The sequence below is a fragment of the Carya illinoinensis genome, chromosome 14 (genome assembly GCF_018687715.1).
Source record: "Carya illinoinensis cultivar Pawnee chromosome 14, C.illinoinensisPawnee_v1, whole genome shotgun sequence".
In the NCBI taxonomy this organism is placed as follows: domain Eukaryota; kingdom Viridiplantae; phylum Streptophyta; class Magnoliopsida; order Fagales; family Juglandaceae; genus Carya; species Carya illinoinensis.
In genome coordinates, this window is record NC_056765.1 from 9,073,249 (window position 1) to 9,145,337 (window position 72,089).

General features: G+C 33.5%; 4 protein-coding genes, 1 long non-coding RNA gene and 1 pseudogene across 13 annotated transcripts; 3 read left to right on the forward strand and 3 right to left on the reverse strand.

Annotated features, from left to right (window-relative positions):
- Positions 1–13,811: 13,811 nt before the first annotated feature.
- On the forward strand, positions 13,812–16,743 carry LOC122293355 (omega-3 fatty acid desaturase, chloroplastic-like). The gene is made up of 8 exons (XM_043101914.1): positions 13,812–14,502; positions 14,615–14,704; positions 14,817–14,883; positions 14,989–15,081; positions 15,191–15,376; positions 15,475–15,555; positions 15,670–15,807; positions 16,370–16,743. Exons 1-8 carry the CDS (start codon positions 14,189–14,191, stop codon positions 16,559–16,561), a joined length of 1,161 nt encoding a protein of 386 aa, XP_042957848.1. The 5' UTR covers positions 13,812–14,188; the 3' UTR covers positions 16,562–16,743.
- A 3,520-nt stretch (positions 16,744–20,263) lies between these two features.
- Positions 20,264–22,072, forward strand: LOC122293452. The gene is made up of 2 exons (XM_043102033.1): positions 20,264–21,523; positions 21,640–22,072. The coding sequence occupies exons 1-2, from the start codon at positions 20,455–20,457 to the stop codon at positions 21,993–21,995; spliced, it is 1,425 nt and encodes a 474-aa protein (XP_042957967.1). The 5' UTR covers positions 20,264–20,454; the 3' UTR covers positions 21,996–22,072.
- Positions 22,073–24,215: 2,143 nt separating this feature from the next.
- Positions 24,216–25,642, reverse strand: LOC122293214 (putative nuclease HARBI1). 2 transcript variants are annotated; one of them, XM_043101725.1, is made up of 3 exons: positions 25,189–25,642; positions 24,842–24,989; positions 24,216–24,727 (listed from the first exon to the last, which is right to left on the reverse strand). In XM_043101725.1, the coding sequence occupies exons 1-3, from the start codon at positions 25,624–25,626 to the stop codon at positions 24,264–24,266; spliced, it is 1,050 nt and encodes a 349-aa protein (XP_042957659.1). In that variant the 5' UTR covers positions 25,627–25,642; the 3' UTR covers positions 24,216–24,263. The 2 variants fall into 2 exon arrangements, with proteins under 2 accessions (XP_042957659.1, XP_042957658.1); XM_043101724.1 differs by having other exon boundaries at positions 24,842–25,073.
- An 8,941-nt stretch (positions 25,643–34,583) lies between these two features.
- LOC122293540 lies at positions 34,584–35,889 on the reverse strand (annotated as a pseudogene).
- A 2,781-nt stretch (positions 35,890–38,670) lies between these two features.
- LOC122294234 (protein SMAX1-LIKE 6-like) lies at positions 38,671–44,112 on the reverse strand. The gene is made up of 3 exons (XM_043102815.1): positions 42,234–44,112; positions 40,883–41,126; positions 38,671–40,705 (listed from the first exon to the last, which is right to left on the reverse strand). The coding sequence occupies exons 1-3, from the start codon at positions 43,367–43,369 to the stop codon at positions 38,864–38,866; spliced, it is 3,222 nt and encodes a 1,073-aa protein (XP_042958749.1). The 5' UTR covers positions 43,370–44,112; the 3' UTR covers positions 38,671–38,863.
- Positions 44,113–64,803: 20,691 nt separating this feature from the next.
- On the forward strand, positions 64,804–71,623 carry LOC122294784. 8 transcript variants are annotated; one of them, XR_006237733.1, is made up of 6 exons: positions 64,817–65,881; positions 66,054–67,461; positions 67,790–67,855; positions 67,994–68,031; positions 68,168–68,255; positions 68,403–71,623. It is a non-coding gene; the product is annotated as an uncharacterized LOC122294784 (long non-coding RNA). The 8 variants fall into 8 exon arrangements; XR_006237732.1 differs by having other exon boundaries at positions 64,815–65,881; positions 67,994–68,255; XR_006237735.1 differs by lacking the exon at positions 67,994–68,031 and having other exon boundaries at positions 64,818–65,881.
- Positions 71,624–72,089: the final 466 nt, after the last annotated feature.

Sequence of the window (72,089 nt, forward strand, 5' to 3'; positions counted from 1 at the left end):
ATTAAAAAAAAAAAAAAAACCATCATTTTCTCCTAAAATGACCATTTTCCAACGCATGCTAAAAATTCCGTTTTGGCCCAAAATACACCATTAAATACCATCTGTCATTTTCTTGGAAAATGGCCCAAACATAAACTATCATTTTCTTAGAAAATGGTCATCGTATCCATTTAATCATAAACTGTCATTTTATCAGAAAATGACCCAAAATATCCATTTATCAGTCATTGTAAGTGGGAATTGCAGAAAGGACTCTACCACTATCCCTACTACGTGTACCTTAGGCAGGAATCACAAGCAGGACTCTACCACCGTTCCTGTTTACCGCCATCCCTACAGCTTGCACTGTAGATAAGAATCACAGGTAGGACATATAACTATCTCTGCTTACCAACATCCCTACCGTGTACACAGCATGCAGGAATCACAAACGAGACTTTACCACTGTCTCTGCTTATCACCATTCCTATAGTTCATTTTTCCTCTCTTTCATTCATTTTAATTCTTTCATTACAAACATACCCAAAACTCTCTCTCAACACGAAATTCTAGTTTTCAAACCTGACACATCAAAATGCATGCAAACAATATGTTTAACGTCATGGCATATCACATATAAGATAAAATACACCAACCACAATTCCAAGTGCACAAATCCATAAACTAACTACACAATAAACCCATAGTCCATAATCCATACTCTTCGGACCCAAGGCCCAGCATAACCAATCAGACTATAGAAAACATGTTAGTGTAGAAATATATTTAAATTTCAAGAAATCGTTTGAAAAATTACTTACAATGCTGAAAATGCAAACTCTGGAAGATCGAGTACACAAGACTAAAAATGGGACTCGAAATCAAGGAAACTCGAGTGAAATTCCTGGAAAAAATGAACTGATTTATGAGAGGTAAAATGAAGAGGATGATCGCTGGAAATGGCATTCACGGCAAGGGAAAAATAACCAAGCAATATAAAAATGGAATTCATGGTTTAAGATCAAAACAAGGGCACAGGTTGGGGCCCAAAACATAACACGGACAGACCAAAAAAGGGCACGAAAAGGGGCCAAAACAACTGAAAATGCAATGGTTTTTCAACCTAAATTTTAAAATACCAAAAGGAAACAGAAATAGAGGAAACCGAGCATGGAACTCACGACTTGGACATGAAAAATGGTGAGAAAAACATATGTAAATAAAATACAAAGAGAGAAGGGAAATGCACGGTTTTACAGGAAAAGAAGAACCGAAAATCAAAGGGATTAAAATGCAACTAATGTCAAACAAAAATGGAGGAGATAGCTATGGCACACACTGGTTTTGCAAAAGAAAAAAGAATCGAAAATGCAAGAAGAGGAAATGGAACTGTGTGGCAACAAGATTGCAGAAGAAAGAAAAGAAGTAAACTGAAAAGAAGAAGAGAAGAAGCAGCAGCACACAGTTTGCAGAGGAGAATAAGAAGAAAATGAAATGAAGGAAGCCCTAAAGCTGGCCAAAACGGCACCGTTTGAGAGAAAATAGAGGGTTGAAATGAAGACCAATGGGCTCGGCTTCCCAAGGCACATGGGCTAGGCCCAAAATAGAGAAAAAAAAAATACACTAACAAAGCCTAAACCTAAAAATAAAGGTCCACTAAAATAAAAAATGGTATAATAAAATAGATACAAGGAAATTAAAAACACTATAACTAGATATTACTAACATAAAATGATTAAACCCAACAATAAAATAATTTAAGGTAAAGAGAAATTTAAATGATAAGCAAGAATTAATATCAAGAAAGCACATTAAAATAAAATTCATAACTTAGTAATTACAAAATAATATAATAAAAATTACATTAAATTTAAAATAAGAGAACCATTATTACTAATAAATTAAATAATTTATTTAATTAAATTATAAGAAAATACGAGATATCACATCTCTATCTCCCATCCTCTCCCTTCATTTATTTTTTAGCAATGGTCATTTGGTAGGTTAGGCCTATGAGCTTGGGATATTTTGTGTCTTACAGTAACGCTGCACAACAATCTAGCAGTTGGATTTTAAAACCATCATTTAAAGCGATTTTCCCTTGGGATCTAATTTTGACAATCGTGGAGAATGGTAGGACCAATATATTTATTAGTCGTAGGGCGTTTTTATCATTTATCTTCTCAAATGTTCGCTTAATGGAGGAGATGCGCGCATGCATGTGAATATTGCATATTAATAGTTTTGAATGCGGCGGCCTGCATGCATGAACGATACGTTTAAAATGTGCTGTTTCCAAAAGCATACATTCATGCAACAAACGTAACAAGTACGTATTTCCAATCTGAACGAATTGGAAACCAATCTTTGACGTTCAAAGGATCGAACAGAAAATATATATCTTTATTCAAAGCTAGAAGATCAATACATGATATACTCGCTCGATGAGTCTATTCTAATATATATTGTCAAAATTGTCACTTCACGCATGCATGCAGGACATCAAGTGGTTGTGATATTGATATATCACAACGAATCTAATCGAATATTGTCAAGATCCTCCTCCAAAATTTTATAAAAAAAATTAATTTTATGATATATTAAATATTAAATTATTAAATACTTTTTTATTATAATATATATGGGATATTTTAAAGGATTTGTTATATAAAAAATGATTTAGTATTTTAAAAAACTTAATTCATAAATTAATATAATCTGATATGATACGTAAGAATAAAATTATTTTTATCATAGAATAAATATTACGTATCTTATAAATTTATATCAGTCAATTCGTGGGTTAAATTTATTTTTACAACATATTTTTGTTATATATAAGAAGAGATCATGTCCCTATAATGCTCATGAAAAGAGTTGTCATTTCTCACCGTCCAGAAAGATTTGGTTGGGCTAGTGAATCAGGCATTAGCGGAAGGTTTCCAGCATCCGATACATTACGCAAGGGGGTTGGACATAAGAAGATCCTCTCGCCCTATTGCCCGCAATGTTCAGTCCTGAATTTCATATTTTCTCTTTTCTCTTTTTGTTTTTATTTCTATATTTTTACTATTTACTTTTAATGTTCTTTTTTTTAATTTTTTATAACTATAATAAATTAAATGGATAGATGTGATTTGATGCAGTAAGTCAAATTGTAAAGTTACTTTTATTGTAAAATAAATCTAACAGATTGTATGAAGTCACGTCAATTTGTAAATTTATATTTGTGTAATCTTTTTATATATGTAATAGTTCTCCTTTAATTTGTCACAAAATATTACAACATGCCACTAAAAATAATTTATAATTTATTACAGCAAGTTGTAATCTTTTACGGCGAGTCACCAAAAACAATTTGTGCACTAAATACCATTTGCAGCTACAAGAGCAAAATGTCAAAATTTAAAACTCTCCGCTTCTATTTCATTTTTTTCTCCCCTGATATTGTCTCGTCTTTGTCTATATTTCTCTTTCATGTTGTGCTCGCCGCCAGCCTGCCGCTCCTTTCCACCCCGTTTGTCCAAAACCCTCATCGTTGCCGCACCGCCGCAGTCCAGAGTATTCCACCACCTCCACCCAGTCTCAATTTCCATAAGCTCCCAAACTCTCTCTTTGTTGTAGAATTGGATTTCAATTTTGTTTTTGACTTTTTTGTATTATTTGTTATGTTCCTTTTCACATGTCATGTGATATTGCCATGTTTTCTCACGGTTGACGTACAACAGAAAGTTGACAAAAGGTCGATTGATTCATTAAAGTTGAAAATAAGGACTAAAAAACTTAAAATTAAAATATATAAATCAATATATCCAAAAGACAAATCACAAAAACTATTTTAATATTTAACTCCTTTATAAGCTACAAACGTACTAATTTGTAATATATAATATATACACAGTTTATTGTAGTCGTCAGGGTGCAAGCGCTTTATAATTATGTTGAAAAAAATAAAATAAATATGGGATCCACATTAAAAGAAATTAATTTTTTAATATTAAATTCCATTTTTTTTCAAAACGATTATACGACATTTACGCATTTCACGATTGTATGTAACATAACTCTATAAAAAAAAACACAATTAGTATTAATAATGGATGAAAGAATGGATCTCATGAGAACAATGGAAAGTTATTCTAGCATCAAATTTCCCTTTTTCACATAATCCCCATAACATAAAGACACAATATTCCATAATCTCGTGTCCTCTTTTGCTATTTCATAAAAAGTAATTGAAAAAAGTTATTCTAGCATCGAATTAATTTCCCTTTTGTTTTTAAGACACAATATTCCCATTTCACAACATTCCATTGTTTTAATTAGAATTATATTAAATTTATATAATTAGTTATATATTATTTTATGGACTAAAACAACAGTATGTATTTTAGTCCCCGCATATCAAAATGGATTTAGTAGTCATATACAATACTAAAACAAGCTAATGTGAAGGATACATCATCTATAATATTATTTATGTGATCAAATTTTTAATTTATAATATTTAAATTTTTTTAAAATAAATTAGATCATGTTATGTCATCAGTATAGAAGGTGCCTCATTCGCATACACTTGAGTATGGTCTTAACGTTTTCTAAAAAAATCAACATCTCTTAAAGTTTTGGAATTTAGGGGTGAAAACCGATTCATTCGGTTTGGTTTTTGAGAAAAATCGAAACTCAACCGACATTCAAGAAATAAGGATACAATCGGCCGATAAAGGGGGAGGAAACCATTGACGTTGGTTTCGGTATGATACCGATCAATCTTTGGTGTCCTATCGATGTCGTAAGTGGCTAGAAACTGAGAAATGAAGAATCAGAGATGTGAATCGCAACGAGAGAGAGATGGCTTACCGTGCGAATCGTGATCTTGCGATATGAGAGAGAGAGAGAGAGAGAGAGAGAGAGAGAGAGAGAGAGAGAGAGAGAATTGGGAGGAAGAAAAAGGGAGATTAAACCTAAATTGAAACGGTGCCATTTACAGTGTCGTTTCTATTTTAATTTCTTTGCTCTTTAATAAGTTTAAAACAACGTCGTTATATAAAATATATTTAAAAAAATATAAAATATATATTCGATCAGTTTAGCTGTCAAATTCTGACTCAAATCGAAACCGAACTGGTCGATATCGGTATTGACTTAATTTTACTGCCAACTGACCGGTTTTACACCAGTTTCATCTAATTCCGTACTCATGCGACCGATCTGAGTCGATCCCGATAGATTTTATGATTTCTTGTATAGCCTATCTTGTATGGATTTGAAAGCCGATATCTATTTTTCTACTTCAGATTACACATTCATCCTGATGACATAATTACTAGGGTTCGAGTACTGCTGCATAAGGTACTAAGTGGCTAATAGGGAATGAAAAATGCTAGATCCTCTGCTGGGAAATTTCGCTGGGAGCTACCGCTTCTATTTTTTTTTTTTTCTTAGTGATTAAGTAAAAATTGTTTAATATTATTATGAATTTTTTATATTTTTTAAATATTAAAAAATATTAAAAAAATGATAAAAAAAACACAAAATTAAAAAAAAAAAAAAATATTGACCTAAAGAAACTCCCAACGGTGGCCCTGACACAATCCATAAAGAATAGCATCAGATCTGCCATATACCTGCATGCACATGGTTTCTTGTCCTTTTGAAAAGCACTTTCTTGCTAACAGAGTAGTAGTTGCCGTCCAACTTCACCTTACCCAACTTTTTTGCAGTGACAGACTCTTATCAATCATTGATAATCAATCATGATCTGGTGATTGTGGATTGGAAAATGATAACATACTACGTTCGCAATTTTTTTCCAACCTTCCAAAAAAATAATAATTTTTTAAATATTTATTTTAATTTTAATTTTGATTTAATGTGGTTGAAATTTTAAAAAATATTATTTTATTAATAAATTGTAGTTAGATTGTAATGGTATCATCTCCCTTGTTGATTATATTTCACCTTTTTTTTCTTTTTTCATTTTTTTGACCTTTTCTACTCACTTTCTTCAATGAAGGATTTTTTTAAAATTTTAACCACATCAAATCAAAATTAAAATTAAAATAAATATTTAAAAAATTATTATTTTTTTGGAAGGTTGGAGAAAAATTGTGAACGTAGTATCTTATCATTTAATAATACTTTTTCTAATATTAATTTAATTAGAATATAATTATTATTAACATTTAATAATACTTTTTTAATATTAATTTAATTATAATATAATAATATTAATGTAATATAATATAATTATTATCATTAAAATTTAATAATACTTTTTTTAATATTAATCTAATTATAATATAATTATTATTAACATTTAATTGATAGAATTATAAAATGTGAGAAAATAAATTAAATAAAAAATTTATTAATTTAATAATATTTTATTATTATATAGAGAATGAATGACTAATCTAATATAAGAATTAAATTTTGATAAAATAATTAAATATAAAAAAATGTTAATATTGACCAAGGTAAATTTAATCAAATCAATGTCCAATGTTCTCAGATTGTGAAAAATACCTACCTGATGACACAGTACGCGTCTAAAGAACGACTGATCTTTTGTAACGAGACAATGTCCGGCAAGTAAAACACGTTACCAGGACACGCTAATGTGCTGTCTTTTCTCAGAACATCCTGTAAATTTGATTGCATTGATTCCTCACGCTACAAGGACACATATAGGAAATACCACCGACAATTTGACGTTAATAATTTATGGAAAAAGTTTCAAACTATAATTATTTTCTAGAAGCGGTTGTCCCAAAACAATAAATTTTTTCTTGCAAGATTATGTTTGTAGAAAATAGATAATTAGCACTTTGACCAAAAAGTCAAAAACTATTTGTGGCGGCTTCAGTTCATAAAAATGAGTAATATTAGGAGTAAAAGTTGTGGGAAAAGGTTCACGAATTACCCTTAGGGACTTGGGAAAAGAAGTCATTCCCATCAAATACTAGGGTCGGCAAAGCTGTAACCCGCTAGTACTTCTTGTCATCGAAATTAGAACCATTCGACAACAAAATCAATAAGTATTTCTGGCAAGCTTAGCTGACTTTTTCCGCCACGTTTGCAGCGAGAAAAAGTCACCATTTCGACGAGTTCGGCTATTTCAAGAAAAATATTTTTGTGGCGGATTATAATCAGCGAGCTTCCCATATTTAAAATCGGTCGAAAAAATGATAATGTGCAAACACATTTTACCACACGTCACGTTACATATTTTAAAATGATGATATTTGAATAATGTTGTTCTCCTAAGTAGGTAGGTAGGTGGGTAGAAAGGGGGGGGGGGGGGGGGGGGGGGCGGTGGTACGTGAAAAATATTATGTATCGATCCTTCTCCTAATAATTTTGTCCAACAATTTTACAATATTTAATGAATGGTTTCTTTTCATTTCATGCTTTTCATTTTTCATGCACTTTGTGACTTTCGATACCGTGATGATTTTGTAGCCATGAAATAGAAGGCTGCATCTATATTTATATATATATATATATATACATAGTCATGCATGCAGGTGGGAACAAGAGCTGTAAACTATAACGTACGATTAGTTTATGTTTACATTGTTTTAGAGAAAGGAGCGGCTACTCTGCCGCCCATAGTTTTTTCTTTTTTTACATTTTTTAATATTTTTAAAAAATAAAAAATACATAAATATATTTAAAATCACCTATTTAATTATTAAATAAAATATAATTTGACCGACGGTCAACTCCAGGCAACAAACGACCTTTTTTCTTAGAGAAATACTATTGTCATGAGAGTTGGGTCTGATAAATTATTATTATTATTTTATTTAATGTTAAAGAAATATTTTTCTAATAATATTAAAATTTTTTAAAAAAAGAGTTTGACAATATGAAAAAAATGAATAAAAAATTTAAAAAAAAAAACCTGTTTGTTCTTCTCAGGAACAGTCTCGTGCTACATCAGCTCTCATGTTTATATTATATAATGTGTGTAATATATGTACAAGTACTCATGATTTGACTATATATAATGGTATTTTCTGAACATTATTTTTATTATATATAATATGTAAAATGACAAAAATAAGACGGACGTACATAATTATAAATAAAGCACATGACACAATGACACATAATTAATTAGTAAATGTATGCAAATATTACTAAGCTTTAAATCTCGATCCACTCATGCCCATCCATCGACTTGCAAGCTAGCTAGCAAAAGCCAAACCAATCCCGAAAGCACTAAATTTATAAAAGGGAAAGCATGGCATGGCCAAACTAGCACGTGAAAACTTTCTATGGCTGAAGAAAGCTGGTAGATGGATGGTCAGTTTAATTTTGAGAGAGCAACAAAAGAGATAGAGCTTGGAAATTTGTTAAAAATAAGAATACATATATATATATATATATATATATATAATAAGAATATAATATAATTAATTATATCTACACATCATTCCATAAGTTTAATTGAAGGAGAATCTAGCATATACATGAGGAGGAGTATTGCTAAGAATATAATATAAATAATTAAATTTAAATCTGCTAATAAATTTAAACATTTAGAATAAATGCCAATTTTACAATATAAATATATCTATATATATTATTAGAGTATGTGTTTATAACCACTAGTTCTAAACCATGCCGAGTGCCTGCAAAAGAGAAAAATGTGGTGGTCGGGTGTGTTTGTGATATTTTCGATGATGTCTCAGTCAGAATATATTAAATGTTGGAGAAAAGAGAGAAAGAGCAGAGAGCGAGTTTAGAGTGATTACCATTCTTTTGGTACCGATGCTCTCTTATTTGTACCCATTTTCCCTTAGAGCATTGGCATTGGCTTCATCAAAGTCATCTTTAAATTTTGATGAAAAGTACATGTTTTCCATAATCATAAAATCTTCCTATCCATAATCCCACATTGGATTAGTCATTAGATTCATCAAAATAATAATATAATATTATATTTTTAATAATAATTTTTTTTTTCATATTTTGCAATTAAACTGTATTTCCATTCAGTTATATATTGGTGTATATATATTTATAGTCAAGGCAGTATATGCTTTTTTTGGATATAAATATGAGACATACAGCTGCAACATCTTCTTAAATAGAAATACAAATTCAGTGGATTAAAAGCTACACATCTCGTATAAAACCAGTTTCTTAAAAGCTGGATTTATCTCTACACAACTCTACAAATTCAGATTCTAAAACTGGTACACAATATGGAATATACATCTCGTATGGATATAATAAAACATACAAACTATACTATTGACTGCAACTATACAGCTGCAACATTTGGAGCCAATAAACCTTCACAAATTCAGCTGCATGACATAAAAAATACAGCTTCAAAATAGGAATATACAGCAATCGAAAAAGCATACAAAATCAGCCTAACTAAATGACACCATTATCATATATATTGTCCACAAACAGATCCAACAGACAAGTTTAAGAATACAACCTCCATTCACCAAATACTTCCAGCAAATATCCAGTTTCATCACATACAAACAGATCCACAAACACTTCCAAAAAATGGGTACTTCACAGATTTTCTATCCACAAAACCAAGTCCAAAAACTAAGCTAACATTCACAAATTCCAATGTATTTCTTAGTTAATATTTCTTTAACTAATTTAGCAAATGGAATCACAAAAAAAAAAAAAAAAATAACCAACAACAACAACAATTATGGGGCTGAGCAGGGTGAAAAAGTATGGGGCATTATTGATTTGTGATTGATTGTTTCATGGAGTTGAAGTAGCTACAACAGGATATCTTATACCATAGACACAAATGTTATTGAAGTAGCTACAACAGGATAACTTATACCATAGAACACTCAGCCCATAAGATCCCAAACTATTTTCTCCTTCAAAATATTTCTTTAACTAATTTAGCAAATGGAATCACAAAAAAAAAAAAAAAAAAAAAACCAACAACAACAACAATTATGGGGTTGAGCAAGGTGAAAAAGTATGGGGCATTATTGATTTGTGATTGATTGTTTCATGGAGTTGAACAGCCTCAAAACAGCAGAAAACAGCAACTATACAGCTGCAACATTTGGAGCCAATAAACTCTTGTTGTTTCTTTAGAAAGTAAACGATTGTTGATTGCTGGTATATTGTTAATCTATTCACAATACATCAGAAGGACCAAAATTGTTGATTGCTTCGTATTGTTAATCTTTACAAAGTTTGATGTTTGCAAAGCCACTTCACAGTTTGCTCAATCAAATAAACTAGGTCTAAAAAGCATCAAATATACCAACAATAGATATTCAAATCAGAAACAAGTCACAAAATCAACCAAAAAAAACTAGGGTCCCAAATCATCAAATATACCAACATAAATCCATAAAATTAGAAACAAGTCAGAAAATTAACCAAAATAAACTAGAGATACAAATCATCAAATATGCCTACAATAAATTCATACAAATAAAAAACAAGTCAGAAAATCAACCTTAAACAACTAGGGATGCAAATCATCAAATTGACCACAACAATAAATTCATACAAATCAAAAACAAGTTAGAAAATCAACAAAAAAAAAAACTAGGGATTTTTATCATCATCAATATATACCAGTTGCATAACAGATTAACTAAGGACTAGGGTTGTAGGAGATTTGGAGAGGAGACGAACCTGAAGGAGAAAACTGTCGCGCCAAGTGCTGAAGGAGTCACTCTGCTTCAACGTGAAGAAAAAGAGAAGAGGAAGAATCGGTAAGGAACTATTGTTTACAGAGAGAAATAGAGAAAGGGGGAGAGCAAAAAACGATGGAGGAAAAAGAGAAGAACATTGCGTGCACCTGATTTGAGGAGAGAAACCATGGATTTTGTTCTGATTTTGCGTGAAGGAGAAGAAGCCACCGAGTCTGTGCTCAATCGATGGAACGAGAGAAAGAGAGAAAGGGGGGAAGAAAGACGCGCGGGGAGGGAAATGAGAGAGAAATGAAATAAAATAAATCTGTTGTTCATTAAAACGACAATAAAATATAGGGATGAATGTCAAACAGTAGTCTTTTATATTTGAAAGAAAAGGATCAAACACTGTAACTCAAAACTTGAGATAAAACTTTTATCGAATCCAATGCAGCTGATTTTCATCTAAGTTCACTAAATTTTAAAGATGCATTGGCTTATGATGAAGCCAATGCCAGTGCTCTTAGGGATCTTTGGCTCCTCTATCACTGTTATGATCATCTCCTGCTCTGATTTTCATAGCATCGCATTTAATGTGGCTGTTCAACGACATGGACCCGACCCTGGTGTCAGCCATTCAATATTATATTTAATGTGATTGATCCTATAAAGGGACAAGATCCTGACTGAGCCTTCCGTCGTTAATACGACGTGCTCGATGGGACACTATGTGCTTCTCCCTTCTTGGGCCGTATGGGTTTTCCCCTACCATTCCTTGGCCCACCGAGTCGCAAGCCACAAGTTAAGGCAAAATAGATTCACTACAAAAAAAGTAAGTTTCTGTGATCAAATTTTTATGACCAAAAGAATTATTTCTTAGAAAAATTGTGGGAAATAATCATTTTGATCATTAAATTTTGGTCACAAAAACTCACTTCTCTTATAGTGATTGGGCCTAGTCTAGCTGGTTACAAAAACCTTTTTTCATATACTACACACATACACACATACATATATAAATATATATATATATATATATATATTATAGTATTGTAAATTAACGATATTGAATTAATTACAATATATATGTATGGTCCTCTATATATTTATGCACTGTTGAGACTGCATCAAAGCTAATAGCAATTTTTCTGGACTCTAGTTGTAGTAATTAATAACAAGTTAATGAAGCACAAGAAAATCACAAATTTTCAGTTGGCTTTAGGTGGCCGGTAGTAGTACCACACGTTTCAAATTGCGCCGATTAATGATGGATATATATCAAAGTTTTGAAATTTGTTCCGGAGACCATTCCGGTTGAGCCACTGGAACGGAATATTTCGGTACCGGTACGTTTCGGTGTACCGTTTCGGGATTAATTATATATTATATATAAATATTTATATGTATATATAAACTAACAATTAATAAAATAAATACATATATGTAAGTGTGTGATATGTATATGTGTATACATATAGAAGAATTAAAGATTTATAAAATGAATATATATTGAAAAAATTCACAAACTTGAGTTAAGACACAAAAATAAAGGAAAAAAATTAAAGAATAGAAAAATTATTAAAAGTAACAATACTTCTAATGCACGGAAAGGGGTATTTGAATTCTTAATGTACAATTTTATTCATTATTTTTTAACTTATTTAAAAGATTTTTTTTTTTTTTTTTTTTTTTTTTTTTCGGACCGGAAATACTATTCCGGCCGGAATACCGGAATTCCGGCCGGAATTGACCGGAACGGCCGGAATTTGACCGGAATGGCCGGAATTTGACCCGGAACGGAACAGATACCTATCCCATTCTGGTCACTGTTCCGGCACGAAAAATTCCGGCCATTCCGGCCGGAACGGAACGAATTTTAAAACTTTGATATATATACTTACTCCATGCTTTGGAAGGTACATTAATTAATGCTTCCCTGCCGACCTTACCCTAATTCCACTTAATTAAATGCCTCATTTATGGGTAGATTGAGATGTTTTCTTGTTTAGCTATGGTATATTAGATTGTAAAATTATTTTTATTGTAAATAAATTTAACGCATTATATAAAATCATGTCAGTATATATATTTATTTTTATGAGATCCTTTAAATATTAGAATTCTTTTTGGTATATATGTCGAGCATTTAGGGGTAGATTGAAATGTTTTAGTAACTTGATATAGTACATTAGATTTTAAAACTATTTTTATTGTAAATAAATATAATGAATTATCATATGAAACCATTCATGTCAGTTTATAGATTTACTTTTGTAAGATTTTTTTATAATTATAACACTTTTCTTAAGACAATAATTTCAAATCAATGGAGTTGTACTTGACAAGTTAAGTTTATCTTTCTTAAAAAGATAGGGAATTAGGACATATCAAGCTTTGTGCATGTTCGAATGCTTTTACGTATCTATGTGGACCATTTAGCTGTATATTGAAATGTTTTCATGACTTAATGTAGTAGGTTAGATTCTAAAACTATTTTTATTGTAAATAAATCTAATGTATTATCATATGAAACTATTCATGTTAGTTTGTAGGTTTACTTTTATAAGATCTTTTTATAATTATAACACTTTTCTTAAGACAATAATTTCAAATCGATGCAGTTTTACTTTGACAAGTTAAGTTTACCTTTCTTAAAAAGATAGGAAATTAGGAAATATCAAGCTTTGTGCATGTTCGAATGCTTTTATGTATCTATGTGGACCATTTAGCTGTATGTTGAAATGTTTTCATGACTTAATGTAGTAGGTTAGATTCTAAAATTATTTTTATTGTGAATAAATATAATATATTATCATATGAAACCATTCATATCAATTTGTAAGTTTACTTTTATGAAATCTTTTTATAACTATAACACTTTTCTTAAGACAGTCATTTCAAATTGATGGAGTTGTAATTTGACAAGTTAAGTTTATCTTTATTAAAAGGATAGGAAATTAGGAAATATCATAGAATTCATTTACGTATCTATGTAGACCATTTAATTTAGAGTTGATTGAAATATAATCGTGCGTAGTTTAGAAGGTGATTGTCAAAAGCAATAATTTCAGAAAGTGATAACAAATGACCATTGACTTGTACACGGACAAGTTAGGTTTATTTTTGTTAAAAAGATGGGAAATATACCTATAAAGTAAGGCAGTCCAGCATGCATCTAAATATCAGACTCACTGCGTATTTGATCATCAAAATTCCTTTTATATGTCTTTGTGGACCATTTAGGGATGGTTCATGGTTGGCTTTGAAAATTTGGCTGCCACATCTTTTAAAAGGTCATATAATCATGTCAAAGTGCTAACGTGAGACTCACGTGTGCAATCGATTCTGTTGTTCTATATCTGAACGGCAACTTGGGGCGCATCCAGACACAATCTGTCTCTGTGAGTGTGCTGATCAGATGTTTTGCCGATGAAAGGTATTCTTTATAAAGCATAAGCCCTTGTAAATCTGCACCTCAATAGAGTTCAGCAAGCTAGCTTCCTGTCCATTAATTTCTCAAGCCCTGCCAAAGAATTAAAGAACCAGTTCTTGAAGAAATGGAGGGAGGAGAAGGAGGAGGAGGAGGAGGAGGAGAGAAGAATGCAAGTGTGTTTTCTGGGGTTGGCCAGACTGATGTTTTCGACCCAAGTGCGCCTCCTCCATTTAGGATAGCTGAGATCCGAGCAGCCATTCCCAAGCATTGCTGGATCAAGAGCCCGTGGAGATCGATGAGTTATGTTCTCAGGGATTTCTTGGTGATCTTTGCATTGGCAGCAGTTGCAATCTACTTTAATGCTGGGATCTTTTGGCCATTCTACTGGGTTGCTCAGGGAACAATGTTCTGGGCTATATTTGTGCTTGGACATGACTGGTAAATCGTATAATAATTGTACATTCTTGGCTCTGGAATTAGATTCTTGTGCGATGTCATGGATGGTTCTTTCACATGCTTTTTACACTGCTTTTGGTTTTGGATTGAACAGTGGCCATGGAAGCTTTTCTGACAACTCAGCGTTGAACAGTTTGGTGGGGCACGTCTTGCATTCTGCAATTCTTGTACCCTACCACGGATGGTGGGTTTGTGATAACTTTATCTGTTCATTTATCTTCTTCAAAAATAATGGAAATATTTAGCTTTGAATTTTGCTATTATTTGATAAATCACACAGCTTTTGAATCCTACAGGAGAATTAGCCATAGAACTCACCACCAGAACCATGGGAATGTTGAGAATGACGAGTCATGGGTCCCGGTATTATGTCTACTCCATTATTTTCAAAAGTTCTTATTAATTAGCCATGAACCAATATATAGAGCAAATTCTGAGTAATATGTCTTGTTTCAATATCTTTACCAGTTGACTGAGAAGTTATACAAAAGCTTGGATTATAGTACCAAAATGCTGAGATTCACAGTGCCTTTTCCCCTGTTAGCATACCCTTTTTATCTGGTGAGAAACCTTTCCTTAACTGACTTATTTCATTATGTTGGTTCTGAACTTTTGTGCTGTGAGGGTCTAAGAAGCTGAATTTTGTTCTTGCTGCTGGATTACATCTCAGTGGACAAGAGGTCCAGGAAAGGAAGGTTCTCATTTCAACCCAAATAGCAAATTATTCTCCCCCAATGAGAGGAATGATGTGATTACTTCGACTGTGTGCTGGTCTATAATGGTTGCTCTGCTCATCTCTCTATCCTTTGCAATTGGTCCAATACAAATGCTAAAGCTTTACTGTGTTCCTCACTTGGTGAGTAAACTTTCATTTGCTTGATAAATCTATCAAAGTTCTGTATAGTTCACTTCTCTAATTGTAAAGTGTTTATTTGAATCCACCATTAATTACAGATTTTTGTGATGTGGCTGGACTTTGTGACCTACTTACATCACCATGGCTATGAGAAGAAACTTCCTTGGTACCGCGGCAAGGTCTTGATAATTTGTCTATATTTCTATATCAAATTACTTGGCTGTTAATCTGTATACCACATTTAAAAGTAGGCTTACTTCAAAACCTTAACTATTCTTTGTGTGTTTTGACAGGAATGGAGTTATCTAAGAGGAGGGCTCACAACCGTTGATCGTGATTATGGATGGATTAATAACATCCACCATGACATCGGCACCCATGTCATACACCATCTCTTCCCTCAAATCCCCCATTATCATCTGGTGGAAGCGGTACTTTCTAAATAGTCTTTCTACTTGCAAGTTGATGCACAATAAACACCTTCTATCGAGGAATACATCTCCCATTGCCTATAGACAAGGTTTTGGGCATGTTTATAAACAATATGCAAATCTCTCTTGTAAAATCAGTTTTATAAGATGAGTTAGGCCTATTAATTTTTTCATAGTATCAGAGCTGGCCACAGTACGAATGGGGGCCCACACAACTTATCTTGTGATAAAGACTAGTAAAAATATTGGTTTGTACGTGAGAGAAAGTGTTGAGGAATAAATCTCACATTATCTGTAGATCTCTATTATAGAACCGATTTTATGAGATGAGTTAGGCTCATTAAATTTCTTCACCTTCCACGCCACTAATATGGCAAGATTTGAACTTCTTTTACAAATCAAATCATATACTATATTAGCAGCGAGGAGGGATGGGTGTAATTCCGATTGCAAATATATTTTTTCGTCTCTAAGTCACCCCAGAAAATAACATTACTAGCAAATTATGGTTGCATTCTGATAAGAGCAATTTCTTCTGGCTTGAATACCTACTATCTTGCAGACTGAGGCAGCTAAACCAGTGCTTGGAAAGTACTACCGGGAGCCGAAGAAATCTGGGCCTATTCCATTTCACTTGATCCAGAATCTAGTAAGAAGCATTAAAGAAGATCATTATGTCAGTGACAGTGGAGAGATTGTCTACTATCAGACCGACTCTGAGTTGTATAAATCTTCTATGTACAAGTCTAACTGATCATAGTTTCAGACCTTCTAAGCTCTAAGAGTATGTGATAAAAGCCTCCGTTTGATTCGGAGGACTCAGATTCTTGTCTATGATGGCTAGGCTAGGGGTACTTGATGTTCTTTCTCTAGACTAATCCTCTTCCCTATAGGGGAAGAAAGATTTATTGTTATGATAAACATTCATTGCTCTAAGCTGCTCCTTTTGAATTATGTTATTGCTAATGCCTTGAATGGGATGCTGAAACATAATTTGTTAACATAAGGGGTTTTATAAAAATAAACTTTTAAATTGATGCAGTTTGACGTGTTACATCATATTGTAAAATTATTTTTATTGTAAAATAGATCTAAGCATTAGTGAATGTCTATTAGCTTAATTAGTAAATTTCTAAAAACATCTGATTAAATTTTGTTTTCATTAGCAATTGGTACTTTCAATTATTTTTTAAATTTCTTTTACTTAATAGTTAAAAAAGTGACTTTTAGTGTATTGGTGTATTTTTTATTTTTTAAAAATATTTAATTATATTAAATATATATTTAAAAAAATTTGTACTAGTGGACACGCCTAACTGTTAAAACTTAGCGGCACACTAGTACCATCCTATAATATATTGTATCTAATAGGGGATGTAAACCCGGATGCAGATCCTAGTACACAACTATTTAATAGGATGACTTATTTATCAATAAGAGGATTGAAAGAGATTTTCGTGGAAAGCAAACACAAACTTGGTTTCGTCTTTTTATCTTTTCAATTTTCTCAGTGGTTGGTTGACATTCGAGAGATCCCATTTACATGCAAATGGGGCATCTAAGATGATGCTAACCAAATTATTATTTCTCTCCTGATTTTGGGTACCCGAGGAATAGAATATATAGTCTTTTACACAGAAGGAATAAAAAAAGAAGAAGAAGAAAAAAAGGTAAAGAATATGTATTGGGCATATAATGAACACTTTTTGTTGCAGTCCACTTGAACGTGACGAGTGCAAGCAAACTTTTAGGGGCAACTCATTTTATTTTAATTCATCGTGACAATTTTTTTAAATTATTATATAAAATATAATAAATAATTAATTTTTTTTAATTTTAATTCAATTTTTTTTAATTTTAAAATAATAATAATATTTAAAAGTATTATTTTAATAATATTTTATTCAACTTTTAACTTTTATCTAAAAGTATCTCATCTCGTCTTATTATCTAATGCTTTACCAAGTTTTTTTGATATAGAATTTTGAATGATAATAAAATAATTTATAAATAATATTGAAATGGTTTGAATTTATATTAGATTATTATTTCAGGTTTATTCAACTATGTAAATATGGTATTACTCGTAAATGTTTTAATTTATTTGGATAAAAAAGAGCTAATCCAATTATGGATACTTAGCTAGTTTTGTGGTAGGAGTAAAATGAGGATGTTATATATAACATAACTTGATGCATTGATGTTAGGGCAGAACTAATGTAGTGTTGGAAGTAGTAGCGGATCTACATAGTACTTGAGAGGGCTATGACCCCCTCCCCTACCCAAAAAAATTTATAATTTCCTTATTTCCATATACTTTTAAAAATTTTGTAAAATTTCAATATACATAAAAATGTCTTTCTCTAATTTTTTTTTATATAACCACTAGATTTTGTATAATTTCTATATATTATCTATTTTTAAGAATGTGGCCCACCTAAAATTTACTTAAAAATACGATTATAAAAAATAATAAACTATTAACATTGATCCTAAAGTTTTTTACTATTGATTTTGCTATGTATAGTCTCTTTTGTACACGAACTTGTGCACCACACTTACGTGATGGGACTTTGAAAAAAATAAAAACAAACAAATAGATTTTCGAAGAGAAGAAGAAGACCTCGAACGCAAAGTAGCAGATTGTCGAAGAGCAACAAACTATCTATTGTCGCTGATTATTGATGTCTCTTTGTCTCCGCTACCATTTTTTCCCATTATACAATATTAAGTTTTTAATGTAAAATTTAAAATGAAAATATAAGAAAAATTATTTAAAATTGATCATTTATATAAAAAATAATAATAGAGATGATTTATTCTTTCAATTTTATTGAGTAAGGAAAAGTTTATTTAAGGTCTCAATTGTAGTATTCAATACTAAATATGACATCAAAATAGATATATTTTACATAAAACTTGATAAATTAGTTTGAATATTAGATTAAAAGATCGCATTCTAAAATATCACTTGATAGTTTTTATAAACAAAAAAATTTCTAAATATTTTATATTATTAAAATAATAATAGATAAATATTATTCTATAAAATATTGTCATAAAAAATCTGAAACAAACATTAAGTTGTAATTTTAAAATTTTATTTCTACATTATATATATTATAACTCTATTAAATAAATTTAAAATTTAAAAATATGTACCCTTGTACAAGTAAGAACATTTTTTGTTCAATATGACAAATAATATTTATAATTAGAAAATATGTAAGCGCCGTATACTATTTTTTAAAAAATTAAATATAAAATTGATATAAAAAGTTAATTTTTTTAATAATATATTATATATATTTTTAATGATATAGTACTTACAAAATTATTGACTTTATCTAGGACTGCTATGGCCTTCCCCACACCCAAAAATAAATCCAACAGCTCACTAGCTGGCAGTACCCAATTTTCAATCCTCCTCCTTCAAACTCTCCGACAACAAATTGACATCTCCGTACACAATTATAAGTAGAGCATAGACCATCCATTCAAAAAATAATTTCGGGTAATTTCTTAAGAATAAAAATTTGAAATAAAATATTCATTTTTCATAATAGATTCTTATTTTTTTAAAAGGTTTAACCTTAAATAATAGGGTATACTTGCTATTGGATCATTTGAAATTTATTGTTTATATCAACCTCTTGACATCATACTACCACATAGTTCCATGTAATTTATTAAAAAAAATATATTCAAATTAAAAGGATGTCCGACAATACAAAAAGAAAAAGAATAAAATTCTAAATTCCCTCTATCTCTTTTGTGTTTATGTATTTAGGAAAATCAGTAGGAGAAGCTACTGATTTTGTATTTCTTTTTTATTTATTTAATGCAAGTGTTTTTTAATAAATTGTGATTTTTATTTTTTTTAAATGTTTAAAAGGATTTTAAAAAATATTTTAAAAAAATATAATTTATACTATCGGTACAATGCTAAGGTCACCGATTCTAAATGAGGTATTGTTTGGGAACACATATCAATTTATCTCATCTCATTTTATTTTTTTTCTAAACATTACTCAAATACAAATACTTTTTAATTTCAAATATTCAACTTTTTCATTTAATATTATAAAATTTTCAAACTTCCAAACAAAACATAAAAAAAAATTAAATTTTTTCAAATTTTAAAATAAAAAAATATTAAAAAATTATATTATAATAATATTTCAACTTTATAATATTTTTATTCAATTTTCTCTTTCATTAGAAAAATGCTACATATCATTCTCAAATTTTACACCAACACGTGATTTGTTATTCTATCAATATATGTATATTTAAATAAAACAAATAATAAATTAGGTGTGTGATGTGCGATGACATTTCGATTATTTCGTTCAGAAATTTCACATTTCATTTTCTGGCCAAACAAATAGCAGAACCTTCTACTGCACGTACAATGAGGAAATCCTAATGGCTAATAGGGAGGGACCATCTTCCATTCCTTTGAAGACGCCAAGAGCAATGCGCCAATAGGGTGCTGTGAAGTCAATTTGAGCCACTGTCCATATTCAAATGCAAAGCCCGCCTCCTCTCCTACTCTGTTTAGAGAGTACTACTCTCTTCGCTTTTTCTCTGTCATGGAAGCAATTCAAATTTCTCTGCTTTTTCCCCCTTTCCTTTTCCCTTTAGATGAACTTACTGTTCCTTTTGCAACTCGAAAGTTCAAATTCCATAGAGCAAATTCATTGTCTTCATTGCTCCAACATGAACTCCTTATCTTATTGTCCTTCTTACTCATCATGTTCATCCACCACAACTTTCGATGCTACTATCTGCAATTCTAAGAGTGCCACCGCCGGGTGTCTAGCCGGTATCCTTCGCCGAATTCTATGCTCTGGTAAACTTCCAGCACACCCTTCCGATCATATCAGAGAAGCTGCCTCGGTGGTATGCGATGAGGATCGGGAATTGAAGGCCAGGGAGAAAATTGAGACGGCTGCCACGCCTGGTATAGTAGCGAGGATGATGGGTTTGGAGTCGATGCCGGACGCTAATTGGGTGCATAAACGCTCAGACCCAAATTCGATTTCACGCAGCCAATCCATGAATTCTGAGAATCACTTGGCGGGATTTGATCCAATGCAGGGGCAGCATCGACGGGTCAAATCCACGTTGTCGTTTCGAGAGATTCCGACCTTCCTTGAGCTGGAAAATGAAAACTTCCTTATACTCAGCTTCGAAAATGGAGGTGGAAGTAAAGAGTTTAGATCAAAAGGGAGAAAATCCGAACTGGGTTTGGGAGAATTAAGGCAGAGAAGAGCAGAAAGATGTAAAACCGGCGAAAATAAAGCAGGGAGGCTGCAGGAGATGAAGAACAACAACTGCTACAAAGGAGAGCAAGGATCCGAGAAGAAGGTCTTAGATAATTTGAAAGAGCGGGAGAAGTGCAGTAAGAGAATCCCTGATAAGCCTATTGCTAAGGTAGGCAATAAGGGAAAAGCTAAAGGCTCCACTATTTCTCCATCTCCATCAAAAAGCTCCAATGAAAAAGCACATGTTGCCATGGAAGTAGTAAAAACGCCCATACCCAGTAACCACAAGGAAGTCTTAAATACAGGGAGACCAATAAAGAAGAAGAAGAAAATAAGTCCTTGTGTGGTTCAAAAGGTGGAATTCGAATGTGGCTCTGAAGATTCGAGCCCGGTTTCTGTTCTTGATTCTGGTCATTTCCTTTTTGATCCTGCATTTCCAACACCAGGTTCGACATCTGGTCTCTTTTAACTAGAACTTTATTTTTTCTTTTTGTTTTGCATTAAATTTGGCAATTCAAGAACTTTATGTTTTGAATTGCTGACACAAATTATTTGTTGACAGAAGAAGATTCTAATTTGGCCGATTCAAAGTCCCGAAGAAAGTTGTCGCCGGAGCTTGAAAATTGCAAGCAACCATCTCCAAGAAAGGACAGAACTTTGACTGGTGATGAGCCAAGAACAAAGAAAATTGAAGGCAAATATCAAGGCACAAAGAATAAAGATTGTCACAGTGAAAACTACGAGGAAATGTGGGTTGAAATTCTGAGACTGACTGGAGAAGAATTGGTTGGATCAAATTGGGAATACAGGGGAATGGGAAATCATGGACATTTGGAAGGTATTGGTGCAAATTTTGAGCTAGAAATTCTTGATCAATTGTTAGTTGAGTTGGTAGGCCAACTAGCTCGACATCCATGAAAATTTTGAGTTGTGTGACTCAAAAAGTTGCAAACTTTGTAAATTTCTCACGTACAATAAACTCTACAATAATTCTATTTGAATGTCTTTACAAAATATTATTTAAGTGAAATAATTTGAATTTTTCATATAAATCAAATTTTGCTATATCAGGGAGGTAGAAAGTATATTTTTCATACCAGCTTGCAAGTGAAATTACTCATCTATGATTTTAGGTCATTGTACTTTATAAGAAGAAATAGAATAATTCTACTTATCATTCTCATACATCATATTTATTTTAATTTTTTTTTTCATTTTTCTTATAACAAATATGTAGTGTATTGATGATAAATTCAATTAGTTTTAAAAAATAAAATAAAATATAAAATACTAAAAAATAATTTTAAATTATGTAAATGTGTACCATTATGGGAACCTAGAAGAGTAATTAATACAATTGAGTCCAAAATCATTCACAGTGGTAACATGTTACCACCCTTTAGCCCAAATTTGAAAGAGATTGTAGCATAGTACTTTGACCTAATCTTGTTCTCCAACTCTAATCCTAGTAGTACTAGGTATGTTAAGCAAGGTTTTTTCTTTGGTAACTATGTGCTTTAAGAAAGCCACCAAATCAATCATTTGAATTATTATGATTCAACAACTAATGATTATTCGTAACTTCTCTTTAGCAAAGCTGCATGCGCAATGGACGTATCTCCTTTTTCTCGTATTGAGTAAGGCTACATCTATCGAGTCGTGATCTAAATTTGAGTCTCGATAAGTGTATTTTATCTTTTTTATTTATTTGCTTTTTTTAACATTTTTAAATATTTTTAAAAAAAATTTCACAACATCATTAAAAAATATTTTTTTAATTATTAAATAAAAATCGCATCGAAATACACTATCGGGACCCAACTTTGGTGGGTTTAACATTTATGAATGCTATTACTCTATTTTCAAATCAAAAAGCTTACCCAACAAAAAATAAAAAAATCCTGCCTAATCAAATAAATATAACCACCCAATCGGTGTTGTCAAATCCGGTAACAACAGTAGGGGCAGTGCCTTGGTGAATGCTTCAACATGGTTTTGTTGGTAGAAATGAGGATTGTATGGTGCAAAAGTTAGTCAAGGACTAGGAGTAATTATGTAGTTTCAGGACATGGACACGTGTTATTCTCAACATATCTGATCGGTGCCTTCGATCATATGCATAACTATAAATTTTATTTAAATTTTAATTTTTATCTTATCTCATTTCATCATCTAAATTTTCTCGTACAAATTAAAATTTGGTCAGAAAAACGGCCTTTTTCTTGGTGTTTAACAGTCACCACCCGCATTTAAAAAACCATGAAATCAATGGATTTCACCTTTTTTTAAAGTGAAAGGTATGTGCAAAATTCAAAAGGGTAATAGGCGGGTAACATAGACAAAAGACGACAAAAAGTACAGAACTGAAGGTGGAAAAATCTCTAAGTACCAGTTTGAAAGTTTAAAGAGTAAACTTGCTTCCTTTTTCAGATATTTTAGATTGAGGGCAAATCGAGCTGGAAATCCATTGCAATGCCAGGAACAAAGGTTAAGGCTGCGTTTGGATAGTCAATTGAGTTGAGTTGAGTTGAGTTATTTTTAAATAATATTGAGTTGAGATGGTTAAATGAATTTGATGGAATCCACTTAAAATGAGTTAAGTATGTTTGGATGTTAAGATGAGTTTAGATATTTATAAAAAATTTGAAAAAATAATGAACCCCACTATTATTTTATATTATATTATCTGACAGATTGACCGACGGAACCACTGCATCATCCGAATGCACTCCTGAATTTTTTTTTTTTGTTTTTTTCATGAATAAACAGCCACTTTGGATTACTACCAGTCACACTTAAAAAGTCATCATGCAGTCACACCGACTTCCAGTGTTTTCTACATTTCACTATTTCTTTAATATTTATTATCCATTCCATTTCATTTGTTTTTTCATATTATTATTTTATTATTTTCCATACTTTTACTTAATAAAATATATTATTTCTTATTTATATTTTGGGTTAAATGAGTAACACTAAGGACCATTATCTTTTTTAATTTTTATTTACAAATGTAAAATATAATTAGTTTTTTAAAAATTATTTAAAAATAACAAAATTAATAAATAATACCACTTTTTTATTTAAATGTGTAAATGCATGTAAAAACTGATTTTACACTACATTTTGTTTGTAGATTTTTTCAACAGAAATTATAAAAAAAAGATTGCAACACCATGCTAGCAATTAGGTGTTTCCTTGTTGCCCACTAGTATACATCCACATAGCCTGTGCAATAGCATCTCTACTTGCAGCCATTGACTGTGCCGATGCAGTCGACATATCATGAACATGAAATTGTTCATTATTGTCCTGATCCATACTCATTTTTGGATAATCATCGGGATTGTTAAATGCCAAAAATGTTTGATCATTAGGCGTAATGGTCCGAATGAAGTTATGTATCGCACAACATGTGATAATAATATAACGTTGCCGAGTTGGACGGTATTCAGGCATGTTTTTTAAAAGTTGGAAACGCCTCTTCAAAACACCAAAAGTTCGTTCAATGACAATCCGAATGGATGAATGCAGATAATTAAATAGATCTTTATATCCTTGGAAGGTACGATTTCCATGACGTTCAAATCTGTGGTATCTCACCCTTGGATATGGCGGCATATATCCCTCCGTGCAAGGGAATGCAGAATCTACCAAATAATAATAACTTGAGATTTCAGTAGAACAATAATCTTTTAATAATTATGGTATAGAAAATTACTGACTACTCGTTAGGTACAAATTAAATAATGTGTAGAAATTACCGTCTTGAGGCCATGGAAAATTGTTCTCCAGACGCCTTAACGCATCAATAAAAACGCGAGCATCATGGGCTGTACCCTCCCACCCGGCGTATACAAATGTGAATTTCATATTGAAATCACAGACACACAAGACATTCTGGGCAAGTCGCTGATACCGATTTAAATACGCATTAGTTACAGAACTCGGCACAGCTGCGTCAATCATGACCCTATCCATTGCACCATGACATTTCTGCAGATTTTATTTTAAATTTTCATAAATTCCCAAATCGTTTGTATAGCAAACATTTCCACATTTGTAGAGTGTATTTTAATTTACGAAAATAGATAATGTAAGAAAAATTTACCTCGAACCATGGATAATATCTGGGATTTCCTTCAATATAAGGCATCACCCCTGTCGTCTGACTTGGTTTAATCACATGGCGCGCAAGGCGACATAATGCACGCATTATTGCATACACATGTCGATTCACAGTTTCAACCGAATGTTGAAATAGATTAGCTGAATTTCGTTGAACCACACCATGTCCGACGGTGTAGCAAAACATTCCTAAGGCTTCCTCAACAGTAACCTCTCGAGTCGAATCACGCAAGGCCACATCTCTACGTAACCGATCGCATAAGGCCCGGAATGCATACACCTCCATTCGAAACATCTCGTAACAGTTATCAGGATGTCCATTTAAGACTGCGATTATATACTCCCTTCCATGCAAGCCAATATTATGTTGTGGCCTAGGCATACGACGTTGGGCACAGGATTGCTGCTCCTCCATCATCATGTTCAGAAGGGTCACCTCTTCTGACGTACCATTGTTACATCTTCTCCATGCGTTCCATTCTGCCCATCTATCTTCGTCAAATGTATTTGACACATTACTACTAGAGCCCTCCTCGCTTGCCTCGTTCTCCTCGGTGTTTATCTCATCATTCCACCAACTATTATTGTCCATGCTGCACTTTTAAAAATATGTGGTACGTAAATATTTAGAAATTATCAGTATTTGTAATACTAGGAATAAAAGGAACTCATTTTGTATGAACTTAGCAAGTACTTTAAAAAATAATAAACGCTAATGTTCGAATACAAATTAGCCCACACGAAATACGATTGTTAGAAATCAACATACAACTAATAAAGTTCTAGATAAAATATAAGTAAAAGAAAGTGTCAGATAATTCTATAAATCCAAAGCAAGCCCAATATGCGTGGTCAGCGTAGTGACCACACCCAGTGCAATTTTAGCTCTGGAGTCATGGTCTGGAAGACATTGATCATATTAGGATCCAAAAAAGCTTTTGCTACGGCAAGCTGGATGTCCAAAGGTAAGGGAGGGGTGATATCATACAAAAACTGCATACGCTGTGCAATACTGTTATAACCTGCATCAGACCCAGTATTTGAACCCTCGCCTCTACTGTGCTTTGAACTGCATATGTCAAACATCTTTGCATCCAACTCTGCTCGCGCTTTAGAACTAGCGGCAATTGTTTTCAAGGCATCAGCCAGATCTGGTGAGATTGATGGCCCGGCTGCGTCCCTACGTCATTGTCGAGGATTCATTCGCTGCCCTGCCCCTCCTTGCGTTTCGGGAGTGATCTCAATGGCATCCAGATTAATAGTCGAGTCTAATCCAGTGCCAGTGCCAAACACAGGACCCCGGGCCCTCAATTCATTCTCCAAATGTTGCTCCTCTTCTCTAGAGGGGGGTTCTTGCGTTGAGGCAAAATGCAACACCCCTGTTGCGACCGCCTGACCAAAAATCGTGCAGAGGACATCGTAGTTACCACAACCGCTGTTCTTGAACTTTTTCCACTCAGATCGGACCTAAGAAATGGTAAAAATAACTAAACTAGTTGATTGTAATAGTTAAATGCATTTAATGGGCAATAATGGACCATAAATTGATTACATAAAGCAATAAATTAAAAATACATCAATTAGACCAAAAGAATAGGAAGGTTACCTGGATTGCATTTGCCCAATGTTCGTCCGAACCAATTACAATTTTTGTGATGGGGTTCCAACCCATGCCAGTTTGACCCATTAAATCTGTAAATTGGCGTTGTATCTTTTTAAGACGGGCAATTTTTCCCTTCACTTGTGATGAATCAACCCGCTTAATACGTAGGTTATTGAGGCGCTCAGCTAGTCGGATACAATCACGGTTTGTTATTTTGGACCCCACCAATTTACCTTCTAATGTTTCTTGGTACAACATATCAATCAGCTTGTCCTCAAACCCTCCAGCCCACAAGTCATGATCACGTTGAACCTCTACGTAAGCCATGGTATGCTGCTAATGGGGAATAATGATAGCACAAAAAATAGACAATGCAAATAATAAACAATGCACTTAAAGCTATAGTATATGCAATGTGTAGAAATATAGGAATTCACTAATTAAATACATGTCAGGAATACTTTTTTTTTTTTTTTTTATGAGTCAAACGCATGTAATATATCATAGAAGGATTCAAGGCCAACTAAAAATGCAAGCTAAATTTATAATATATTGATACTGAAATATTTAATACATTGTATGATGAGCTGTTGGATGAACGTAGAAAGTATGGCTGTATATTTTAATACAAGCCAATATTAGGAAAGTAATTCGGTAGGGCTGCAGCTTTTAATACATAACAATTAGGAAAGTAATCATAGAGTAATCATATATAATAGGTGCAGCACATGAATGCGTTAAAGAGGCAAAAAAACAACTTTGTGCCTTCTTTTATACTAGCAGATTTTGATGTGCTGCTAGGAATTGTTGAGTCTTCACTCAAGATACAACAAAGATAAATGATATTCCCACAAGACTCTCTACCGATTAAATTTTTTATCACTTAATAATTAAGAAGATAATTTTAACAAATTTGTGATATTTTTTTCAAAAAATATTTTTAAAAAAAATTACAGTCTCAGTTTGTATAGCAACACTCCTAAACAACTAAGAAATTTTTTTTTGATAAAATATTGTTCTTCACAGAAAATTCTCTCTAAACTAATTTTACAACCCTGCATCCACAAAATTCACCACTTGAGTGCTCTATAATCAAATGCACCAACACCAAAGCACAAACAGCTCCAATTAAGAAAAATGCACTCCACATGTTTGACAAAATTGTTATGAAAAGTTGAACGGGAATCTCAACTCAAGTTTGAGTTCAGATTGATGCTTACTCGGTAAGAGCGCGTCCTCGGAGCCGTGATTGATAATCTCTTTATGGTAAGAGTTCGATGCATATGCTTGACTGTGGAGGAGCTCTGCTTCCGTGGTAAGATTGTGGTGGAGCATGTACATTTCGGCATAATGGACTTATATAGAAAACACAACAGCAAATATCTACAAATGCTTTTCTAGTCTGCCCCTACAGAGATGATGTTCAAAGAAATGAGAGATTGGAAATAAAGGAAGATAGATGGAAATAAAGTAGAGTGCAGATGGTAGGGGATCAGTTTGACCGAAGAAATTCAAAAACTCATGTGCACGTACTGATCATTTACCACGCCGATTGAAGAATCTAGAGGGTTGTAGCATTTCAGCTCACAGATTGTAGATTAGCTGTCTTTAGGAACTGTTGGAGCACGAGGGAGGGCAGATTTTAATGCCCTTTGACAGTGGGTTGTTTTCCGTTGACACGGTAGGTTGCCGTTAGCACTTTTCTTTGGTTGAAGCTGTCGACTGAGATGATCCGGAAGAGATGCTCGAAATATTGTGAAATTTGTGAGGAAAGTGTTGTGTCGGTTACATACAAATTGGGGAAGAAGAAACAAGAAAGAGAGAGGGAGAGACGGAAGAGATGGAGTTAAGGGGAAAAAAAATTATAAAAAGTCTAATCTATGTCAGCCCATCTCTGTAGTGTCTGCACAATGTCAATAAAGTTAGCCAATAAAGTGAACTTGGATGAGTTTAGACGGAACCAGCTCAGCTTTTTGTTTGGACAGTTGATTGGGTTAAAAAGGGACTGAACTCAGAGTAGTTGAGCTTGGTTAACGTACCAAACGGAGCTAATTCACTGGTGCCAAGAATATGGAGAGAGAGAGAGAGAGAGAGAGAGAGAGAGAGAGAATCAGAATCTGATCCAATAATCATGGGATTGAAGTAATAAGTAGTAGTTTAAACACCAACAGAACACAATTTGATAAATTGGTAATGCCTACAATTTCCAATACCAAAACAAGATAAGAAGTTTAATTTGATCAACATCTCTGGCCTACACAGGAAAGTTCCTCACGGTTCATATATCTCTCTGGCTGGGATGAAAATGGAAAAAATAATAAAGACGGAAGGGAACCAAATCAAGGGGAAAATGGAACTAAAGGCTATTATTTTAAAGAATCACGTAGTTATATGAGCACAAACTTTTCAGCCTGCCCCACTTTGTTGTCTTTCCAGAGATCCAAACATATTCAGTTGTTCGATTTGATCACATGAGGATGCAACCAAAAGCCAAGGCATTGGACTAGATCTCTTCCAGCCAGATGGGGAGTAGAGACTGGATATCTCATCCAACAATTATTGTAAGAATAGCAAGGAAAACCAAGTTGCAGAACAATCAACTAAAGGAAGAAGAAAACTAGAGAGATATTTCAAAGAAAAGCTTATGAATTCTATTCATTATAATGTATTTCATTTACAAGAGGTGGTTGTTTATATATAGCAAAGAATAACTTACTCTGACAAACCAGAGGTAAAAAAGAATATTTATCTAAATGTACAGCTACGTAATAAACTGTAAAAATACATAAAAGGACATGATGTCTCAGTTACAAGAGGACCCATTCTGGTAATTTGAGAGGAGCATTATCACAAGCTACGAGTGAACTTTGTAATGCATGAGACTACAGGTCAGATGTCTTCATGGTAGCACAAGCAGCTACATCTTGATGATCTTGACAAATTACAGTAGAGGAGTTGTGATGAACATGTTATTCTAATACAACCCCCCCTCCCCCTCCCCCAACAAAAAAAAAAAAAGAAAGATAGAGAATAGATATTGGCTATTCCCATCTAGATAGGTGAGTATAAAGAGTGTATGAAGGGAGAGATTTAGTAAAAATATCAACTAATTGTGAATGAGTGGAAACATTTGCAGTTCTAATGTTTCCTGTAAGAATTTGATCTCGAATTAGGTGGCAATCTATGAGTTTTGTCCGCTCATAGAAGACGAGATTAGCTGCTATGTGAAAAGTAACCTGGTAGTCACAGTACATATCAACAAGTTGAGGATGAGAAATTGCAAGATCAGAGAGGAGATGCCTCAACCAAGTGAACTCAGTGTAGAGGGAAGACATTGCACGATACTCTGCTTTAGTAGAGGATCTTGAGACCATTGTTTGTTTCTTTGAGCACCATGAAATTAAGGGATTACCCATGAAAACACAATAGCCAATGATAGCTTTTCGAGTGTCAGGGCATGATGCCCAGTCTGAGTCACAATATTCTCTTAAGTGAATGGAGGAATTGGATGATAGCTAGATACCTTGACCAGGAGCATTTTTTAGGTACCTTAGAATTTTATGAGCAGCAACAAGGTGAACATCAGTAAGTTTTTCCATGAACTAGCTAAGAACTTGAGTGGGATAATTGATGTCGGGTCTGGTTAAGGTAAGATAGAGAAGCCTGCCAATAAGTTGTATACTTTCTTCGGCATAGGTGGATGCCAGTAGAGGACCTAGCAACCTCGATGCCTAAAAAGTACCTCAAATGGTCGAGGTCTTTGATTTTAAAATGGTGATTCAAGAAGGATTTTAAGGTTGAGATAGAGTCAAGTGAGTTACTTGCAACTACTATGTCATCTATATAAACAAGCAAAGTTGCAAAAGTTGCAACATCGATACAAGTAAAAAGACTATAATCAACCTTTGATTGTTTAAATCCAAACTGAATAAATGAGGTAGAAAACTTGTCATACCATTGTCGTAAAGCTTGCTTAAGTCCATAGAGACTTCTAAGCAGCTTGCGTATTGGTCCTGGGTTGCCCTTTTCATAGCCAAGACATTTTTTTCATATAAATTTCCTCTTGAAGTTATCCATTGAGAAAGACATTGTTGACATCGAATTAGTAGAGATGCCAACCTTTAACAGCAGCTAAGGCAAGGATGGTTCTGACTATGACAATTTTAACCACTGAAGAAAATGTTTCATGGTAATCCACTCTTTCTTGTTGAGTGAATCATTTGACAACTAGTCTTGCCTTTTCCTTTCAAAAGTACCATTGGAATTGTACTTGGTTTTGAATAGATACTTCCAGTCAATTGGGGTTTTACCAAGAGGTAGGTCAGTAAGAACCCAAGTCTTATTGAATTCTAGTGCATCAATTTCAGTCTCCATTACCTTACACCAATCAGGGTCCTTGAAAGCTTGTCTATAGGTTTCTGGGTCATGAGTGGATGAAATGGAAGTGGATGAAATGGAAGTGGAACATAAAGGAAAATCGGGTGATAAATGATCATAGGAAATAAAATGAGATAAAGGAAAAGATGTACCTGATATCATGTCTTTGAATTGAGAAGGTGAGATGGAGGAAGCTTGCTTGCAGTGAAAATCCTAGAGATATTAGGGAATTTCCCTTGTTCTAGTAGACCTTCTTAATGGTGGTGGAGGATCATAATCAAAATTGGAAGGAATGTCAAGAGAAATCGAGGAGTGTGGAAGTTCAAGAGGCAAAGAAGAAGAGGGTGAGGGTTCAAGAGTCTGTGAAGATGGGGAAAAAGGTGGAAGAATAGGTAAAGGAGCAAGAGAATGAGGTGATGGGGTTGAGGGGAAAGTGGGTTTGGAAACTGAGATAGGTGGGAAAGTGTTTGATGGTGGAATGGTAGTACGCAATGGTTGGATTGAATGATGAAATGGAAAGATATGCTCATAGAATGTGACATCTTGAGAGAGAAAGACTACTTGAGTGTTGAGATCAAGTAACTTGTATCCTTTGACTCTAGAAGGATAACAAGAAAGACACATCTCCTACCACAAGGATTAAATTTCTTCTTATTTTGGGAAAGAGTTCAGGCAAAATAGAGGCAGCCTAACACTCTCATATGAGAATAATGAAATTCAATATGAGAATAATATTGAAAAGAAGTTCAAATGGGGTCTTATTGGATAGAACAGAACTTAGAACTCGATTAATATTATATGTTGTAGTGAGAATGCAATCAGTCCAATATTTATTGGGAAGATTGGATTGTATTTTAAGAGCTCTTGCTATATTCAAAAGGTGTTGGTATTTCCTTTCAGCAACCCCATTTTGTTGGGGGTGTTTCTACACAAGTTCTCTGATGAGTTATTCCCTTTTTATTGAAAAACTCCTTTATTTGAAATTCAAGACCATTGTCACTTCTAAGAATTTGAACCTTTGTTTGAAATTGTGTGTTGACTAGATTGCAAAAGGACTTAATGCATTTTCTAGTATCTGATTTAGCTTTGACTAGATAAATCCAAGTGGTTCAAGAGAAATCATATACTATAGTTGGAAAAAATCTATGACCATCATATGATTCATTGGAATTGGGACCCCATATGTGACAATTTATAAATTCAAAAATGAGTTTAGTTTGATGATGGCTCACTGGAAATGGGAGTCTGTGATGTCTAGCAATGGGACACACATGGCAAGGATTTTATGAGAGATTGTAAATGTGTGATTCTGTATTGAAGTATCTTGAATTACATTTAGCTTGGAAATGGGTGTATGACCCAATCTACAATGCCAAATATTTGAAATGTGATCAACACTTGTGGAAATAGTAGAAACAGAAATCTGTTTGTGCAGAGAAGTAGAAAATTAGTCAAGGAGCACAGTGGGAGACATTGAGACAGCAAACAAACGATAAAGTCCATCCTTCATCTCATCCATGCCAATCGTGGTCTATGACAAAAGGTCCTAAATAAAGCACAATTGTGAGAGAAAAACAAAATAGCAAGAAAGAAAGGTAGTCAGTTTTGTTGCTGAAATCAAATTAAATTAAAATGATGGGACACATTGCACATTATAAAGAATTAATATAGTGAGGTGGATAGTGCCAATGTGTGTGATAGGTGTTGTGGTTCCATATGCTAATTTAACAACAAAAGAGACATGAGAAGGAATTGTGGAGAAAAGAGAGGTACTGCAGATCATGTGATCTATAGCACCTGTGTCTATGATCCATGATAAATGATTTGTCGTTTGAGTGAAAGAAGTGAGCGAAAGGGGAGTACCATTCATGGCAGTGTTGATTGAATGATTGGCAATGGAGACTTCTCTTGACTATAATAGAGACAAAATCTGTTGTTACTGGTCCTTGGTGAAGGTTAACTTAGTATCTAATGGGGTCTGGCTCGAGAGATGTCATGTAGGTAGAGAGAGGGTCATATTGCTTACTTTTTCCATGTAACTTATTGCCAGGGGGATGGCAATGCAATTTATAACATTTGTCTGCTATATGTCCTGTCATATGACAGTGTGTGGAGATTGGTGGTTGAGCATTCCCAACCTTGAAACAATTATCAAGCAAGTGGCTAGAAATTTTGCAATAGGTACAATATGGTCTGTCATGCTTCGGTGGTTAGGATGATTTGGGAAATGGTTTGTAGGAGGATTGGGGCTGTTTGATAGCAAGGGTCATGGAATCAGGGGATGGTATACCAGCTAGGATGAAATGTTGCATTTCCTGCTATTGAATCATGGAGAAAATCTTGTTGATGGGAGGTAATAGATCAATGAGCATAATTTGGTCTCGAGTCACATTATAAGTGTCATTCAGACCCATAAGAAATTGTATAACACAAGCTCTCTAATAATGATCAAATAAAACATCAAACTTACCACAAGTACAATTAGGCATAGGTTCATATATGATAAGTTCATCCCATAAGATTTTAAGCTTAGCAAAGTAGACATTGACAGAGTCATTGTCTTGTTGCAAACCTCTCAAGGCTTTCTTCAACTGGAAGATGCGATGGTCATTTTGTTGAGTAAATCAATCTCTGAGTTCAGTCTAGATTTGTTGAGCATCATCCACAAAAACAATGCTAGATTTGAGGGCTGGATTGATGGAGTTGTGAAGCCAAGACATAACAAGGTCATTACAACATTCCCATGCTTCATGCAAAGGGTCATTTGGGTTTGTGGGTTTGGACACGGTTCCATTAATGAATCCAAGTTTATTCTTGACATGCAGAACCCTGCACATGGCTCTAGACCAAGTAGTATAATTTTCTGTGGTAAGAGGATCTGGAACTAAAGGGAGAGAGGGGTTATCTCTATGGCCAAGTCAATAAAGGGTTGATAATATTGGTGAAGTCAAACAAAAAGGATGTGGTGGGTTTGGGTGTTTCTATTGAAGTGGGTATTTCCATTGGAATTTCTCAGGACAACCTATCTGTTGATACCATGTAAGAATAGCAAGATAAACCAAGTTGCAAAACAATCAACTAAAAGAAGAAGAAAACCAGATAGATATTTCGAAGAAAAGCTTACTGAATTCTATTCATTCTGATGTATTTCCTTTGCAAGAGGTGGCTGTCTACATACATCAAAGATTAACTAACTCTGACAAACTAGAGGTAAAAAAGAATATTCATCTAAATGTACAGCTATGTAACAAATTATAAAAATACATAAAAGGACGTGATGACTCAATTGTAAGAGGACCCTTTCTGGTAATTTGAAAGGAGAATTATCACAAGCTGCAAGTGAACTTTGTAATGCATGAGACTGCAGGTCAGATGTCTTCATGGTAGTACAAGCAGCTTCATCTTGATGATCTTGATAAATCACAGTAAAGGAGCTGTGATGAACATGTTGTTCTAATAATTATTGTTGCCTGTGACTGATGACTTTCAAGCCCAAGCAATTCAGTGTCTATCTCTAGCATTTATAGTAGTTTTCAGTCGACCAGGAAGCTACATGGTACAGGGCACAATGCTAGACTGGTTTTGCCACATGGTTCCTACTAGTGGAGAAGTGGCTTTGGAAAGAGTCATGGTTGGTGTTGAGCTTATGGCATCAACTCCAACTTTGAGTGAAGGTCAAGAAAGATCTCGAATAAGGCACTACAAAACCTGTGGAAGCATACAAAAGGCAAATCTCTTCCAAGTTGTGACTTGTGAGCAAAGAAACAAACCCTTCTGGTGCATCTTGTCTCATTACGGGTTCGATACTAAGCAGGGTGAAGCCAACACTAAAAACTACCATGTGCATACTCACAAGCATCTCCTTGCCTGCAAGCCCTTTCTGTTATCTAGACAAGGGACACAACTATATTTGTATTTCCTCAAATCACGCTGCCTCTCATTTTCCCTAGGATGAACAAAAGGGCACTTTGTCCAGTCATGTGAGTAATTCCTTGAGCGAGGCTTGATCTTGAATGCATACATTCTAAACTCATATGTGCTATAAATCCCATTCTTGAAACCCGAAAGAGAGATCAACCAGATACTCTTTCTCCGGTGTCACATCCTTTGAGATCCAAGGTGTCAAAGCCTCTCGCTGTTCTTGTCCTTCCTTTTCATTTCACATTTGATACAAGCCAAAGGGAGCACCAATACCACCACAACCCTTGAGCATGACCTCCAATTTTTTCTTAGTTGCCCATTTCAAAGCCGGAGAAATCAAGTCACCTAGTCATTTTCCATTAACATTAAGACCATTAACATCAGCAGAAGCATCAAGCAAGAGCTTAACAGCCTCAGCTGAAGCATCAGGAGGCCATTAGCAGCACAATGAATTGCCGTGGCCAGTTCGGAACCAGAAGCCCTATTAACATCAGCACGACCAGTTCCAAGTACGTACTTTAACACACTGGCGCTTCCAAACATGGCAGCAATCATGAGGGGTGTCCTCTCTTCGAATGTCATTTTCGTTAACCCGACTCTCCTTCCATACTATAAGCTTGCCTTATTAATAGCATGAACCTCTTCTTCCACGAACATTTTGAAATCATTTGAATCATCGCAGGAGGATCATACAAGGAAGTACGAAAAGGTGGATTTCCGACCTTCTTTCCTCTCAAATTCACACTCCGTGATAAAACCTGTCCTCCCGGAACCACTGCCCATGAAAGTCGTACCCTTCTCAGACCTCCACACAGTCCCTTTCTACAAAATTTATAACAAAGATAGTTTTCATAAATGTTTATTCGAGAGGGAGTGATAAAAGCACCAATCTTTCACCTTTAAAAAATACCAATAGCTTGTACCAGATGTTCTATACATAAGCGAAATTTCAATCTTGTATTCATTTAGCCATAAAACAATTACCCAAACACAAGGACAATAGAAATCAACAATCTGTGGCAATGCCAACCAACAAACAAGACTAAAAATTTTCTCATAAAAACCCAAAGCCCACTAGAAGACCCAAAATTTAAATTATACTCTTTTCTTCACGTTTTCCTTATGAACCAAACAGAACAGAACGTTAACCAAAAACCAACTAAAAAAACTCATTTCCACCAAAGTTAAATATCAAGGCAGAGAAATATGGTACCTCATTATACAAATGATTTAAATTGGAAGTTTGATTTATAACATTCAAAGTATAAAATGCATCATATTATAGTCATCAAGAATTCTCACAACAGGGGTATTTTTTTTTTTTTTTTTTTTTTTTGCTTTTTCTTCAAACATTTTTTTAAATGTTAACCCCTTTAACATTTAAAAAAAAAATCACAAAGTTATTAAAAAATACTTAACTATTAAGTATTAAAAAAGAAACAATAGATAGCAAGTGTCCGTGGGATTCCTCGGTGGGAATATCATTTGATTCATTTCCCTTAAGATATAGTGCAGTGACACCCGTGACAATAACACAGGCAACACAGAGACATTTTTTATGTCGTTTTCATCGTTATATAGGTCCATTCTCTGTTCAACATTACCACCATATCCGGCTATCGATAAATTTTCATTAAACACTCGACAAAGAAAAAAAAAAAAGTTTGGTTATTCTTCTTGCAGGAAAATCGAATATGAACGCGTATTCTTTGCCGAATTGAATAGTCTAATTCTTACGACAATGACACGTGTTAGTGCATTTTCGATTACGAGTGGATGCTAATAGCCTAATAGTATAGTCGAATGATCTTCTTTTCTCACGTTGCGACTCTTGGTGTGGTGAGTTTGGAATACTCATTCATGGCTTGTTTAATAATAAATAATCATGGCTTGCTTAATAATAAATAATTAAAAATAAATAAGGTAAACATTTACGTAATTCAGTACTGAGACCTACGTTTACAGATCTTGAGTACCAAATCTACTATAATTATGGTTGAATATAAGCTCTTCATCCGTACCGCTCTTTACAATTACTCTTATTGAGTTCTCTAGAAAAGGGGTTTCAACGCGTTCTCTTTTCTTCCATAAGCTCCTCCCAGCCCAAAAGAAGCAGATCCCTCTTCTGTGTTGCCTTCCTCCCCCCTCTTCAAGTCCTCTGGCATTTTTTATGTCATGTCTCTTAGCTTTATATCTTGTCTCCCAACTTTATATCTCATCTTTATTTTATGTCCGACCAAACCTTATAGCGGACAACTCTCTTTCTTCCTTTCTCTTTTATAGCTTTGCATATCAGGATTTCAATCCTACATGAACTGTTGATGGGCTTCACAGTTTATGCTCTTAGTTATCTTACCCAAACATCACCAAGGAATTTTTTATATTGTTATCAGATGATGCAGTAGTTCAATTCTTAACAAAGCCAAAACCAGAGTAGGTGTAGATATAGATAATTGATCGAAAACTCCAAATATGGGAATGTAAAACATGTTTAAATGGAGATATAAAGATAATGGAGCTGCACATATTCTAACTACTGAAGCTTTACGATGTCACTTTTGTTTCTCGAACAAAAGAATTTGAATGACTAATTGAAAAAAACCAAGAAGTTCATATCGACAATATTAAATATTATAAGGCTCGTGTGTGTCCAAACTCTTCTGTTTTTACATATGAGATAAGATATAAGATGAAATAAAATTAGTTGAAATGAATAAAATATTATTAAAATATATTTTTTTAATATTATTTTTATTTTAAGATTTGAAAAAATTTTAATTGTTTATTTTATTTTTTATAGAAATTTGAAACAGTTAACATTTGTCTTGATCTCGCTTGATTGCTAGTAACTAATTGAAAGTATTGCTTAGTTTGTTTTCGTAAATGAGATAAGATAAAACGAGACAAATTAAGATAAAAGTTGAATAAAATATTATTAAAATATATATTTTTAATATTATTTTTATTTTGAAACTTGAAATTTTTAATTATTTATTTTATTTTACATGAAATTTAAAAAAAATAATTGTAACAAGTAGATAAAAATGATTGTGAAAATAAACAAAAATTTGAGAGAAAATGAAAAGTTGAACCCAATTGGAGTGAATCATATGGGCTAAAAGAGCAATGCCATCATTTTTCTTAATTCAACAATATATCTCGCGTTTTGGTTATTGAGAAGTTCCACACGATTTAAGAATAAACTCATCTTAAATTTTACAAGGAGTTACTCTATCCATCCTATTAAGCCTTTTAAAGAAAAAAATGACTATTTTTATATAATATCAGAGCAAGCTAACTTGTGACAAATAATAAACTGTAACCTACCCACGATGATGGTATCGGAAATACCGGTTCACGTATTGAAAAGTCTCACACGACTTAAAAACAAACTCATCCTGAGTTTTATAAAGAGTTATCCTACTCCTTCTATTAGGCTTTTTAATGAAGGAAATGAGTGTTTCTATATTGGACACCTTTTAAGTTCATCAGCCAATCCTAAGTTTGATTGTTTTATGGTTGATAATTATTATTTTCAAAAGAAAAGAATTATGGACCCAAGGGTTTGTTTGGAGAACAGGTAAAAAATTATACATTATATTTGCTGATAGCATACCTGACGCTATACAAGACAATGGTTGCCCAAAAAAATTACTAGGATTTTAGCTGTAGCCAAACAAAGCTTTACAGAAGCCGGAAGATATATGCTAAGAGCTACAGTATACATATACTTACAAGAAGCATGGTGAGCAAAAAATCACTTCAAATTAATTCTTGCAGGAAGGCACATCCCAGGAGGTTTCCCTTCCACAAAACAGCCTTCACAAGTGACTAGTTTCATAACAGACCGAGCAGAGAGGTTGTACTTCTGCCGGGCCTCGGCAAAGCTACGGCAGAGAACCTGCTCAACCCATTCCTCCACTGCTTTACTCCTGTCTGATAACCAAGCAGCTGCAAGTAATTGTACCATGACTTCATAATCAATCTCCAGCATAGCATCGGATCCAAACGTCCTCTGAAATTGTAGGCTTATATCCTTCAATATTTTCCCAGCATGTGCATCAAAATTAAATGGTTTGAAGACCACCTTTTCAGTTACTTGTTCGAGGAACTCCTCTAACCAAGCTTCCGTGTTTGTGCGGATAGAGTCACTATCAGAGTCTCCATTATCAACGTTCTCACTCAGATCATCTACAGGCAGATTCAAATCCAAATAGGATCTGGACATTTGCACCCGTTTCTGCATCTCGAAGGTTTCATCCTGAGTCAGAGAGTCACAGGTCTCAGTGAGCTTCCTTTTATTTACAGAAGAAGGATTTGACACTCCTTTTTGTGGGGTTACTCTCACATTCATGCCATTGCTGATACTGGCATCCCCGGCAGCATATTCAGTCAAAATTTGCATTTGATATCCCTTGGCTTTGAGTATTCTTTCCTCAGGAAATTCCACAAGTTCCTTACTTGAAAGGGAAGTTCTGTTGTGCTTTGTTATCATTGAGGTTACCACAAAGATCATATTGCTGATGCTGATTTCTCTCCCATAGGAGTCTGCAAATTTACCTAACCGGATTGCCTGAGACAAGCTCCTTTGCACCAAATTATTAGCCTTATCTACATTTTGAAGGAAGACAACCGAGTGAGGTTTCTTTCTTAACTCCCCAGCAATGTAATCAACTATGGTCTTTCCTCTAAACTCCGTATCAGAACACTCTAGTTCTTGCTGTTCAAAGATTGAGTTTGGTTTGTGAACCCACTCTTGGAAACCCAAATCCACAGAGATTAGGCTTTCCCTGGTGCCAAATGCTATCTCAGCTAGTGCAGAAGCAATTCTCTTCTTTCCAACTTTGTCCGGTCCAAGGAAAGTAAGCCAAATGTCTCCTCTGAGACTTGAGCCACAATGCCTTCCATTACCAGATCTGCAGCGGGATATAGCTTTACTAATAGAGCATATGGCGTCATCTTGCCAGCAAACCTTGTCTCCAAGAAACCTCCAAAGCAACTTAAAATCTCTTAGATCAGACCGCCCTCCCATATTAGGACCAGAGGAGGAAGAGGAATAGGCAATCTGATGCAAAGTACTTTCCCTCACTGCATCAACCCTGGTAGAAATGGAACCTGAAATGTGCTGAAGACATTCTTTGTGAGCTGATAACTCTGGACTGTCTGGCTCAGAACTTCTTGATGCATAAAGTGTTCCCAGCCCCAAGTCTGTGGTCACGGAAGTGACTGATGAAGATGATGTGCAGTTGGGGGGCAGATTTTTATGGGGTATAGAGTACGTAGAAAACTTAAAATTACAACTTTCAGCCTCAGAAGCCACAGGTAATTGAATGTTCTGTTCTAATGGAAAAACTTTTTGCAATTCTGTTGGCATACAGGGGCTTGGGCTTGCATATTGGTTTTCACTTGTAGAAGAATCTTTACTGCTTCCCTCCTTCCCATTTGCAGCATAATGGAAGCCCTGAGTAGATGGGACTTGGGAGCTGGCACGGGAAATATCCAATTTAGGTTGTGCTTGATGGAGACGCTGACAGATATCATTCCATTTCTTTTGTAGCCCTAAAATATTGCCATTCAATGTTGCTGGATCATCTTTGGCCTGCACTGAATGAACATACTCTAATATAAACATTGTCCTAATTTAATTGAGGAAATACAGCTATCCAAGAATTTTTAAACCACTAGCAACAGAAGCATTAAACTGTCCATGTGGGTGTGAGAGCACATACATGTGAATTCCTGCATCATAGAAATCAAACTTTGAAGAGTTACACACCTTTGCCACATCCACTCTCTTTCCTGTGTCAAGTTCAGCCATTCTCAACCAAGGAACAATTTCTGAGCACTGATCAACAACAGAAATAGTCGATCCTCCCTTCCGAACAACAGCAGCTTCTTGCTCATAATTTTCAGTGCATAGTTTACAACGTGTAAAAGATTGATTTATGCGGCTGAATGGACGTTGGAAATCAGATGTTGTAGAAAAGAACCCACCAAATGGAACAAAGGACCCCATCAAGCTGTAAGTATATCATGAGGATAAAACTGTTAGAACCAACGGCTACAGAAAAGTCATAACCTAGAGTCCGTATACCAGCTAATACATGCACGAATATTCATTTGGTTTGGAACACCACCAGCCACGAATATATTGGCTAATACATGCAGAAATAAACTCTCGATTATTATTGCTCTAAGCATTGCATAAGGTGACCTCACCTCGGTGCCCCATTGGCTTGGCAACTAAAGTTACTAAACACTTATGTCTGGCTAGAGCAAAGAACAAGCAAACACAATAGTATTGTAACACCTTCTAGGGCTGAAGATGTTGAGTATGGTCATATTTAAACAAGCAAGAACAAATATTAAAAGTATGGCTGCCTTTGACACTCAATCACAATCCACAACACAAAAATATTAGAGATAACTCCATCCAAATTAACATTGCAAATAAAGCATACCGTGAGGTCGTGCTCTCCTTTCTTCTTCTTCCTGTCTTTATTTTCTTTTTATTTTGTTTTTCTCCTCTTTTGTTTGGGCTGGGGGGGTAAGGTGTTTGGTATCCCTTTCCATCAACAAATGTAATATCTTCTATCGTGTCAAGCATTGTTTTAAGTTCAGGGGGGAAACCATTGTTCTAAAAAATAAAATAAGAAGAGAAAACGAAGGCTGAGTATCTGGCACGAATTTCATCATTAAAAAGTTTTGAAGTTAATGAAATATCTATTAGTTACAAAATTTATCTATAAGGAACAAGGAAGAACAACCCCAAATGCAATTTGAAAAAAAAAAAACAACAACAATTCAAAGGGTAAGGAAAGAGCAAGAACATGATGTCTTTATTTCCTTGCATGACGCATCAAATAAACGTAAGAGGAAATTTCATAACACGGACATCACAGGAAAAAACTTGCCTTCAGCTGTTTCAATCGCAAGTCGTGAATCCAAAAACCGACTGCAATATTAGTCAGGTCTCTAAGTTTCCACAAAACCTATCTTTTTCTAAGCAAACATCCAATTATGCATAATCAACTCATCCTTTATTATTTCCCTCGTAATAAAAATCCATCAATCCAAGTATTCAAAAACACGTCAGGAAGAAAACAGAGGAACAAAAGACTACTCACCCAGACTTTAAAGGCATAGAAGTGATGGGTAAGGGATGCAAATCCCAGTCTTTCTCTATGCTCGGAAACCGACCCAGAAGCTTAAGGTAAGTCTCGTACGTTCCCGCCGCACCCATCAACCACAATTTCTCACAGTTAAGCACCAAAAGCCTCGTCAATTGCGAAACCACAAAGCCCACAGCGTCACCCGACGCACCGTCTTCTATCAACTCCTTCAAATCGCCGAAATTCACGATGATTCCGGGCCCCGAGGATTGCTCAACCGCATTACCCAACTCCTTAAACTTCGACCCCATCTTGTCCTCGCTCACAACTCCATTGACGAAGCCGGAAATCTCCTTCTCTGCGTTGATTACACACAACCCAGCTAGTTCAGATGGCAAAGCACTCCCTTTACCTTTGTTTATACACTCGGTGAAACTCCGAAGCGCGTCGTTAGCGCAAACTCCGACAAGTAACGGGTTTTTCCCACTCTTTTTGAGTAATACCTGGCCGATCCTTTTGGAGTTCTCGTCCCCAGAAACCTCCAAGCTGAAACTACGCCTTCCCGGGTCCGAATCCGTCAAGTTGCAGAGGAAAACGGGCGGGAACCGCGTCCGGGAAAACCGGGAGACCGGCGGGTGGATAATCGCTAACTTGAGATCACAGCTCCGGAAACCCGCTTCCCCCAAAACCCGACTGACGATCGGGTCATCAAGAATGGAGAGTATAAAGTGCTTGAGTTCGACTTTCAAAAGCGACGTTGTTTGCTGCTGGCCATGAACGATTTGATGATGCAAGTGAAAGCTCTCGGGGTGGCGCCTCTGGTTCGCCTGGGACCGCTTGATTGCGGCCATGAGGGAGTTTGAGACCGGGGGCTCGTCCAGGGCTTTCGACGAAGAGGGCAAGCGGTCCAGGGAGACCCCAACGGAAAGCTCCAGCGCTCGGAACTGTAGCCGTGGCGAATACGCGCCCGTACGTGTTCGTGCGCAGGCCTCCCGGAGAGTTGAGGAGGGAAGAGCCAGCAAGGCCGAGACGGCATGGAGCGACGTGGTCTGCGCGTGGCTACGCCGACGCGCTACGGCCACCGCGTCTTCCAGAGCACGCGCGGCCTCCTCCGTCAAGCATTGTCTCGCCGCGCTGACCGGCGTCGGCATCGCCGGCGAGCATATACTATGCTTTACACCCCCTTTTTATATACCAGTACCCGCAAGGAAAAAAAAGGAATGCTTATTTGAGATTACGATCTATAATAAAAAATTTCCAAAGAAGGGTTTACTTCAGAAACTTTTGGTTATAGTTTATTCAGCCTTCAGGTAGGCCAAGACAAATAGCAAGGCAGTTGAGTTGTTCGATAAAAAAAGAAAGAAAAGAAATGTACACCCCCAAAAAAAAAACTTTAGAACTCAACTAGAAAAGAGAGAGATTGTTAATGCTGTGGCTGTTGGTCGTCGCTAATTTGATTTGTCTGGGTGTGTGCGTGTGGGTCCAGTCTCATTGCCATTGGCAACAGAACAAACACATGGCCAGCAAGCATAGATTCTCTAATCTTCCCGGACTAATAAAGAAAGATCTCCCTGCGTCTGTGGGTCTTTTTACTTTCATTGCTCCACTAGGGAACAACTCTTTTTTTCGAATATAGAAAGAGAAATGGCGAGAGAGAGGGATAGATGCCGCGCCCACTGAAGCCAAATGGGCCAAGCATGCTGCTACTCGGGATCAGTGTCATGCTGCGGGAAGGATGCGCTCATGTGACAATGGCCAAGGTGTGTGTGAAATCAGGAACACAGTAGTATCCATCGTTGATAGAGGGCTGACACTGCCCCCCGTGCACCCACCACCACACGTACAGCAATAGCTAGCGTTATCAGAAACTTTTTGTTATCCCTTGCTTTCTCGCGCGAGCACCATTCAACCTTCCTCCACACTTCCAAATATCCGACCGCATCCCATTATTAACCCAACATCTTCTTCTCCGCACTGTTTTTGTGAGCTCGTATTGCTGTCTTTTTATGTCATGTTAATAATTGTAAGTGGACAGTGTCTCAATCTCATTCCATCTAGCTCTAATTTTACTTTTTAGAGTCTTTAAAAATAACTTTATGATATGACGTATTACATTAAATACAAATTTAAAATTATGATAAAAAAATATTACTTTTAACTTAAGGCTTATAGATTAAAGCTTAATACGTTAAGTTCTATTATTAAAAAATTATTTATTATTTGAGATCCGTATGTCTAAAATACTTTCAAACATATTAAATTTTTTTGTAAACAAATTAAAAAAAAATCACTTTTTGAGATATAAATGACATAAAAGAACATATACGGGATAAAAATCAAATATTATAATAAAATAATAGCAAAAATAATATAATAGATTTTTCAGTAATTTTAATGAAAAAAAAATCTCTTCAACGATGTATAAGTGATAGGAGAAAAATAAAAAATATTGATGAGAAAAGTCTTGAATAGATTATATGATAATAATGAAAAATATAGATGGATAAAATTATCATTGTGTTAAAATGATGAGGGTCATTTTGTAATATACATAACACGGTAAAACATGGACTATTTTTTCTGAAATGCTTTTGACAAAAAACATCACTTTGATACTTTTATTGAAACGTAATTTTCTTTTTTTTTTTAAATACTTTGATGTAAAATTACCAAATAGATAAATTTTATCATTTAAATACTTTAAATCGTTCTACCGTACTTTTTAAATCTCTCACCATAATTTCAAACAAATCCTAAATCTCACCATAATTTTGAAAGATAAATCATTTTCCTTACAAATTTTGGAGGCGTGCATCCATAACTTGAAAAATAGTAGTGGTGGGTTTGAAAAGACATCAACAAGTGTACATTGGTGGCGGGTTTATAATATCTAATTCTATCAAATGAATAACAGTACTGGATTGGGATATTTTGATTTGTTATTTATCAATATTATCACCTCTCAAGGCTATAAAAATCATATTCATCACCTAATCTGTTATTACCTTGAAAAAGGAAAAATAGAGAGCTCAAAATAGAATAATGATTTGTACAAATTTTAAATAGTCTTTATGTAAAAAAATAGATTATATAATGAAAAAATGTGAAAAAAAAAATTACATTTTCCTTTTTAATTAAACTCAATTTTATTTACAAAGAATTAGTAGAAAATTGATCTATTTAAAATTTACACGTAACGTTACTCTTTCTAAGATATTTTCTTGTAATCTCAAATAAGAATTTGATATTACCATGTAGTTAAGGATTGGGTTGAATGTGGATCATTCAACTTGTAATCTTAGGATAATTAAGAAAAAAAAAAAAAAAAGCCTAACAATCCATCATTTGGTGACAAATAGCAGTCGTATTGATTTGGCCTGCCTTTTCGTTTTGTCTCATTGTCTCTATTCCCCTCCAAAAAGCCCTTCACGCTATCGTTATCTTTTGCATTATCAATCATAAAAGATGGATTTGGCAGAATACATTAATAATAAGGATAGAATATAATGTCATTTGAAACTTGACATTAGATTTGCATATCTATAAGTTAATTAAAAGCACTACTTTTTATTATATCTTTTAGCATTGACCGCAAATTTAAAACAAAGAATATTTTGTTTATAGTCACGTGATACTGAAAAATAAATAATATATCGTATACTTTGGCACCTGTAACATTTTAATAGAAGAAAAATTCTATGTACAAGTTGGTATAGATAACACATTTTATTAATGTCATATTTCGTATGCCTTAGAGCCAGACTTCAGCGACTCAGGTCTTCAATCTGTACCTACACACTTGGAAAAAACACAGAGAAGTCGAGGGCATGGGTGCATGCCATAGAGTCTCTTATTTTTAAGTTAATATCGCTTTAATAGTTTGTACAAAAAAATAAAGGAATTAGAGAAAATTTTTCATACATGAAGATCAGCTTTTATATTAAGGTTTATAGGGGAAATCGCCCATACCCGTGGTAGGAGTATATGTTCCTTTAGTCAAATTCCTTTAATGTAGCGTGGCTTTTGGAGTGGTACAATTAATGTGGTATGGCTTTCTGTCCCTTATATCTTGTAAGTACACACCGTTAAGCTCTTTCTCTTTTATTGTCAAAAGATCAAAGACTCCCCGCTTTTTTTACCTACCTGCCTGCATAGTGCTCTTTGAGGCTAGTCGTCCTAAGGGAATACCAGGGTGATATATCTCTTCCTTCCATGTTTTTGGGACTTCATGTGTAATTGTGGCATGAGTCGTTCTCAACTTTGAGGCCAAAGGCCATCCAGTTTTGCGTGGCTTCTTGTATTTAGGCATATTTTCTAGGCCTTCGACTTTGAAGGGAAAAATTTCCTTATATAGTATAATTTGATTTTAAAAAGAGATTTTAAAATTTAAATTATATAAATCAAATCTTGTCATGTAAGTGATGTAGATGGTGTGTATAAGGTGGAACAATCTACACATTATTTTGCAAAAAGAAGAACTCTTTGACTTGATGAGTAATACTACGTACAAATCTTAAGTGTATAAACATTGCGCAAGCCCTTTATAAAAAGGTCATGAATCCGATTAGGATAAAACAATTTTTTATACTTTTTCATGATGGGATCTACTATTTTTACAAAGGGTCTACACTAAGTTTTTATATTTGAAAGTTTGTATAAATCATTACTCTTAACTAAAATCTTGGCAAATCCAATTCTTTTGAAGTGTTTAATCCTTAGACTCTTGTACCTAGATCTTTAAAATCAGAATTAAACTTAGATGGTTGGATAATGAGTTGAAATGAAAGTTGAATAAAATATTGTTAAACTATTATTTTTTAATATTATTATTATTTTGAGATTTGAAAAAATTAAATTATTTATTATATTTTATGTATAAATTTGAAAAAGTTATAATAACAAGAGGAGATGAGATGAAATACTTCTTGTATCCAAACCATGCTTAAAAAAATAAAATTAAATCTTTAAGATATAACCTATTCGCATCCATGTTAAAAACCTACCGAAATTCCCTCAAAATCTATTATAACTAACGATTTTTTATTATAATTTTGAGTTTTTTTAACCTTATTGGGATCATTATCAATTAATTCGGACTTAATTTCGTATGTTGATGAACAAATCTTGTCAAAAATACATAAGATGTATTAGATATACTAGGTGGGAGTAATGTGCAAAGCACGTTTGTCTAATTTTATGAAATGATTATTTGTAAAAAATAATATATATTTTATAAAAATTATTGATGTCACTTAATAATTTAAGGCATATTGGAGAAAATAAAAAAATTAGTTCAAAATATCATATAATCCAATACATGTTTATAACATCTATAATTTTAACAAAGATGTATACGAAAAATTTAATAAAAGTCTAACACAAACGGTAGTTCAAAATATGTGTCGTTTGATGTTTGTATTATAATTCATCAATTTATGTCATCCTGTAGACAATCAATAGAGACAACATTGAAATTCTTATTTTGCTGTTGGTTGAGTCGATCAGGGACAACATAAAGTTAAAACATAATCTTTTTATAAAATTTGTGGTATAATATTTTCTATATATAACATATATATAAATCATAAAATATATTTTGAAATTGTTGGCTGAATTTACTCTTTCTTGATTAGCTCAAGGATCACGGCCTTTGTCACGTGCCTATCATAGCAAGCCCACGTATGAAATATGACTTAGCGGAAGCTACGTCCTACTACTATGAGAAAAAAAACATTTTGATTAAACACACTTGTATTATATATTATATGAGATTTTTAAATTTGGAATACTCAATAATCTGAGTTAATGAAACGTATAATATACGTATATTATATTTAGGGATTCACGTCTTATGCACCTAATACACGTGTATATGTTAAGGAGAAAGAGAAAAATATAATAACTAATCTTTAATTACTTATTATTATATAAACTATTAAGTATTATAATTATTGAGATTAATAAATCATATAACAACATTGAATGCTATCTCTCTCAATATTTATGTCTTCATTTTATGTGTCAAACCGTTAAAACAAACGGTGTTAACTTTAACGGAAAAACAAGAAAAACCGTTAAAACAAGATTTTCTGTTTCATACACACTTTTTATATATAGAAGATATATATATATATATATATATGATGTCAAATCTATCAATAAAAGAATATTTAAAGCAAATAATGATCTATATTTCCCAATGACATCTTCTTCTGTTTTTCACTTGAGTGGGGGAGCTAAGGGGTGGAAAAGAAGGTCTTTCTTATGGTCCAAAAGAAGAACTATTTCAAAGTTTGATTATCGAAGAAGCATCATCGTGGTCCTATGAGATGTTGGCTTAATTTATGCTCAAAAGCAAAATCATGATTCCTAAGCTTTATGTGAATACGATTGGAGGGAGGGGGAAAAAAAAGAGCAAAAAAAGTTGACCACGAACCCCTCTCTCTCTCTCTCTCTCTCTCTCTCTCTCTCTCTCTCTCATGATGGCTATGGAACTTGGATTCTATCTTCCATCACTTTCATAGAAGAGTACCCTCTCAAAACCCTAAAGGGTCAAATGCGAATGCACTCTCTAAAAAGCTCTTTGCTCTTGACAGCTTCTTTTGGACTTGCATGGACCAACTTGCAAACTAAGCACTCAATAATGGAGATATGGGTCCGAGATGTGTATCTGCCTCGTGTATGAATCTCACTTTCTGCAAAAATGAAATCAAATAAAGTAGCCTTTCTTGGGAATTCTTCCAATCTAATTATAGCTCCCCCCAGTCTTGTATTCTTCTCCTTTAAGTTCATACCAAAGGGTTCATGCTTTGGGACAATGTTATTGTGCCTTTTCCTTCCCTTGTGGATATAAATTTTATGATTAATTGAAAATTAGTACTTTTATTTTCACATTTTAAAGATCAAGCCACAATTTTTAGCTAATTGTCTATTAAAATTATAAAAACTGTTTAAAATTGGTCATATCAATATGTTTATAATTCATTTTGTATACTTAACATTTTTTTTATAATTTATTTTTTTAGAAAAGCCTCTCAAATAGAAAACCCAACAAAATAAAAAATGAAAAGTTAGATTAGGAGTGTACAATAAAACCGCATGGCTAACTGAGCTCAAGATTCCAACTTGACTCAACCCGATAAGTGGCAGGGTGGGAATAAAATAAAATAAAATAAAATAAAATAAATTTTAATTATATTTTAAAAACTATTACGCCGATTCGACTCGATTATTAATTTGAATTATTGAAATATGTGTTAAATGTAATCGTTAAATTTTTATTACAATAAAAATAAGTAACAAATAAAATCAAAAAGGGGTCCATTTGAAAAATCCAATTTCATTCGAAATGATAATTCGATTGAAAGTTCTATCAAACCTTTTTTCAATTCGAAACTATTTCTTACTAACCAAATTTGCCAGAAAAGCTCTAAATTGTCTCGGTTTGGATATAAAAAAGCTTACAACTCATCTGAACTTATCATTATAATTTTTTAAATTATCGCATAAAATATAATAAATAATTTAATTTTTTTAAATTTTAAAATAATAATATTAAAAAATAATATTTTATTTAATTTTTAATTATTATCCTATCTCATCTCAATTCACCATCCAATCCAATTTACCTTGTGGAGGAAGTTAGGTTGCAAGTTGGTCATTTTTGTAGTGTTTGATTGGATGATGGTGACAAAGATCTAACTTGGATTGTCAGAGTCTAGTCTTCTTCTAATACGAATTAGTGAATTGATTGGTTGATTAGAGAAAATAAGAGTGATTTGATTGGTGGATGATGTTGACTCCATAAAAGTAGTGGATGGAGGAGAATGGATAGAGATGGAGATGGAAATGGGCACACATATTCTTCTCTCTCTTCCAAATATATACATAATATTACTATTATTATTATCATTATTAGTACTGATAGTTATGTGGTCATACGATGTTTTTACATTAAATAACAACGTTGTTTTAACTCTATTTAAATAGGGCGGTTTAGGTCAAAGATTTGTTTTTTATTTATATTTTCTAAAAGGGAAAATTTATTTATAAGTCTTATTTTTTACACACATAATACACTACTGATGTGGAAGGTTTTTACATCAATTATACTAAAAAATATTTAGCGTTTTGATTCTTTTAAGTTATAATGGGTATAGCTATAAGTTGTGTGTTAACACATTGGTTTATGTATAACAATAGTCATTTTAAAACTAAGTTTTATTAAATATAAATACACAAGTTAACATGACTTGACATGATACATTAAATTATAAAATTATTTTTATTATAAAGTTGATTTAACATATAATATAAAATAATATCAATTTATGAATTTATTTTTATAAATTTTAACACTTCTTTTATTATTAAGTTTTGTAAAATTGATATACGATGCATTAAAAATACATTCACATTGACAAATATTTCAACGGATGATTTTATTGAGAGTTTGGAAAAGTAGTGGGAACTCAATTATGAAAAGTAGTGTCATATCATTATTTATTACTAAAACTTAATGGATAGAAATAGATATATTTAATTAATTATATTATATTATTAATTTTTTTAATAAATTAATAGGAAACGTAGAGTAATGGTTTAAATTTAAAATCTCTATTCTAATATCATGTTAAATTACTACTTATCATAAAAATTTAAATCGATAAAAATAGATAAATTTAAATATGTGTATTATATTCTTAATAAGAAGAGAAATCTCATGAATAAATTTCTTGAGTTTTGTAAATTTTGTTTTAATTTTAATCATCGGGATTGTTGAGGTATAAAGATATTTATATTAGAGTAATATTAGATACAAGTTTTAAATATATAAGTATCACACAAGCCATTTATAAAAAATTAAAATTCATAAAATAAATTGATTTTTTATATTTTATGATGCAGTCCTTTTTTAATAAAACACTTAAAGAAAACTTCTATTATCAATATAATTTTTTATGACTTTAATTTAGGTTTCATTTAGATTCGAAAAGCGTTTTATCTCATTTCATATCATCTTATTATTATAATTTTATTAAATTATTACATAAAATTTAATAAATAATTTAAAATTTTAAAATTATTTTATCTTATTTTTAAATTTAAATCAGTTCTTAATGTTCTATATATATATATAAAATAAAAGTAATTGGATGGTAACCATTAATGGAGAGGCAAATGTTTGTGGGTTTATTCCATTACAGGTTAGAAACTTTATGGAACGATAAGATAGGGCAGTTGATGATGATGTGACACCGTTCCACGTAGAAAAAGGCAAATGGTGTGGTGTGATGAGTGTGATAGAAAGAGAGAGAAAATAGAAATGATAGAAAATGAAAAGTGGGCCGGGTCGGCCTGTAGGGGACCGATTGCCATTTCGTTGATGTTTCAATTCCCCTTCCTGATTTTCTAAAAGATTCTCCTTAACATATTCAACCTTCCACTCACTTTTATTTCTGAAAACTACTTTACAACTTGCCTTTTTCTAACCATTTCAATCCCATCTTTTCTAACAATAAATAAAGAGAAATACTACTATGCTTAGCCTATACCGTCTCATGTGTAATGCTACAGTATATCAGCCTTTTTTTTTAACTTAATAATTAAATAAATAATTTTAAATATATTAATATATTTTTTTATTTTATAATTAAAAAAAATAAAAAAACCACCTAGTGGTATGGTGGAGGCAGCATAATAGCCGCTTTCATAAATAAGTTTAAAGTAATGATAAATACAGTTTTAAAATATATAAATATCATATTTAAAAAAAAAATAGAATTCATCATTTAATAAATAATTTTGTCCGTCAGATATATCTATTTTTGTTGAAGGGAGTACACGAAACTACATACACACCTAAAGATTACCAATATCATTTCCTATAAATCTATCAGCATGATTTGTTATGTACATACAACCATAATGTAGAAGTCCACCACCTCAATACATAACAAAATATAAATATTTTTATTTTTATTTTATAAATATAATGAGTCTTACGATAAGTAATATTTTATATAGTTAATTTCTAAATAGTGTAAGTCTATAAGTATATAACCAAAATAAAAAGGGGTAATGTTGTATATTATGCGATAATAAATTGTTGAAAAATTGTATATTATATTTTACTTGCTTACCAATCATTTGATAGCACATCATAAAATACTGATAAAAAAAATATATTAAAGGAAAGTGTTGGGAGCCCGCTAGTAGCTCTCGCTGGGCTTTTTTAATTTTTTTTATGTAATGATTAAGTATTTTTTTGACAATGTTGTATTTTTTAAAAAAAATTAAGTATTAAAAAAATACATGTAAAAAAATTAAAAAAAATATACAAAATCGACTAGCAGTATTTCCCAATGTAGCTTTAGAGCCACCCATGATTAAAATATGACAAATAACATGTTCCAAATACACATTCGTAGAAGAAAATAGTTCTAATATGAATATGGATAAAAGTCGTGCTTTTTTTTTTTTTTTGAAAAATAAGATACACATTTTTAAGAAAAATAAGATATTTTACATTAGGTAACAACCCGCTCATTTCTCTCTCTTAGGTCATGAGCCTTGTTATGCATGCCGAATTTTGATAGCGTGTTTTTAAAGATATTAAGTAATTTTTAAAGTAAATCCAGTATTTTAAAGTCCTCAAATATTTTAAATGTCTTGAAAATATTTATATTAGATATTTTTAATATTATTAGATTAAATTTAATTTTAAATAACACAATTATAATATTTTAGATCTCAACACAATTATAATATTTTTGAAGAGATCCAAAAATATAAAAATATTATAATTGTGGAAAATTATTTAATTTAAATGATTGAGTCATTTAAAAATATTTTGAGATTTAAATTATATTGAAAACTTCAAATTAATTTAAATAATTTTATTCTCTTCAAATAATTAATAAGATTTCATCATTTTAATTAATAATGAAGGAATATTATTTTATGAATTTTAGTTTATTAAATAATATTCTATCTTAATTCATCTTAGTGTTTTAAGTTAAATTAATGTCTACGCATTTTCAAATCACTATTTAAACTCACCGTTAGATCGTTTTAAAAATCTTAAGACAAATGACGTAGATTAAATACCCAAACCCCTAGTCTTTTTTTCCTCATTTCCCCTCTTCCCTCTCTCTCCTCCCTCTCCCCTAGCTTGCACGAGAAGCACTCCTCTCCCTCACCAGATCTACACATCTATCCCAACACCTTGCTGTCGTGCCCAGCCTCAACGCGTCACCACTGCATCATCACCACCCACCAGCGACTCCCCCTCACATCAGCAAGCCTCCATCGTGGAACTCAAGCCCAAGGCATCTCTCCCTCTCCTCCCCGTTTCTCCTCTCTATCACACTCTCCACCCATGTACTGCCATACGCTGTCGCCCAAGCCACCAAACCTCACCAACGGCCTTCTCCTTTCACTGGAGACCAACCCCCACCGAACCCAGCTCCTCTCTCTCTTCCAGTCACACACACGCACACAACCCATACATGGGTATCATGCACAGGTTCTCACCACCGACAACCCTAGCGCTATCGTACTCCACCTCCCCTGCCACCGAGCACCACCACTGACCTCCCTCCTCCTCTCCCTAGCTCCCCACGAAATCCTATGGCCTCTCTCAGCCATATGCACTCTCACTCTCCAACACACGAGTTGCACCACCCATGGTCAAATCTGTCATCGTGAGCCATCGTGCTACCTCTGCCTCGCCATTACAGCTCCACCAGCAACCTTCTAAGCTCCTCCATGCCTAGACCTAGCCTCTAGCCATTCCCTTGCCTCACACGCATCATCACACTCTTAGATGCACTGTTCACGGTGAGATGCCACCGTGCTCCAACCCTCACCACCATGAGCCTTCCCATGGACACCCCTTCAAAGTCCACCAATCCACATGCCCAAACCGCCACCATACACGATGGACAATCACTATACGTGGCCAACCACCACTATACGCAGTGTTAGTCGCCGCTTATGAACCCCTCACCATGTCGGCACCCTCACTCAGCCTGAATATAGTAGCCAAAACCTTAGGTCCAATCCTCGAGGTAGCCCATTCTAAGGTCACGACAGTGATTGCCACCGCCCAAGCAAGTGGCTTCCAATGCCATTGGCCATGTCGGAAAGCAAGTAATGCACGAGTTATCCTGTCGATGGTATAACCCTTGATCCCTCGTGATTTATGATAAATGTTAGTTGATAGGTTGTGGATTGTGTTATTAGTATTGTGGAGTTCGTTATGTAATGAAGTGTTGGGCGTAACTTTGTAGTGTGCTATGAAGTGTGGGTGTGAAGTGTGTGCCGTAGTTATGATGCAGCTTAGTGTTGTGAAAGGAGTACATATGGAGTGTACTCCATGTGATGGAGTGATGCATCACCACTATGGCATACAATAGTGGTGATGTGGCGTAGTGTGTGTGAAGAGAATACATGTGAAGCATATTCCATGAGGTGAAGCGATACATCGCGTGACGTGTTGCGAAGAAAATGATGGTTGTATAGTTGGGAAGGGTAAAGCATGTTAGTAGTGTCCACAATGTACATAAATAGCTGTGATGTAGCCTATAGTCTGAGGTGATAGGTATCGCCTTGTAGTTGACTTATGGCTGAGAGTAAGTGTGAAGTGGTGGAAAAGTGTAAGAGTAGCACAGCATAGGGGGAGTATTGGTTGGTCCAAACCAACAAAACCAATACGACCGGCCATTTCGGTCCGGACCAAACCGAGAGTAGGTCCGGTCGGTCTCGGTCCAAGGGTTTTTTTACCCCTAACCAGACCAGATCGAATGAATAATATATATATTTATAATATATTTTATTATTTATATAATATTTATAATTGTATATAATTAATTATAATTTTTATCTAACCTAATAAGCTAATATTTATAATACTAATATTTATAATTTTATACTAATATTAATATTTATACTAACTTACTAAGACTAAATTACTACTAGTCTAAATTAATACCGATATATTATTATATAGTTATACAATATACTAATCATAAATTCATAATAACTAAATCATTATAAGTCTATAACTATATCTAATAGTATTAGCATTAGTTAATTTAATATCTAATATGCTAATATTAGTAATAAGATTATAAGAGACTAAGAATATTAGTATTAGTTAACTTAATATCTAATATGACAGTATTACTATATTAGTAATAAGATTATAAGACTATAAGAGTATTACTCTTGTTTAATAAATGAATATAGTATTACATAGAGTATTAGTAAATGTGTTGGGTTTGAAGACAATGAAGAGATATGGTAAATTAATAATACTAGTCATTAGTTATTATCTATTAGTACTAGTGTTATTACATATTATTAGTTACTATTTATTACATCTAGTTATTATTTATAGTAAATAAGTTAATAAATATTACTAATTTACTATATACTAATAGACTAACAGTATTAGTATTAGTGTATTACTAATATAATATATATATATATATATAATAGTATACTATTAGTTATATATATTAAATTAATATCGCAATATAATTATATATAACTTTCAACCCTAAATTAAAGAGGAAAATCAATTAAGGATCTGAAACACAAAATTTCTGCACAACAAAATGTTAATATTAAACATTTTCAAAGCTTTTAAATTGACTAAATGATTGGTGATCATAAAAGTTGCCCTCGCATGTGGTTTCAGTTGATTTTTTTTTTTTTTTGCTTTAATTTTATTTTAAAAGGAAAGATAATATATACAATATTGTTGAAATCATTAACTCTATATTGAGAGATTGAAGTTTATTTTATAGTTCTCATAAAAAAAAATTAAAAATAATTCCATGTAATGGCTATGAACAAGTTCTGAAATTGCCACCTAGAAATTAGAATGATAGTTCATGCAGTGATATGTTTGTCTTCTCCCTAACCAAATCATTTAAACCAGTTTCTACTCAACATCTTGTTCACTTAATATATTGATTATTTTCATATCTTACTATATATTCTTCCCATGTATAAATGTAAAAGTGCGTATGCAATAAATAGATAGATTTGCAAATTAGCACTCCCTAATAGCATCTTCATTGGAATAGCTAAACTCAAATTCTTGTTTTAGTTAATATAAAATAAATTTAGTTTTGGTTATTCTATTCACATCAAATCTTTTAATTAACAAATTCTTGTGCATTGACTTTTAATTGGTTTTGGATTCCCTAGCTATCAACAGATCTTGCTGAAAGCTAGCTGTTGTGTATTTAGCTAGTGGTTCGAAACCTTTTCAATGGGAAGAATCTCATAGAATATATATAGAATGTACGTGTGGACACGAGATTGCTTAACCAAACTTAATTAATTAGTTCATGAGATGTAAAATGTGATTCATCATTTTTTTTTTTAAATTATCATTCCTCATTTTATTATATCATCTTTTATGGTAAAGTGATATATATGACAATTATTTCAATAAGAAAGAATTAATATATGTTGTTGAATATTCAGAGTTCCATTCATCATCCTTTGGACTAGTTTATTGATAGTCAAAATAACATGTTATCAAATATTCGAATTAATGGAAAGTATAATGAAACAACTGGATTTGTCAAAAGTATTCTAGTCTCTTTTGTGCACTTTTGAATATATTTATAAATAATGTTATATATATATGGCTACTCTCCTGTTGAGCTTTGGACAAGTTGGAGGCATATCTAGACAAGAAATATAGATATATATATATATATATGTATATATTTCTAATTGTTGGTTTGTTTATTTTTCTAGATAGACTCTTCAACTTTAACCAATGATGCCTAGTTAATACAAAGTCCAGATATGCCTCCACCCCCACCCACATCCAATGTAAGTGGGTCACAAAGTGGTAGAGTGGAGTCAATGGTTTGGGATCACTTTTCAAAATTACCAAAAGGTGATCCCACTAAACCTAGGGCTACATGTAATTATTGTGGTGTTTCGTATACATGTGATACAAAGATCAATGGTACGAAATCTATGAAGTATCACATTGAAAAGTAATGTAAGAAAGGTCCGTTTAATAATGCAGATAAGACACAGACGAATCTAGGTTAGCAGATGGAGGGAGGTAGTGGTAGTGGTGGACTTGTGCCCATTGCATTTAATATTGAGACTTGCCGACAAGTCTTAAGAAAGATGATTGTTGTTAATGAGTTACCCTTTAGGTTTGTTGAAGGGGAGGGTCTTAGGAAATTTATACTTATGGTTTGCCCTAAGTGGATAGGAATTCCATCTCATTGGACGATTGCCAAAGATTGTTTTAATTTGTTTATGAGGGAAAAAAATAAATTGAGAAGTACTCTTCGAGTGCAACGAATTTCCCTCATCACAGATATATGGACATTTGTGCAAAACCTCAACTATATGTGTCTTACAGTGTATTTTATTGATGATGACTGGAAGCTACATAAGATATTTTTTCCTTTTCTTTGGTTGAAAATCACAAGGGTGATACACTTAGTAAAGGCATAGAGTTGTGTTTGTATTATTGGGAGCGACCGAAAATACTTGCAATCACTTTTGATAATGCAAATTCTAATAATGTGGTTGTTTCTTATTTGAAAAAAAATCAAGTATAGGAGGGACACGATCTTGGAACATGAATTCTTGCATGTTCGATATTGTGCCTACATTTTGAATTTAATTATCCGTGAGGGATTGAAAGAATATAAGGAATCTATTGCGAAGATGAAGAGTGTTATGAAGTATGTTAAATCCTCCCCTCAAAGGTAGAGTACATTTAAGAAATGTGTGGGGCTGAAAGAGATTCAATCCAAAAGTCATGTTTGCTTAGATGTACCGATTAGGTGAAACTCCACCAAGTTAAGGCCTCCCAATGGCTCCGATTAGACCAAGGTACAGTTGTTTGAGAGGTTTCTTAGATTATTTCATGATTCAACTTTACGCTTCTTGGAGGGTGTAACTTGCAATACTTTTTTTATGGAGTTGGTTACTATTAAAAATGCCATTAACATAGAATGTGAACAAGGAAGCTCCGTGGTGGGATTAATAGCCACAAATATGAAGCAAAAGTTTGAAAAGTATTGGAAGAACATGGATAATCAGAATATGTTGTACGTTGGAATTGTTCTTGATGTTCGCTACAAAATACGATATCTTGACTTTGGGTTGAGAAAAATGTATGCAAATGATGCTATAAAAACCATTGATTTGAGTTGGAGGGTGAAAAATGCATTTATCCACATGTATGAGGCATACATCCAAAATGAAGAAGGGAGTTCTCCATGTGAAGATGCAAGTCCTTCAACTGATCAGTCTATGAATAGACATGCATCACATGCTGCATTAATGACCCAATTTGAGCAAGAGTTACAATTAAAATACTCTTTGGAAAGCAAGTCAGATGTTGATAGGTATTTAGCTGAAAAATGTGAAGATCAAGGTGATAGTTTTGACCTTCTAAATTGGTGGAAGGTGAATTCAGCTAGATATCACGTACTTTCAAATGTTGCACGCGATGTATTAGCAATACCGGTATCTACTGTGGCCTCTAAATCTACATTCAGCAGTACAGGTCGTTTACTTGACCCTTTCCTAAGTAGTTTAAATCCGATGATGGTTAAGGTTCTCATATGTGCACAAAATTAGCTTCGTTCTTTTTCTACTCCAATAAGTTTTAAGACTTTATTAGATGAAGTAGAAGAATTTGAGAAGCAGATGGATATAGGTAAGTTACTAAGTACATTATTATTGTAAAATATATTTTGTTTTATCTTCTATGTTATTTAACTTTATTTAATTTGTTTTGTTTTAAATTGTTATGGATAGAACTTGTTGGGGAATTTGTTGATTCTATAGAGGGATCAAATTCAATGCCTACCTGCTCTTAACCCAATGCTGAATAAAATACTAAAAAGGTGAGAAAAGAAAAAAAAAAGCATAAACTATTTGTAATTTAATTTATATTTGATTGAAAGTGTTTGCGTTATTGAGTTTTGTAATTGTTGAGTATGATAGACCCGCGAGTTAACTAACATTGTGGATTCTCTTGCAAGCGGTTTGATATAACTCAAATTCTTGATGTCTATGATTCGTGCAAGTAAGTCATCTGTTTCAAATCCATATTGGATGCTAATTTTTTCTTTTGGCCATAACAAAAAGTCAATTAAATAAATTATAACATTCCAGAAAATACAAACCAAGGGTTTTTATACTTAAAACCAAACATTTATATAATGTTAAAAAGTTGTTTTATTTTATGTGCACCAATATCATATCAGTATCATCTTGTTTTGTAGCAACTCACGGGCTGCTCCAACTAGTTTAGTTAAATTAGATAATTTCTTTTCATGAGCGTTTTAATTCTTGTTTCCATTCTTTCCTCAATTCTTGCTGGATCAATCTTTGTAAACAATAGTATATTCTTTTGTACCACCGCTACTTTTGATTCTCAATGTGAAATAAAATCTTTCTGGATTGCATATATATAGACTATAGAGCTCTTAACTTCTTGCATAATTGAAATATAAAGTAGTACTATTGATGATTTAATTTGGAAATGTATACACCATACAGTTTCTTGAGAAAGTGATATTAATTCCATATATGACAACAACCCTGTAGTCCTGCAAAACTAATAATCTCGTGTAGGTCGTTAAGGGAAACTTCTTCGAAGTTAAAGTTCTAGAGTAATTTATTGCATTAGGATATATTATATTCTTGGATTTGGACTTATGACAATTCTTATCCATATTAAAAGATGTAGAGCTAGAGAAAAATAAATACATAAAACTGATATTATAATATTTAATGAATATTTAATTGCACTTGAGAAATTGAGATGATCTATTTGATCTGTCTATCATTTTCTCACATTTGTTTACATTTTATAATAAAATAATTCTGCTTTTCATTTTGTCAAGCAAGAATAGATGCTCATGCATGATCTGATCTTGCTTGATTTGATCTAGTAGGCAACAAAGTTGTGTAGTGAGGTTTCTTTAGCTAGTAGCATTGGAGCTATGACCACTTGCCTCTTTATATCACTTTCATAACAAATCCATTGATTAAGTTTAGGTTTTAGAAAAAAAAAAAAAAGAAATTAAAACAAGTGAAGCCAAGCATGCATGCAGCTATCACAGATTTACACACACTATAATGTTAATGTGATAACACTTATATATAATAAAAGTTTATTCAAGACGTTTTGTAGCACATATATATGATAAATTGAGAATTCCTTTGTTTATATATTACAAAATATTGTGAAAAGTGAAAAGTATGCAAGATGAGGTGGCTGCCAAGCCCAGGAAGATAATTGTTATTTTTTGAATTGATATAATCATCTAAATGCTTTATGCAACCACTTATATTTTTTTTTCTTTTTTTTTATAAGTAATTTATGCTACAGCCTATGTTATAGTGTTATTTCAATTTCATATTTGAGAGCTATATTTTTATTTAAAGCTTTTGATGTAAATTACTAATATGACACCTAGTATTTTGCTCTTCTAGTTCTAGTCTTCTACTATTATTTTTTTAAGATCTTTTAATTTTCAATTTTTGAAACTTGTATAATTTTTAATTTTCAATATCTATGTTTGTAAATTGTTTTTTTCTTTCTTTCTTTTAGAAGCCAGATTTGATGTATGTTACATTGTTTAAATTGTTTAGATAAATATAGAAAAATTTTGATTTCTTTTATAATAAAATCTTTTATTCAAGTTTATTGGGCCATTGGGCCAAAAATTATAAGAAAATTAAGACTATTGGGCCAATAATAAGACTATTGGGTCAGAAATTATGGAATAAAAATATCGGGCCATTGGCCCATTTGGACCGACCGGACCGAACCGGCCCGGTCCTTCATGAGTTTGGTCCGGTCCAGGGTGGGAAAACCCTGGACCGAATAGGTTTGGCTTGTTCTAGTCCACAAACCTCTCCGAATCAGACCAGACCGAACCGAACTCTCCCCTAGTGCAACAAAAGCATGACGGGAAAATGTCACGAAGTGACATGATTAAACAAGCAATCGTGTTTGTGATGAATGAGGAGTTAGTTTAAGAATGATGTAACAGAACGTCAAATGATGTGACTAGGTCATGACTTAGCTTGGGAGTAGTTTCGAGTTACGTGACGTGACGGAAATGTAGTTGTGAATGGAGTCCTGTTGTGTTAAGTATTTGGATGAACTTGTAAAAGGCTGGGAAGTAGGAAGGTCTTGCTAAGCCAGTTTGAATAGAAGTTGGTATCGGAGTATGGAGCTTATTTATACAAGCGGGCGTTCGACAGATTATAAGTTGATCTTAGGTGATAAGGGGGTAAGGTACATGTGCATCTTATGAGACACATATGCCGAACAGATTTACCATATATAATAGGTAATATGTCCTAAGCATGATTACACGATATTTAAGTCTCAGAGTTGGCTTAAAGTCATGTGGCATGTATAGATGGAAATGAGGATTTAGTATGGGCTAGAATGCATGAAGGTGGTAATGGGTACGTTGTCTAAGATTTGGATGCGTGACTTAGTCAGCCTGAGTCGCCTGAGTCATGCATTAGAATGTGGTTAATTGGAGGGTAAGACAAAGGTCTTAGTGACTTAACTCTAAGGTGAATCATGAATGTTCACTTTAAAGGATAAGACCTCAAAGTAGAATGCTAAATTTGAAAAATGTGACCAAAGTGGGTTTCAAAAAGAGGAAAAGTGGTAAAAAAGACATAGAAGATGGAGGTAGTAACTGTAAAGTATAGTTGCTTATGTATTAAATAGAGAATGACGTTGAGGTTGTGTATACATGTAGGTTGCCATCTGACACGCACATGAATGGACTCATGAAATGAGTATGGCATGGAGTCTAAGTAAGTATTATGTTCATACTCTTATAGAGTTTTCTAAAGATATGAAAATGAAAATGAAATGTTTTTCCTTTACGAAATGACATGAACGACGTTTTAAGAAAGAATGATAAGTACAAGTTTTTAAGTATAAGTATGTAACGGCCCTCCTTAATAGTCCATTTTTATGCACCCAAAGTATTAAGTGTATGCATGTGAATGGATGTTATACGTAATAAGTAGTGGATGTATTTTCACGAACTGAAATGTAAGGCTGACGCCTCATGCTTTAAGCGATGCGAAAAAAATGTTTTAAAATGTTCCTATGAACTGAGGTTTTAAAATGCTCCTACGAAGGTGATGCTTTAAATGATGCCATGAACTGATGTTTTAAAAGATACCATAAAAGATGATGTTTAAGCTCATGCTTTTAAATGACTTTTATGAATGAACAGACTGAATGACTCAAAGAATTAAAAATGATTGAAATGACTGAAATGAATGAAAGGACTAAATGTTTTAATGTATAAAAATATGTAATGGCCACATAAATGTATGAATGGGTACCAAAGGACTGGATTGGGTAGATTGCAATGTTGAGTAAGTAGTACTGGTAGTGCACCTAGTGCTGCACCCTGACGGAATGGATTCCTAACCCGTGGTCACGGGCGGAATCAAAGTCCAAAAGACCACTAACCATCACACATTGGACGTAACAATGTGCTACAGCCAATGAAAGTGATAAGAAAGAATGTATGCATGTTAAGAAAGAATGCGTGTATGGTTAGACTCTTTAAGAAATGAATGCAATGAGGTGTGGGGAACTGCTTTACGAAAATTTTAAAGAAAAACCCCGCTTTGCAACATTTTAAAAGAAAATGAATGTCTTATGTATGATATGTATAGAATGATGAATGTATGACTGAAAACCTATATTATGATATTTTAACTGTATGAAATAATATTTACGAGTTTTCGACTTATTTTAATTTTTATGTGTGCCTTCCTAGGGACGAGACGAATGGTACGCGTCAGGACGAACATGGCCCAAGGAAAAGAGCATGAAAGCCTAGGCACAATGTTTTGTGCGAAAAATTTTTAATTATAAAATTTAATGTTTATCGCTGTAACTCTCTTTAAATTAAGAATCATATTTTATTTTATAAATATGGAGTCTTTAGTATCCTGACATGGAAAGAAAAAGTTTTAAATGAACAGTAATTCTTGTCGTCTTTCTAACAATCATTTTTTAAAGATCCCACCACAAGGACGAGCGTTACACATTCATATTCAGTTTCTCGTTAGACACTGACTAATATTACAGATTTGTACCTACAATATTTATGACTACCCAAATGAGTGTTACATGGCATGAGAAGTGGACCTTGCACTTAAATAGTTTTTTATTATTCATTCTAGGTGTCTGGAAATAGAATTCCGACTAATCTTAAAATGCATAGATCCTTGATAAGGAATTTATTGCAAATACATTTTGAATAATTCAATGAAAATTCCTTAATCAAATGAACCCTAAAAATTATTTGCAGCCAGATTTTCGAGCCTTTTTAACTTGAAAGGAAGCATGTCACCAACACAAGCACTCTTACCATTTGTGCCAAACTGTGATTTAAAAAAATTATAAATAAGATAAGAGTATCCCTCAAGTCTCATGCCATGTAATTCCAATTAAAATTCTAGAAAATTTAGTATTAGGGGTGTAAAAAAAAACCGATAAACCGGTAAACCGGATCGGACCGGACTAAACTGGTGGCATTGGTCCGGTCCCGAGGTTAGTTCGGTCCGGTATCGGTTTTAGTTTTCTTAAAACAGATTAAAATCGGTCCGGTTCCAATTTTTCTTTTTTTAAAACCGGACCAGACCGGAACTGACCGAGATATATGTTTTAATTTTTTATATTATATATAATATTTATATATAATATATAACTATATATAAAATAGTTTTGTACTATATAATAAATTACTAATTAATATAATATTAAATTTTAAAATCTTATATCATTTTGCTTATTGTATTAATAGTTATACTAATATTATATAATGCATATTAATAGTTATACTTATACTATATCACTATATATTATAATATAATATAATATATCATTATATTATATATTATAATATATTATTATAGTTTATACTACAATTATAATATATATTATAATATACTACAATATATTATCACTATAGTATTATATAATATAATATACTATATTATATATATTATATAATATATTAAAACCAGTAAGACCAGATCGAATCGAACCGAAAACCGGTAAAATTGGAGTACCGGTTTAGGAGGGTAACTGGTGCGTAATCTGTTTTAAAAAATACGAAATCAGTATATACCAATTTGATACTAAATTTTATTTAAAATCAGACCAAACTAGATCGGTTATATCCCTATTTAGTATCCTTTTTCTATTTGGGCCATAGAAGACTCATCGTATAACAAGAGTAGGCCTTAAAAGAAAGGCCCAAAATATGCAGTGCTTCCCCTCTCTACCGAATAAAAAACATTTTATTTCGATTTCTGTTATGTGCAGTTATTATTGAGTATTTTTAAAATATTTTATTAATTAATAAAATAGTTATTTTATATTAAAAAATAATACAGTCAACATAAATGATTACACGTTATATTAACGATTACGCGTAAAATTTTTGTTTCCGAATAGTATATTCGTGACTTGAGACTTGAGAGCACAGTTGAAAAGAGATATCGTTCGTTTCGCGGTTCATTCCTGTCGAAATGGCTTTTCGCTTCGATTGCCGCGACACCATATTGCTCGAACGCTCTCTACAAATGCGACGTCTGGTACTTTCAATGTATTCCAATTACTGTATCGGTATATTGCTTGCTACTGTTTCTTTTTCTTTTGGTGTAGACTTTTATGAATTAGTGTGTGTGTGTTGTGCGTTAACGAGGAAAGTCGTAGCTTTTCGTGATGGGTTAAGGTGTTCCAAGGTGTATGATAATTGGTTCTAAGTTTTGCCGTTTCTATTAGATTGCTTTTTAGCTTTTCGTGATGAGGTTACGTTGTTCCGAGGTTTACCCTTGTTGGTTATATGTTCTGTGGTCCTGGAGTTTTCTTGGTACAACCTTCTGAGCTTCTCAGTTTGTTATTTTAGTGTCTTGGACCGTTTGAACACGTAGTTGGATTGATTATAGTAAGCAATTGAATTCATTTGAGTCGGCTGATGAGTTTGAGCGGTGGATTTTCAGCGACTTTTCCGGGGGCAATTCTAAATCCGATTCCTTTTTTGTGAAGCTTGATAGACTTGAAAAGGGTCGCGACTCGCGACAGATTGAGCTATAGAGTGAGCTAAGGAAGTAATTCTCAGATATTGGATGGCTTTGTTGAGAGCTTCAACACGTTATCTGATGGGATGGATGGGAAGTTGAAGAAGGCCTACTACAAGAAATTTAGCTTTTCCTCACGAAAGTTTTATCCCAAGCTTTACGTTCGTGGCAAAAACTTAGTTTATGACACCAAAAGGGTCCGTGTGAAAAAAAGTTGCTATTTTCTACCAAATTACGTCCGACGAGCAAGAAGTCTTGGTAAAAGCGATTTTTTGCGGCGAAAAAACGAATTTTTGCGGCGACTTCATGTTGCCGCAAATACTTTTAAGTATTACAACACTTTCCCCTTATTTCTTTTTTCCCCAGCCCGATACCCGCTCGTTTTTCCTTCTCCCCCTTTTTTCTTTTCCCCCCGCTTGATACTCCTTCTCTGGTTGAAGGATGGGTTTGCTGCCGCCCTTCCTAAGCCGTGCTTGCTGGTGTGCTGTCGCCACCTCGCCGAGGAGGTGAGTCTCTAATCCTCCCATATTTCTTTCTCTATCTTCGTCTCTTTGGGTTTGCGTCTCTCTCTCTCTCTCTCTCTCTCTCTCTCTCTCTCTCTCTCTCTCTCTCTCTCTCTCACCCTAATTATCTCTCTCTCTCTCTCTCTCTCTCTCTCTCTCTCTCTCTCTCTCTCAGTTCCATCGTCGTATGTGGGGGAGCTTGACCAGAGCGTGGACGAGGGGCTGCTGCTCAATGAATGGGTCTGTGTTTTTCAAATTTTTTCCCTCCCGATTTAGGTATATGGATTGGAAGCATTTTATCAGAGCATAGTACTATTTTTTGAATTTTTGGAGTTCTTGCGTGTTTGGGAAAGTTCACTTATTTTTGGATATTCTCCATTATTGATTGTGAATCTGTTACGAGTTGCCGTGCCTTTTTTTTTTGGGTGATACATTAGGGACTTTTTTATGTTGAAGGATGGGTTTGGATCAGTTTTTTAGATATTGATTTAGAATTGATTTGGGGTTTTGGGAGCTTTGTCGAATGTTCTTTTGGGTGATATACATCCGAGAGTTCATGAAAGTAAGTTTTATCTGATTTTTGTTAATATGGGGTTGCTCAACCTCCTCGGGAGGTAGTGAATGTATCATCATTTCTCATATTTGTGGTGCCCCATGATTTGGGTAGGAAAAGAGGGTGGGTAGTTTTGTTACAAACCTTTGTCTAAGCTATAAAAATTTTCTCAAAGGAAACCTTCTCTAGCTGCTGTGATTTTGGGATTTTGGTAGCTCTAGCTGCTGTGAAATATTTAATTCACATCTAATCAAATAAATGCACACTGAGGAGGGCAGTAATCTCTGGTAGTTTGGAGGAAGGGAAAAAAACTTAGAAATTAACCTGGTAGCATCATTGATGGTACTTATATTTTGCAAAATGGAACCAAATATGTGCATACCCATGTGTGAATAATATCTATCATATACGTTGACTGGGATTTTTGGCTATTCTGTTTTGCTTTGCAGCCGTAAGTTTTGGTATCATGGCTTTAATTGGAACCTTATTGTAGATGGTTCTTAACTTTGTTATCATTTACTGTTGCTTTCAGTCATATATAGAGGTTTGATTTTGTTATACAGAGTGAGTTCATGTGGTTTTTTTGGGTAGCAGATGTAGCTTTCTTTTTGTCAATTTAATAAGCAATAGAATAATATATATATATATATATATAATTAATTCGACTGAGAGAAAGGAGAATAGGTAAATGCCATATAAAAAGGCAAACCATAAAACAAATTAAGCATGCAAGCATATTAGATATAGATGGCAGATACCAAGAGAACTCATGTGCAAACCAAGCTCAAGATGGAAGCAACTACCTTCATGTTTCTACCTCAATCTCTATGGATTTGTACCCAAAGTTGCCAAAAGAAGATGGAGTTCTTGTGGTTTGTAATGGTGAAAATGGAGTCTCTGCTGCTCACCAGTTTTCTGATCATCATCATCAAGTATTATCGGACAGCATAGAAGCTTTAAGATCATGATCATGATCTTAAACAACCACGGATTCCTGGTTGGTTTGCAGAGCATTGTCCAATTTGGCCAGGTGATCAGTTTCACTTTCCTTGATCATGAAGTTCTGAGAATTTATTATATGCATATATGTGATGATCAGACTCAAATTTCTCCCTATGCATTAGCTTTTATATATATATATCTTTGTTTTTGGATACATTTAGTTGATCTCTTTCTGACTAATTTTATCAGCCGAATTCAGACAGCTTATTATAAGTTATCACTTCTTCTTTTCTTACACACACACACACACACATTATATACAGTTAATCATCAGTTAGACCATTTTCATCGTTAATTTACCTTAACTAGATCTTTATCATAGAAGCTTTTTTAATGATTTTTCTAATTAATTGCAGTACATTTCTGACTTTGGACATCTCAGGAAAAAGAAATCAATGGACAAACAAATTTAAGAAAACAAAGTATGTTATTATTATTATTTTGGTTGTTCTTTATTTTTGGATTCAGTAAGCATGCTCTCATAATTTGGTGAAGATGATGATCTTGACATGTAAATGATCTTGCGCATGCGTGTTGATCTATCATGATCATCTACTCAGTTCAACGCAAAGGTTGCCAGGCTATTAATTCTGCTTTGGTACTTTTTTGTTCCACTACTTGCACTATAATGGACCATAATATATAATATATATATTGTAGGACAAGCAAACTTTCTAGGCTATTAAGTTTTGATTGGTGTGGTTTAATTTTTGTACCTTATTATCTGATTGCAGGAAAGGAAAGTAGAAGACACGCATATAACTTTTCAGAAAAAGAAATTTTGTTGACCAAACAACATTCATTTTGCTTGTCATATTTGTGGTAAGATTTTTGCCAGATTCATAGATTTTTGCCATTTGCGTAGTCGTCATGCACTTCTTTCATCTCTTTTTTTGCCTTTTGGTTGTCATATTAAATTATTGGCATTGAATAAATGTTGCCTTTAACTTTTTTGAGGACTTTCCACAGGTGGTTCAATTGATATGGTGATCCTCTATGATTTTGCTTCTTGGTGAGCTGAAAGCTGACAAAGCTCATTTAAGTCTTTGAATTTCAGTTAAGGCCAATGTCTTTATGTTGTATGTAATGAACACATTTCAAAAACTCAAGTGTTATTTGAATAAAATATCTACATTTGTGTTGGATTGGATTACATGGGCAGCAAGCATGTTGATATGTCTTGCAATACAAGATTTTGAGTTATATATATGGAAGTGTGAAGTGGAATGATGTGAATTGGTAGTAAATATTGAAGTGATATGTTGGTTGGGATTATTGTTGGTGTATATGAAGCTTGAAAGAACATTTGTAGATTGATATTAACAGCTGGATAGACTATGTTCAAAGTGGTTTTATTGCATTTCATTGGTGTACATGCTGGTTGTTATGTATTGAATTTTAATGGATGGTGGTTTATTGCATTTCATGGTTACGTTGGTTTGTATATAATTTTTTAGCTTATATTAGACAATTTTTTATGATCATTTTTGGCTTAGTCTCGTTTGTTTTTAGTTTTACGGTTTGTATTTTTTTTTTATAAATTCTTTTAGCATTTTCCACGAAGACAACTAGTGGCAAATACTATTTTTTTGCCAGTAGAACTTTTTCCCCACAAATGTTATAGTGGGTAATACTGATACCCACCAGTACCTCTCGTGGTATTTGCTCCTATTCTCACATAAACAAAAATGGATGTGCTTTTGCGACAAGCTTTATTAGCTCTTGCCACGAGATGTGTCGTGGGAAAATATAGGTATTGCCCATGACTTAAACCTTTCGTGGGCAATAATATTTTTTGCGGCGAGTTTTACGCCACGAGCTCCCCACGGGCCAAATTGGTGGAAAAAATATTTTTCCCACAAAAACATGACTTTTTGCCACGAATCCCCTCCTTGGAGAAAACCAATATATCTTGTAGTTTGATGAGGAGGAAATAACAAAAGATGATTATAAGTTTAGACTAGGTATAAATTTTAAAGAGGGAATGACTTTTGAAATCAAGGTAATGTAGCATACCCAGCCATGGCCTCTGTTATTTAACCAATCCGTTTTTCCTTATGGTTTTACATTATTTGGAAAAGCTAAGCTTACTTTTGATCGGATACTGTTTGTTCAGAGTATATACTGTATTCTATGAAGACAAGTTCAAATCAGGATTTATGAACGGCATATCTTTTTGGTTCACTTGTTTCTTCTATCTTTATCTTTTTTAGTGCTTTTGGATGATTAATTGAGAGGTTAAAACATCAAATTCAGTTGTTGTTTATTTATTTATTTTTGTTTTGCAATGATAATTCTCTCTGAAATATATAACAGGGCATCGCCATAGGGAATTTTCTATAATTTCCTTTGCTATATACCATCAAATATGACAATCGCATTCCTTGTTTTGATAAGTACAAATGCATTCAGTGTATTTGTCTTTAGTTTCAATTTATTGTTTAACCTTTATTATTGTTGCTGTACTGGTTTTCTCTGTAGTCAGCCCTCTTAGATCTGTCTCATTAAAGCACTGCATGGAAACCTGCCAAAATGCCTGGGTTTCAAGTTATTACTCAGGAAGTTCTAAGAAAAGCTGATTTTAGGGTGAGCTTTTCTGGATTTAATGCAATCGTGGACGTAGGATGACTATTGCTTTACACTGCTAGGTTTAATTTTTGTATGATCAGTAAAAACAAGGACTGTATTGATGTTATGAATAGTAATAGCCCAAGTACACGGGTAGGTCTAATTGGATTCCATGCTTATCTTACTTATCAAAAAGAGAATAACTACATTCCATTCCAATTAGGTCCTGGTGTATTTTGGGAAGTATTTTCCGAGCTTTTGGGGTCATTAGGGGCTTTCTAGTATGAGTTAGGTGTTTTGTTGTAAACTTATAATATACTTAGTTACTCCTATTGATATAATATATATATATATATATATATAAGAATAACTACCTTCCATACTTACCAATGATATTAATCAATATCTAAATAGCAGTGATAAATTTATGATTTTTGGGTTTCCCATGATTGATCATGTAGGAGCTCTTCATTAGCAACAATGATCACTAAATTGGAGGGACAATCTGACTCATGAATTTACCGATGCAAAACTATATGATAGCACCCAATTTTTCCAATTCACCATTTTATTTAACATGTCAGCTAGGTTTTCTGTACCAGTTATTATTTTCATTGCCTTAGGTTTTCTGTACCAGTTATTATTTTCATTGCCACTTTTTATTTTATCAAATTATAGTGCATACTTCTATATTTTGAATGTTTAATTAAGCTATGTCTAGCCATTATGATAACCCCTAGGGGTTAACTCAAGTGGTAAAAGGCTTGGGCTTAGGGGTATGCTCCCACAGGTCTAAAGTTCAAATTCGACCCCTTGGGTGTAAACAATCTCTGGGAGCTATCGGACTAGAATATGTACCCCTTGAATTACCTAAAGTGTACTTGCGGAAAACTTCTTACTGAGGGCCTATACACTCCTGGAATTAGTCGGGACGCTGTTTCTAGACACCTGATGCCAATAAATAAAAAATGTCTAGCATTGTGATCTTTGTTATCTATTCTATGCAAAATGTCAAATTCCTTGCAAACTTCATAACAGAGGCCGGAATTATTGTCAAGAGGAGTAAGGTAATATTGAAAGCAAGTACAGGCATTGTGAACTTCATCTAGCTTTCTTTAACTGAGAACAAAATAGCTTTGTTTTATTTAGTTTGGTTGGACTTTTGTTGACAAGTGAAATTTCCTTTTATTTTCCTCGTTTCATTTTGCAGACTGTTGTTAGTGCCAAGGCCAAGAGGAAGGTTGCTAGGCAGATCAAAACGGCTTGAGCTTTTGGTTTAATGCCTGGGGACAAAATCGTTTGTTTTTGGAAAAACTATGGAAAATCTCAATGAAGATTTTGAATTTGAAACTTACGATGCCGTGCTGATGTAGATGGTAAAGACCGTCTGTGAGCCAGCCTAGACCTTAAGGTGGATGTCAAGATTGCCTAGACCGTAAGGTGAATGTCAAATCTTGACATCCTTTACTACTGAAAACCTTTCTTTGGGAGGAAAATGCAGAAAAATGTGGGAAAATATATTTGGATGATGGATTTGTTAAATCCTTTAACAGAAGGTCTTGTTTGTTTGTTGTGTAAATTAGTTTCTTCTTCGTGATGCATTGCAACTGAATCATTTGCCAAAGTATATCCCACAAAAGGATTCATCATTGGATTCAAATGAACATCATTTATGCCCGATGCTCATGTTTTAATGAGAACTTGCAGAACAGTACTAGAATCTTATATGGTAGCATTTTCTACCAAACCAAGCTACAATGTTTTTGTGTAATATATCACTCTGATTCACAATATAGGCAGTATGTTCCTTCAAGGTCTAATGTTCAACCCCTCATAAGTGCAAACAATCATTTGAAGCCACATTCCCTGATGAAGAGTCAGTGATTTAACTAGTTCTTTGTATGGAAACTTCCATAGATCCAGTGCAAGGACTAAGATTTACTCTACAAGAGTGGGTCCAAAGGGCCCCTGTCTTAGAGGGGTTTCCCGATATTAATATATATATAGGCAGTACACACATGAATTTTTATGGCAATAATATTATACCAATTTTAAATGCACTCCTTACCTATATAGTGTGGATTTTCA

Bases quoted from the DNA above. Each gene is read 5' to 3' on its own strand.
- LOC122294234 (XM_043102815.1), bottom strand. From the start codon at position 43,369: ATGCCGACGCCGGTCAGCGCGGCGAGACAATGCTTGACGGAGGAGGCC. The intron at 41,127-42,233 runs GTGAGTAGTCTT...ATATACTTACAG, and splicing joins TCTATGCCTTTAAAGTCTGG to CTTGATGGGGTCCTTTGTTC. The intron at 40,706-40,882 runs GTGTGTAACTCT...CATTCAGTGCAG, and splicing joins AGAGAGTGGATGTGGCAAAG to GCCAAAGATGATCCAGCAAC.
- LOC122293214 (XM_043101724.1), bottom strand. From the start codon at position 25,626: ATGATGATGGAGGAGCAGCAATCCTGTGCCCAACGTCGTATGCCTAGG. The intron at 25,074-25,188 runs GTAAATTTTTCT...TAAAATCTGCAG, and splicing joins GATATTATCCATGGTTCGAG to AAATGTCATGGTGCAATGGA. The intron at 24,728-24,841 runs GTAATTTCTACA...ATTATTTGGTAG, and splicing joins TTTTCCATGGCCTCAAGACG to ATTCTGCATTCCCTTGCACG.
- LOC122293355 (XM_043101914.1), top strand. From the start codon at position 14,189: ATGGAGGGAGGAGAAGGAGGAGGAGGAGGAGGAGGAGAGAAGAATGCA. The intron at 14,705-14,816 runs GTGGGTTTGTGA...TGAATCCTACAG, and splicing joins CTTGTACCCTACCACGGATG to GAGAATTAGCCATAGAACTC. The intron at 14,884-14,988 runs GTATTATGTCTA...TATCTTTACCAG, and splicing joins ATGACGAGTCATGGGTCCCG to TTGACTGAGAAGTTATACAA.
- LOC122293452 (XM_043102033.1), top strand. From the start codon at position 20,455: ATGAACTTACTGTTCCTTTTGCAACTCGAAAGTTCAAATTCCATAGAG. The intron at 21,524-21,639 runs GTTCGACATCTG...ATTTGTTGACAG, and splicing joins TCCTGCATTTCCAACACCAG to AAGAAGATTCTAATTTGGCC.